The 71,133-nt window shown below is 40.3% G+C and overlaps 4 protein-coding genes across 7 annotated transcripts; 3 read left to right on the forward strand and 1 right to left on the reverse strand.

Moving 5' to 3' along the window:
• The first annotated feature begins 331 nt into the window (after positions 1-331).
• Positions 332-28,351, forward strand: bcl9l (bcl9 like). 3 transcript variants are annotated; one of them, XM_082502443.1, is made up of 9 exons: positions 332-436; positions 16,836-16,909; positions 17,012-17,425; positions 22,708-22,830; positions 23,240-23,414; positions 23,497-23,581; positions 24,110-26,492; positions 26,612-26,866; positions 27,148-28,351. In XM_082502443.1, the coding sequence occupies exons 3-9, from the start codon at positions 17,098-17,100 to the stop codon at positions 28,308-28,310; spliced, it is 4,512 nt and encodes a 1,503-aa protein (XP_082358569.1). In that variant the 5' UTR covers positions 332-436; positions 16,836-16,909; positions 17,012-17,097; the 3' UTR covers positions 28,311-28,351. The 3 variants fall into 3 exon arrangements, with proteins under 3 accessions (XP_082358569.1, XP_082358568.1, XP_082358570.1); XM_082502442.1 differs by lacking the exon at positions 332-436 and adding an exon at positions 1,354-1,755; XM_082502444.1 differs by lacking the exons at positions 332-436; positions 16,836-16,909; positions 17,012-17,425 and adding an exon at positions 19,804-20,356.
• A 518-nt stretch (positions 28,352-28,869) lies between these two features.
• Positions 28,870-32,673, reverse strand: cxcr5 (chemokine (C-X-C motif) receptor 5). Its single transcript, XM_082502445.1, has 3 exons — positions 32,511-32,673; positions 31,904-32,081; positions 28,870-30,212 (listed from the first exon to the last, which is right to left on the reverse strand). Exons 2-3 carry the CDS (start codon positions 31,934-31,936, stop codon positions 29,103-29,105), a joined length of 1,143 nt encoding a protein of 380 aa, XP_082358571.1. The 5' UTR covers positions 31,937-32,081; positions 32,511-32,673; the 3' UTR covers positions 28,870-29,102.
• Positions 32,674-41,152: 8,479 nt separating this feature from the next.
• Positions 41,153-53,442, forward strand: ddx6 (DEAD (Asp-Glu-Ala-Asp) box helicase 6). Its single transcript, XM_082503395.1, has 14 exons — positions 41,153-41,420; positions 42,138-42,699; positions 42,805-42,868; positions 43,075-43,179; positions 44,151-44,280; positions 45,203-45,349; positions 46,491-46,585; positions 46,706-46,828; positions 46,934-47,062; positions 47,165-47,281; positions 47,702-47,765; positions 48,013-48,114; positions 48,249-48,428; positions 50,329-53,442. Exons 2-13 carry the CDS (start codon positions 42,512-42,514, stop codon positions 48,422-48,424), a joined length of 1,440 nt encoding a protein of 479 aa, XP_082359521.1. The 5' UTR covers positions 41,153-41,420; positions 42,138-42,511; the 3' UTR covers positions 48,425-48,428; positions 50,329-53,442.
• Positions 53,443-53,525: 83 nt separating this feature from the next.
• Positions 53,526-60,716, forward strand: treh (trehalase (brush-border membrane glycoprotein)). Of its 2 annotated transcripts, XM_082503392.1 has the most exons (15): positions 53,526-53,786; positions 54,534-54,634; positions 54,721-54,868; positions 54,946-55,033; positions 55,269-55,369; positions 55,534-55,626; positions 55,812-55,928; positions 56,174-56,296; positions 56,401-56,450; positions 56,871-57,071; positions 57,162-57,379; positions 57,891-58,002; positions 59,480-59,592; positions 59,685-59,738; positions 60,068-60,716. In XM_082503392.1, exons 1-15 carry the CDS (start codon positions 53,704-53,706, stop codon positions 60,152-60,154), a joined length of 1,689 nt encoding a protein of 562 aa, XP_082359518.1. In that variant the 5' UTR covers positions 53,526-53,703; the 3' UTR covers positions 60,155-60,716. The 2 variants fall into 2 exon arrangements, with proteins under 2 accessions (XP_082359518.1, XP_082359519.1); XM_082503393.1 differs by lacking the exon at positions 59,480-59,592.
• The last annotated feature ends 10,417 nt before the right edge of the window (positions 60,717-71,133 follow it).

The raw sequence follows: 71,133 nt of genomic DNA on the forward strand, positions 1-71,133 counted from the left end.
CCTGAAGGCTATTAAACATCTTTGGGCTGGTGGTGCCTGGAGATTAAAATGAACTGAATTAAAAACAATGTGCAGCCGAGGTTTTTCTTTTTTCGCTGATTAATAAATTACACCTGCTTGACTCAAAGAGAATAGGAAGGAAAGAATGATGCCACTATCAAATGACTCTAAATTACTTCATTTCATTACAAATCTACTTTTTTTATTTGTAATAGAATGAAAAAAAATGTGGAATTTACCAAGTGGCATAATCAAAAACCTCCAACTATTTGATTTCTCAGTGCTGACAACAGGTGTGACGGTACTTCTTCGTCTGATTAATGCCAGACCTTTCTGTCTTGTCTGGAAAGAGAAGGTCAAGCAGAAGATGGTGAGCCTCTAGCACACCAGTGTGCCACCTTTCACTCCTCGTCTGCCGGTGCGGGAGTCACAACAGGTCAATTTCTCTTTTTTTAATTTGTGATTATTTTCTTCATCTCAATTCTGATTCCACTCCACTGCCAATCTGTTTTAGTCCACTTAGTCTTGGTTAGTCCTTCCTCTGGGATTTTTTTAGTGTCCCCTTTCTTAACATTCAACTAGTTGTCTTTTAAAACCAAGGTAGGATTTCTTACTCACCCTCAGAAAATTCTTGCATTGCTAGTTGCTCAAAAAAGAGGCAACTGTCAATGATGCAGTTTCAGTGAATGCAGTACATCTGGACAAGGAAATTGTGTGATGTGCTCTGCTCCTGAACAATGTCTCTTGATTGTGCCACTTAGTTCGGGTGAGGTTTGGAGCAACCATCACGGGGAAATTGTGGATGCCTTTGCTACTCCTGGATATAACCCCCTATTTTCTTGATGAAAGTACCCGAAGTCCAATCTCAGTTTAGCAACGCTTTCGGGAAGAAATGCCTCGAAGTTCACCTGAGGCAGTTTTACCAAGCCTACTTCTGCTACCCAAACCACTAGAGGGAGCATTCAACTGAAAAAAGATGAAGGGTTTAACAGTGCAACAACTGGATCCTCACTCTGAGCAACTTTATAATGGTTCTCCCAAACATTCAGTTACTAAACATCTCTTTCTAACTGTTTATGCAGTGGGTGGATGAAATCAGAGTTTTCTACTGCACGATGGTGTCCATTAGGAAAGTGGTGTGGGAGCTGAGATGGAAATGGTGATTTCCAAGACGGCATAGGTCTTATCAAATGGAAATAAAACACTTAACTGATTGAGTGATTCTTGGATTTCATCGCTTGGTGCACTTGAAATCTGTAAATCAAAATTTTATTTCAGGGATCTTACATCAGTATCATCTCGAATTAATATAAATATTCAGATAATCTGAAGAGAAAGGGAAGCAATCCACCCTCGGACAGCACAGAAGTCCAGCATGACATATCAGCATAGTGACATACGGATGCCCGTGTGGCCACACTAATTATTGTCAGCGACTGGGAGTGATATGGACTCGAAGAGAAATGCAACGTCCTGCCCTTCTACATCTTGAATAGTGGGAGTCATGAACCGCTGCAAGGTGACGCGTCCTCTGATTTCCACCGAAACTTCAACCTAGACACGGCGTGTTATTAATCATCACCCGAAACGCCGTCAAACTGCACCAGCTCCTTTTCCTATCAAACAGCAGGATCGGGACCATCTTGCGCAGTGTTACGGCGGACGGAGCAAGCGGTGGCGGCCACTCCGGGGAATGTCGATTGGCCGTCAGTCCTGACATCGGCCTCTTCTGATCTCAGACAGCAGCCAAATGGGGTAGAGTACACAGCATTTCAAAACACTGCCACTGCCGAGACATGCTAGCTGTTCGCACATATTTCGGAGCTGTCTTCGTAACGTGTGGACCCGCATAACTTTCCCTTCCTTTTAGGAAGTCTTCGGGTCGCTAGCAAGCCAATAACAAAGTTCAAATCCCATTAGCTAGCACTGGTTCGCTTGCAGATGTGTGCTACGGCAACGTCAGCTTACGAGCAAGTAGCCTAGCGAAGACATGAATTAGCATGCTAAGTTAGCCCGTGGACCTGGCTGGCGCACCAAGTCTCCACTCAGGAGCTCTGGCTGGGGTTCACATCAGGGCATGTGTCCTTAAATTCTCCTAACAAGAATGCGGTGCTTGGCCAACTTTATGTTTCACTGGTCCCCGTGTGCCGATGGGGACACTTTAATGCAGATGTGTAAATTTGACCGCTAGCTAATCTGAGAGTCTAAGCCAAAGCTGCATTTGAATGGTTTTTGTGCTAAACAGCTAAACCGTGTTCAGTGGGTGACAGGCTGCGTAACGATACCTGTCACTTAAACACAGGCTCAGCGGGGGCATGTAGAGCACGACATGCCGCTAATATCCCCGCTGCTCAACTATTACTGTCTGTCACTTTACTGTTACCCCATTCAGCGTTATTTTAATTTAGGAAAATGACCATTGTTTTAAAATGTTTTTACTTTAATAGGCACGCTTGCTGCGCTGTGATTCAGTTACACAACGGCTACAGAAGCGTGTTATAACAAGATTTGTATATTAATACAATTACAACAGGCGTGACATGGTAAAAACACAACGGCAATTCTAGTTTTATAGCTAATTGCGTTGACGAGGGTGCCAAGTGTTTGCATAATTGTTTAGGGACACACTCTTTGCCCCTCACCTGTTTATCTTCACCACTCTCTCTCTTTCTCTCTGTATGTCCGCATATGTCATATATATTTCTGTATGCATGTGTGCTTGATCTCAAGTATAAAACTTATAGCATCCCATGGTCCTGCCAGTTCAGCCTGTTGAATATGGGGTGACAGTAAAGCAGTTACTTCATACTAAGGCTTTTCTCTTTTTGGTACATAGCCTCTGCTCATGTGTGCACTGGCACTTCATGCTGTGTGTGTATCTACAATATCCTGGTGAGCTATATATAGCACCTAACAGAGTTTGCAACTTGATCCGAATTGTCTTTCAGGGCTTCAGTACCCTCTGTGTTTCTTTCCATTGGAAGTGAAACATCTCTCAGCATCTTTTCTTTTCCTTTTTAAAAAAAATGCTATATATGTCTTTACCTGAAGATTAGTCCACAGCCTACCTGTAGACCTTCATTGACTGAAGCCTGTTTTTTTTGTTTTTAAATGTGTTTTGTCCTTTGGGGCTGTCTAAATGAGGCTGTAGTGGATAATGATGGAAATCTTGTGCAAGGCAATTAATCCACTATGTAAGGGCATAATGAACGAAATATTATTGGTGTTGTTTTTCACTACATGCGCAGCGCTTGACAAAATACATGGACGTTTTGGTACTCGGGCACACTTAGAAGCACACGCATAAAACAAGTGACAGCGCCAGTGATGATTTGGCAGTCTTTCTGTAACAGTAGAAAGGAAAGAAAGCATAAGTAAGCATGTATGCATTCATTGATTATATTCTAGGCATGAATGAAAAGTCTATTTCCTGTCTCCCTTTTAGTCCAGAGTTGATTTGAATGAATGCGTTCAAGCAGACACAGATTTGGTGAGCTGCTGACAAAGTGTTTCTTATCTGGTTGGGTGATCTGAGAACTTTGGGGTGAGTTACAGGGAGCGCTGCGAAGGTGAGCTATGAAAGAATAATGTGACATTGAGAACATTTCCACACCACTGAATATACTAAGACACTTTAGTACCAGAATCTATAGACTAGTAGGGGAAAAACTGGGCAAATCCTCAGTCTAAATGAAAGTGCACTACGACTCAGGTGTGTAGTTCACATTAATGTCACAGAGCTGTTGTTTCTGTGCCTTTTCTCTGTGCTTATCTTTTGCATGTTTTGCATACAGTCCTGTCAGTGGATCATACTGACCAGTGTGCGCTGGTTCTCAAAGCTCTCAAATGACATCAATACCCCTTGCTCACACCAGGCACATTCAGAGCTGTGCATTCAGGCTCTTTAACTTTAGTTTGTCCGGTCAGGTGAAAACAATGCCATTTGAACTCTGCACAGCATAACAACAGTGAGTGTGAAGGTGTTAGTCCTTTCCTGGGATGCCGCTTAGACGTGACAGGGGAATTTGAAGCAACTACAGGTTAGATGATTTAAACTGTATCGTTGCATTGATGCAGAAACATAGTTTATAAGGCCAGTGATATTCTGGATGATTTAAAGAGGAAGATATTTTTTTAATCAAACTAAGTATTTGTGATACAAAACCAATTGCAGAAGTGCTCCCACGCTTCATCATTGCTGAGCTTACATGCTTCCTTTTCCAATCACTCTTGAACTTTAGCCAGATCTAACATTTACTATAATTTAGACAGCAAAAGCCAGACATGTGCAAAAGCTTAGATGATCTGGAGGTAATTTCCCACCTTGAGTCCAGTATTTACACATCAGCTTGTTTAATCCAGGTGGACTTTCCTCTGGGTTTTCTTTCTTCTCTGGACAGTCACCTTTCTGCTTCTACCTCTGACCAGCTAAAGGTTGTAGTGATAAGATTTTTTAAAGTTTCTCATTCTAGAACTTCTGTGTACTAATTTAGTTAAAGGGTAAATTGTTAAGGTCTTGTTTTGTTTAGTGTATACTTTTGGTTCACTGCTTTTTTGGGGAATAAATCTTCTAATGGTCTCCAGAGGGACACCAGTTGGCTTTGCGTTCTGTTACCATCCATTTTCTGTTGTTTATCTAAGTTTGGCTTTTTGGGGGCAGTAGTCTAAACAAAGATGCCCAGGCCTCCCTCTCCTAGGCCACCTCTCTTTCTGCTTTTCTGGGAGGACATCAAGACTGTTGCAGCAGAGAGACTCAATCAATCCAGGGTGTCCTGGGTTTGTCCCGAGTCTTCTCCTTCTCTTCTAATAGGTGACCAGGGGCCATTCTACTCAGATTTCCAAAACACCTCAACCGTCTCCTTTCAGTGTAGATGAGTACCAGTCTACTACCTGCCTGCCTTTCTTCTGAATGACTGAACTCTTCTTTGGGTAAATCTTATCATCAAGATGGTGAGTGTAAGAGTTGTGTGGACCTCCACGCGACTGCTCTGACTTATCCACTGAGACTTTATCTTACGATGCACCACCTGCTTACCAGGTGGCGGAGGTCAAAGAAGTATATCAGGAATGACATGACTGACTCCATCAGTCTGTGTCTTTGTCTGCCACAGAGTGCAATCCTTCAGACACCCTTAAAAGGAATTCAACAGATCTAAAAAGTTAGATGTTATTGTATACTGCATGATATTTGTTGCATAAAACTTATTTTCATTTAGATTGTCTTTGACCTGCATGGACAAACATTGTGTCTGGTTGCACAGAGTGGCCATCCTCTCCTGTGCAGACTGGGAAATGTGTGTTCAGCTAGACACTGAATGGCTTCTGTCCCTCAGTCTTCCATTTCCAGCTGCTTCTGTGCTGTAATGCCTGCCTTCTGTCTATACTGAGGCTGCAGTTCAGCCTTTTTCTTTGCTCCAGTTGGCTTTCTTCCCAGAATGTGCTGGAAAGGATACAACCCTTGACCCTCTGTACAAAATGAGCCCAGAATTTCCTTATCCGTGAGCTGAGGGAAAAACTGCAAATTGAAAACCATGAAAAGATTTCCAAACTGTGAAGGTCTTTGTCTGATCTACGTGTGAAATGTTTACATTTCCAGGCATTAGCAGCTCAGACTACACGTGAATCAAGCATGTGAAATATCCACCCTGTCTCTGGCACATGAACTCAGGTCATCCTTCCTGTTGTCACTGTTCAGTTAGGCCTGTTATATCAAAAGGCAGCAATGCAGCATAGCAGGGGATTGCTAACAAATACTCCACCTACCTCAAAATTATCACCAGCCAATCCATGAAATTAATCTTTCTACAACTGCAATACACAAAACAGTTCTGAGTTCACAGATTGAGAAAATGAAACTTGATCTTTATTTTACAAACTAACCAAAAGCTTAAAATAGCAGAGACTTCCTTCTCTTATCTCTACATGAATTTAGCTTTCTTCAAAGCATTAACCAAATGTTTTAGAGTTTTACAAGTTACTTGTACACAGTAGGCTGTTATTTGAACGCATCTATCATCCAGTAACTTGGTTTTCCATTGACTACTCAGATGATGCCTGTTAATGTTCTTTAGATGGTCTAATCCATTAACTGCTAAACTATTCAAACTCTAAAGCTTTGTTTTGGGGTTTTTCAATTTTAGTGCTGCAGAAATCCTTCGGTGTGTGTATAATAACTGGATTCTTATACATTTGCACATGTGTATCTGTACACATAAGGGAGACAAGTTAAAGGAAAGACTTGAACTCTTGCATTCCTTTTATTGATAGGGATGGTTGCTCTATTATTCTGTAGAATAATTGTCCTTGTAGAAAGTGGTTCTGCAAAGCAATACAACATGTTCAGAGTATTCACCTTTACCCTATGATGAAACATTCCTATCCTGATGGGAGTGGCTTTTTCCTGGATGACATTACCCTCCTTCAGAGAGCATCATGTTCATGGGTTTAGCATTGAAAATTATGTGAATCATATCATTTGGCCTTTGCATTCAGCAGACCTCAGTCCAATTGAATGCTTATGGAAGATCTTTGTATTACCACTGCTATCATCAAGAGGGAAGACGTATCTTTTGGAAGAATTGTCTTGCATCACTGCAGTAGAGTTCCAGAGACTTTAAGAATCAACGTCAATATGCACCGGAGCTCTTTTTGCAGCATGTGGTGGCTAAACATCTTATTTAAAATCCATATGATTTTTGCCCCATATAATTCGTTACTTGTTACATCACGGTAAGTTAGAATACAAAAGAGGAAGTGTTTGTCTTCAGACAACTTCCGTTGAAGTGAACAGTTGTTGTTTTTTTTGTAGCCTTTGCACTATTGCAGGACCTTTGCTCTGCACATGGTTAGTCTATATTTATACTGTGCTGTGACATGTTTTGTTTCCATGGCAATCTGCCACAACAGTGCCTGTCACCTGTGTGCTGTCCCACAATGCACTGCAGTTTACTGCTAGAAGTACTATAAGCAGAGTGACAGTTGAGAATGCAGCACTGAATAGCAGAGTTAAAATCTGTGGATAAACTTTTTCCACATGTAAACACGTCTATTTTTTTTTCCCCTTTTAATCAAAAGAGGATACTGCTTGTCTAACCTTTTTTTTTTTTTTTTTTTTTTTTTTTTTTTAACAGGAGATAAGGGCAGGAGGAGGAATGGAAAGACTTTTGCAGCAAAGACTATAAACCGAAAGAAACACATACCAATATCATTGAGTATGGTCAGTAATTCATAAATGGGGAGTTTATGAATTATTGGGGAGAGCTCTAAACAGAAATTCCAAAAATGCAGTGTTCATTTATCCCTGTTTCCTCCAGGCAAACTTCTGAATAAGTTCTGTTTGTTCCTTTTTTGCATGCATTGCCATATGGCAAAAATATGTTGTCCTTCAAAAATGGGAAATCTGACTTTCTCTGTGCAGAACACACACAAATCAGCGACATCACCACTACATTTTTTTTTTTTTAACTTTTTGAACATTATCAGTAGTTTCTTTGATGATATGCTGCCATTTTTTTTTTCATCATCAGATATGGATAGTGATTTCCAATTAAATAACCTTTTAATGTTTGAGACCCAAGTGGGTAATATGTATATGAACACATTTTTAAATTGGTTTGTATTGCAGCAGAAGCTTGCAAAATTGGAAATGTCATTCACTAGAGAAAGTTTAAAGGCTGAGATTTAACATGTACTGATCGCTGTCACTCAAAAGTAGTTTGACATTACTGGTCACATTTGGTTTTTTCTTTAGTGAAAATTGGCAGGAACTTGATGGCTGATTCAACATATTTAAGCCTAAGAGAGCACTTATCATCATCCCTGTTAATTTTCTAAAGTTGCATGGCTTGCAGATCAATTTGGCTGCTGGAGGCTGACAAAGCAATGTTGTATTTGCCTTTCAGCTTTGTGTCGTCCCTTTGATTGTTTTTTTTTTTTCTTTCTTTTTGCATTTAATTGTCCAACATTTAATTGGAGTATCAGTTGTGATAGGTGGAACATGACTCCAAAAGGCATCAAGTAAAAAAGGAGTTATACTTTGCAAAATTTTAGAGAAGCCTTTCTTTTAATTTTTTTTTTATTGTGCACAGTCTTGAATGGGTACCCCTTTCACTGTCACTCTGTGACAGTGTTTACAAAGATTTCCATTCTTACATGCTTTGTTAAAGCTATGGCTTTTTCACAGTTGCCATTAGTGAAGGCCAATGTTATAAATATAATGACTTCTCAAATTATTCCAGGAATCAGCACCTTAGGCTCCCTTAAGTAGTTGTCCAAACACTGAAGAAGAAAAAAACTCTCCACAAACCAGGAGAAAGCAGTAAGAAGATTTCAATTCAATTTTATTTATGTAGCGCCAAATCACAACAAAAGTCACCTCAAGGTGCTTCATAGGTACAGAGAAAAACCCAACAATCACGACCCCCTATGAGCAAGCACTTTGGCAACAGTGGGAAGGAAAAACTCCCTTTTAACAGGAAGAAACCTCCGGCAGAACCAGGCTCAGGGAGGGGCGGGGTCATCTGCTGCGACCGGTTGGGGTGAGAGAAGGAAGACAGGATAAAGATAGCTTGGTGGATTCTTTGTGTCGTCCAGAATGGATTCTTGCTGCCAAAGGGGATGTTAACAGGCCATTTGGCACACTGTTACAATGGCGAGTGCCCATATTAAACTATTTATTATAACCAAAGTTTAATATAATGAAGTCATCATATGTAGAAGTAATTCTATGAGCCAAAAGCTTGGATTTCAGGCTTCTCCAAATACTCCATATATTGCTTCTTCATTGGTTTTTCTTCTACTATTGGAAGTGTATGATATCAAAGAGAGTAAATATCATGAAAAGGTCACCTAATGCTGAACGCGATAGTCCCACCCATCTGCTGTTCAAACCTTCCATTTTTGAGAGGTAGCCAATCAAACGTTTAATGAGAATTAAAATTGCAGCTTGGTTGAGAGCTTAGACGAATTGAGGACCTGCAGAGCAGGATAAATAAATAGTACTTTTGATGTGTGAATAATGCAAAGCTATTCTAGTAACTTAATCTTCTGCATTTTGGAAATCCTATACTTTGCTATCCACAGTAACACTTTATATATTATCTGTATCTGCAATATTTTTTTCCTCTTTTTATATCAATTTCACTATTTCAAACATCATCACAGTATGTCCCAGTCAAACTGTTCCTGCACCCCCCTCCTTCACTGTAATGATTGGGTGTCATAGTTATTTACACATTCTCAATTAAATGCCTTCAAGGCTGTCTGGGTTATGTCACTTTTAATAAAAATTTTCACGGCCCGTTATAGAGCTCACCGGTAGATTCACCAATAGAAATCTTCTGAAAGAGACACCGTGTCTAACTCTGGGGAAAGCGGTTAGTGGTGATAAGGGTGACAATTTGGGGCTTGTTTACAACCTTTGTGTATGGAGTTGTGCATGTTGGAGCCACATTAACCCACATTTGTGACACACATTTAACTTAACAACATACAAAAAAACCATATTAGAAAATACTTTAAATCCAGTTATTGTAAAGGAATATGGACAGATGATTAGATTTAGTCTATGTATTTTGGTGGGAATTTATTTGAAGAGAGAATCTATCATTAGGAGAAGCCACAGTAATCATTTCCACTTCCAAAAGAGTTACTGACATGATCCTTACAACTTGCATTTATACTTTCTAACCTCCCCTTTTTCTAGACCTTTGCAAGGTTTTAAGTTGAATTAGTCCTTCACAGAAGCGATGTTATGTGAAGTCACACAGGTTGTGTTAGCCGTGACCTTGCTGTAAGGTGGAGCACAGAGCGGCAAATCACATTAAACTTGGTTTCCTTCTCTTAGACTACATTTTGACTGGCGCCAAGTGCAAATGCAGTTTGTTAAACAGCTAATGTCTAAAAAGTCAGTTTAACTGTATGTGCTCTTGCCTCACACACATTATTCATTCATTAGTACTGTTAAACACTTTGGCCTCTGTTTACTACTGGTGATCAACAGAGCAGCACTGTGTATTCGTATTTAGTTCTCTCCGTGACCTTGCAGGGCTGCACATAGGTAAAGATTGCATTGAGGCTTTCTGCCAGACTCTCCAAGAAATGGCTAACGTTATTGAAAGGGTTGTATTTTAACCCAGTCATCTTTTCCCAAGCCCAACCTTGTGTTTTTATTGCCTAATCTGGAATAAACTGAAACTGAAAATCAGCTGGAGCAGAAGTTTGTAGAATTTGCAGAACCGTGGCAACAGTGTCTTTTGTGGCCGTTTGCAGTGGTGTGTTAAGTCTTCTGGGCACGTGAACACAACAGGTGAAAAGTAGTAATACAGCGGCTCAACTGCTGATACAGCAAACACAAGGATCTAAATAAAAACCAGAATTTATACTGTCTGCAATAAATGGGCAACTCGGTGTAACAGAAACTAGTGTTGCCATCTGTTTTACTGAACTGATAACATAAACCTTTTGACACGCAGCTAAACCTCTGATGCAATGAGATGACTTGTCTTAGGAGCAAAAAGTACTAAGCTGACAGCTAACAACCAAACATGAAGCAAGACACAGCAGTTTGACTGTAAAATATTTCACTGATGCTAAAATGTTAAACTATGCTGAGCTCATAGAGTAAAGCCAAGTTTAAGCTTTTTTTTAATTTTATTTATATTTTTAGACATTTTAGACATTGCAGAGCTAATTGATTGTACAGTGATCAAAAGTAGTTAGCAGCTAGAAAGACTTGTGACCCACACTAGCTTTAGTTATATACACAATACATTACCTCTGATTGCTGTATACTCAGAAAAACTCGTGTTATGGTGAAATTTAGCGTGGAAGTACAGCAAAGAGCATCTGAAAAAAGAATAAATAAAAAAAAAAATGCTGAAAAATAGAATATAGCAAGCATCTTCTACTCTCATAGTCAAATTCCTTTTGGCAAATATATTCAAAACACTCAGCAAACCTCGAGCCTTAACTGAGAGAAATGATGTTTGTTTCCCTCAATTTCTGAAAGAATGTAAGAGCATATGTGTGAGTGTGATGGCCTGCGTTATGTGCATTTATCTTGCATATATTGGCTTTACATGTAAACATCATGTGTTGTGGATTTTAAAACTCATTGAATTATTCCCCTTGCTTGTTTGGAGCACAAATTGGACGCAGCTGGACAAGATCCAATTTTCAAACTGAATTTGCTTCTCAAACAAGTTGTGCAAATGTCAAATGGGGAACATTTTCCTTACCACATTAGACCTCGCTTTTGCATAAGCACGTGTCCAGCTGACACTTGCCTTTAAAAGCAATGGAAAAATGTTGGTTTGTGCACAAGACAAACTTTTATGAACTGGCTCCTGAGGATTAAGTTTTAATGTGGGCTAGAATGAGCAGCTGCTCTAACTTAGTAACTGGTAGTGAATGTGCTCATAATACAAAACTACGCCGAGAGATTTACAGTGTATGACTGAGGTTGATACTGTACATCATTGGATGTTATTTTACATTTCGTATTTGGAAAATTGAATCATCTCCATTTAATCAACAGTTACCAATTGAACTTGTTTGTCTTAAGTAGATACTTCAAGTTAACTCAGTAAATATTGTGCACATGAGTATAAATCCTTTAATTGTACACACCCTGCTCTGCTTGGCGCAAGACAATAACTTCTGTTCTCGCAACCAAAGGCAACAGTCTTTACAGTAAAGTTATCATCTCATCTGTCTTGCTCGGAAACAGTGGCATGCAATGTCATAGGCTGCAGTATGCATCGCATGACTTCATGGATATCTGTAACTTTAAACAAGAGATGCCATTTATGAAGTACTACCCCCCCTGGCTGCTGGCATGTACATTTCCTATGCTGGGGATAACATAAGAGCTGTTTATAATATTTTACTCAATCTATTTGCATACACAAGCATTTGCTAAATATTATGAAAACATTACTTTGATGCAAATCAACACTATAAATGACTTCCTCTATTAGCTACAGTACGAGGACAGGTTAAACAAAAGCTGAAATTTATAGCTTTTATGAAGGTAGGCTGGTTGGCAGTATTGCAGTATAACAGAGTGCATTAGTTGAAACTAAGCTGGGATCTTCAGAGTCTTGGAACACTGGCATATTTGAAAAGAGGCAGTTCAAATATAGACACACTTCCTGTCAGTCTCCATCAGTCCACTGAGTGAGCATTTCATTTAAATAGCTGCCTAGACAGACTTAGTTGTTGACATTCTTGGATGACTGAGCAGAATTGTTTATGAATAGCAGAATTTCAAAGTTGGGTGAATGATTTGGATATTTAGATGCTGAAAGAATTTATTTGATTGTGTACCAAAGTGTTCTTTTCTCTTTAATTACTGTTGTATTTTATGGAAAGTGTAAAATGAGTACTATTATGCCTTTTTAGTTTTGGGTTTTTAAATTTTTTCCCCCCCCACAACATTAGAAAGGAAAGTGCATGTACTTGTGTGTAATCTTGAGTCGTTGAGGAGCAACTACCAAGCTGAAACCCAGTGCACGGTCACCGCATTAGCTTTTGCATGTGCTAACTATGAAGTTGGCAGGGCCCTGTAACTATTTATACCGCCATGCGACAGAGTCATTTTTAACATATGTTGCAGCATCTCTCTCAATATAATCAGGGAATCTCTGAGCTGATGCCTGCTTATGCTTAATTTTGTGTCACCACCCAAAATCCCCATTTTGAACCAAGAAATATACATTTAGTTCTCTGTATTAATTCTTTCTTTGACAGCTTGACTGTTGCATCACAAAAACAAACTACATCATGATGACGTGTCCTGTTTTACTGTATGCAAACAGTGCGTACTATAAAACTGTGTGTGTGTGTGTGTGTGTGTGTGTGTGTGTGTGTGTGTGTCAGTTGACTTTTCAAAAGGCTGAGCATACTTTTTGCAGTCAGCCAATGAAGTACTCAGGCCTGTAACCCCCCTCCCCACCTCCAACCACCACCACTATGCACCTTATGCTTGCATTTGTGCTGTGTGCTAGCAGTGTAGTGTGTTGTCATTTACTGAGGCACATGTATCTGAATTGCTACATAGAGTGTATCAATTTGTGCAGCTTTTGAAGTTACTTCTGCATTAGTTTCTTATTTTTGGGGGGCTATGTAATTGGTCAGTACGGCTGATTTATTAGTTTGGTAATGTGCAATTTATAAAGAAGCACTCCCCAGTTACATAACGAGCTAGAGGCTAGAGTATATTGGTCTATATACATTTCCAGAGTGTGTCAGCATGTTCTTTAGCACACTTAAGACTTGAATCTTAATTGAATGTATAATGAAACTCCATCATCTCTGCTCTTACCCATTATGGGAGGCTGAGTCTTATCCAATTTCAACTTGGGTGTAAAATTTATCAACATCTTTCATTAAAGGGCCAATATTTTAGAATTTGAGATGCATATGACAACACCATATTTGAAAACACCAGAAATAACTGTAGGAGACCGTATTTGATCAGGAAAGCCACAGTCTGTGTGACCAGATGGAGAGCTATAATCTTGTCAACATGAACAGAAAAGCTAGACGGCTAGATAGAATTTTCAAACCTGACAGAAATTAAATGAATAGGGATTTGATTTTTACTTTATTTCATTAATTGCACAGATGTCAGGTTGATCTGATTTATTGTACTTTTCAAATGTCACCATAATTAAGTACTTTATCATATCTCAAGCTTGACTTTTAAAAATATTATGCTTGTGTGGTGAGGTCACCATGTAATCAATGCAGATGACACCAAATAAAGTCAGTATTTGACCCCTGTTGCTTTCTAGAATAAACAAGTTGCTGGAAATATTTCTCTTGAGAATGTTTTGGTTCTTTTGGTCTATTTTAATTGTTTGGCTGCACATCCATGATGTGAATCTCTTGTACCTCCACATCCTGAAGATGCCCTATTGTATTAGCATGTGATGACTATAGAGTCCATTTGAATACAGTTAACTTGTTGCCATGTCATTTCATGAAGTCAAGAAGCAAGTTTGAGATTATTTAAGCCTTGGCAAATGGTTTGTATCCTGGTGGAAGCAGGAAGATTGGTACACTGTGGTCATAAAGGGATGGACATTGTCAGCAACAATACTCAGGTAGGCTATAGAATTTACACAATGCTCAGTTGGTGTTCCAAGAAGATATCCCCCACACCATTACACCACCACTACCAGTCTGAACAAGTTATACATGGCAGAAAGGATCCTTGCTTTCATTCCATCTAGAAATTCTAATCCCACCTTTTGAATGTTACAGCAGAATTCAACACTTGTTTTATTACACAATGTTTTTCCAGTCTTCTATTGACCAGTTTTGGTGAGCCCAAGCTCACATTGCAGTCTCATTTCCTATTCATAGCTGACAGGAGTGGCAACTGGTGTAGTCCTTCCAGATCTGAGGCATGTTCAGAGATGCTGTTCTGCATACCTTGGTTGTAACGAGTGGTTATTTGAGTTACTGTTGCCTTCCTGTTGACTAGAAGCAATCTGGCCCTTCCCCTCTGACCTCTGGTATCAACAAGGCATTTAATTTCAGAGAACTGTCGCCCTCTGAATAGTTTCCTCTTCTTCTGACCCTTCTTTATGAACTCTGAAGACAGGTGTGTGTTTAAATCCCAGTAGATGAGCATTTTCCAAAACAATCAGGCCAACCAAAACTCACTGCAGTTAACTACAGTCAGTATAATTCTATACTGTCTGATTCTATATAATTCTATGCACAGGAATGTAAAGCCACACATGTATACACTGAATCCTTAACAATATATAAAATTGCAAGGCTTTTTTTTTTTTTTTTTTTTTTGCTTCAGCCCAAATAGCTTTCTGAGATTTGCTAAAACATGCACCTTGTGTATATTTAAAAAAAGAAAAAAAGAAAAAAGGTGGGTCCTGGCAGGTCAAAAAAACAAACAAACAAAAAAACACAGCAGCCACAAGGGTTACCACCATAGTAGGAAGCTTTAATTGCTCTTGCAGTAATATAAGACCACATTAATAACATTGATTTTTACTTCACCTATGTTGCTTTGCTTTTTTGTGTGTTTTGGAGAGGAGATGCATGCCAATCTCCTGCATAAAACGGAGAACAAACGAGAGACACAAATAGCAGTACAGAGTGTGTACTGCCACTGTGATGTAAATCCTTGGTTTGTAAAGTCCCATTTTGAAGATTCGAGTTGAGCGTTTCCACCATCGCTATCTTTGTTGCAAAAAACCAAAAACAAATGTGATGTATATTAAACATGCAAATGTAATATAAACTCAGTTCTCTCCATTCACTCTGAGACAGGCTTCATTTTCAAGCAGCCACTCACAAAGAACATTACAGTAGACATCCATACATGTTGCAAGAAGTGGTGGATAATGGCAGCATGAGGCTGAACTGTTTATAGTGTTCAAGTGAAACACAAGATTTACTTCGGTGACTCTTCAATTCTTCCACTTTTTCCAATTTAAGCTGCACCCTTATTGCCTTGATTCCCCTCAACATGCCAACAGTAGCATAAATGACAGAGTTGGCTTGATAACCACTAGACAGGTATTCATTTTAGCCGGCTCTTTCTTCTCATAAGTGTCCACTTGAAGGTCAGCCTGTCACCATATGATTAGTCTGCCTCCCCTTTGTGTTGCACAAAGCAGTGAGTCATACTTTGTCAACAGTTGCAACGTCTGACTGTCCCTGTTTGAGTTAATGAATGATGAAATCCTCAGCCAGTGAACAAGGCACCCTCCTGTGCTGACTTGAGCCAGTGTTGGTTAATGACTAATGGGAGCATTGTGTTTACCATTACCTGTGAAGGTGAGTGAGTGCTACAGATGGTTCTTTTGGAGCGGAACAGCTGACCTGATTGACTAGGATTGTGTCATCAGTCAGAAGTGTTTACACGCGATCTGCCTGATGTCAGCCAAAGATCTGGCCTAGATATTTATTTTAAACAGGGTTTTTTTTTTTTTTTTTTGACCAGCTAATCTTGAAACCTGCAAATATTGAAGAACTAATGTTTTCTGCACAGGTATCTTTTATGGGATGAACTCAGTCTGCTTGTTTAGAGCTAGTTGTTAGAATGCATAAAATATTTTTCACCAAAAACAGCTCACTGCAGTAGCAGATATTAAAAACATAAACTTGAGGTTATGGACATAGGCAGGTGGTGGTGTCAAAAGAGTGCCAGCTTGCAGCAGCAGATTTGATTTGAAGTCCTCAATTACTAATATTTAGCTTCATTCTTGCTTGGGAAAAGTCTGTTGTTATACCTTAACCTTTTCTGTAAAGAAAATAATTGAAAGTCTATGATTAGGGCCTCATTACCTGGGATCTTTGGTCACTCTAAATTACATTAAAGCAAAGGTAGATAGTTCTGATGATGTCTTGAGATTTGGTTGCGTGTCTAAATAGTCCAAAAATAAAATCTGTTAGTATCGAGTAGTTAGTTTATCTGTTTTGTGCTACAAGTGTGAAACAGGAATGAGTGTGTCTAAGTGAGGGAAACAGGATTTTTGCTAAACAGCATTGTATGTGGTGGAGTTTTTGCGGTTTGCAAAGTGTTTAGAAGAGGGCGGTACCTTAAACACTGCTACTGAGCTACTTCTGAGTTTCGGGTCCCTCCCCCAGCTCAAACTCAGTTTTGCACTCTTTGCCTTAAAGAGACAGTTACCTCGGTGTGTTTTTGGCCTTACTCTGTTATCAGTCTTTGGCTTTTTCTCTCTCTTCTGTCTCATGACGTTGACTTTGACCCACAGGTTGAGGACACATGACTAACAGTGTTAGCTGTAAAGGTCGCCGTCTGCCTCTGCTAATGATATTCCTCTGTTACTGTCCCCTAGGTCTATGTGTGGTCAGTGAAGCATCCTGGAAACCAGCATGGCGATGTGTCAGCTGAGTGTCTAGGTGAGATGAGGTGAGTGAACACGGCTTAAGTTTGGTTTAAACACCTAACCTAGAACCAGCCTTTAAAATACTGATCACTGATTTATTTTATTTTTTTTCTTTTCTCCATCAGTGTCGCCTGTAAGCAATGTGACTCCACTGACTAACAGCCCAGCAGTTCTCCTTACCAGACCTTCACCTCAATCACCAGCCTTTCAAATGCACCCAGACAATAAACTGGCCAGTCATGGCAAGCAGGTCACCGGTGACAGCCGATCCCAAATACCCAGCGTAAATCAGCAGGCGCAGCAGCAGCAGCCAGGATCTGCTACCCACCTGGGTTCAAAGGGCATTGGTTCTGGCAACCATGGAGTCAAAACCAGCCAGTTGTCTCTGAGCAACCCTGGGCTCAAAGTTGGCAGCCAATCAGTGAGTGGCACTGGAGGGATGCTGAAAACCAAAACCAAGCGGGATCGGAGCGTCTCCATTGACTCTGGTGAATTAAGAAATGCTGTTCCTCCAGTCCTGGAGACAGATGCCAAAGGGGGTAAGACATGTATCGATATATAGAGGGTGCTCTGTAGTGAGTTCTTTTTTTTCTTCTAATTATGCATAAGTTCATTTCCTTTACCTCCCTATCAGCCAGATCTTTACCCGAAATACCAGATTACGTGCATTCACCTCCTCCACAGCAGGAAGTGAATACAAGGACTGCGAGGACAGAAGAACTTGTTTTCTCTCATGCTGAAATGCCCTGACCTTTCACTGAAGCATCAGAATTTCCCCCTGGCTTTTGATTGTTTTCGCCATGCCTTCACAGCAGTGACGTGTCTCAGATGAAAAAACATCTGGGGTTTCTGTAGTGCTCTGAGAGCAAGAAAGCTAATGTGGTTGTGACAACTTAGTAATGCTAGAGAGGATACTATTAAAACAGGAGGTGATGAGTGTAAATATTTTTGTTCATGTGGTTCAGTACAAAGTGCTTGATTTGCATTTGTTTGCTAGTGCTATTTTAAGAGTTCATCATGTGTTTTGTGAAACTCATCTGAGCTTCCTGTGCATTACTCGAACCTTGCACACGCACACGCACACAAACACCACACACACATGCACAGAACAGAAATTGTCTTATCAAAGTTAATGATTTGCATTATGGGAACTTGCTTTTTGACCCCAAAAAGGGTGGAGAGTCCCCACAGTATGAATATGCAAACACAGTAATGTATCAATACATTAATAATTAACACAAACACACATAAAAACACTCAGGGATGAGGTGTGGTCCCAGCACATAGAGCAGCAGAGGCTAAGAGGAAAGAATGAAAGATTGGGTGGATTGATTCAGACCCACAGTATTGATCCATAGCACTACTGCAATATTATTCTTTGACAATTTGACAGTTTATCAAGTGATGTTTTTTATAAGAGAAGAGTTTCCTAACCATAGTAGCTGTATTTTGATTACTTTGATAGCTACTTCACATGGGATATGCCATGCCTTGAGAATTATTAAGATGCATCTATGTGGGACAGATTAGTTTTAAGAGGTGAGCACGGTGTAATTAGATGCTATATCTTGTTTCAGTTTTGGGTATAACTTTAACTAATTTCTGCTGCTTTCTGACGTAGCAGGTATGGAATAAACTTAATCTTTCTAGAGATTAGCTCGGCTGGTGTTAGACTGTGAAGTTAGAAGCGTGAGCCTCAAGCCGAACTATACACTCATGTTGATACTTTTAAAGCATTCTCTTAAACTGTGATGTTTATTGTTGAGCAACTTAAGATGCATAACACACACATGATCATAATCTTGTGCGAGTCTTCCAGTTAATTTAGCGGCATGGGTTTAGACTTGCACCATTCTGAAAGTGGTACATGAAGATTGTGGAAAATTGCAGTTGTGATTCTTAAAGAAAAGTGGCCGACCTAATGGTGATGAAACTGACTCTTGTGCGCTATCAGGTTATCAGAGAGGAGTCCATGTCTGCACAGGGACTTTAGTAAGGTATTGTGCCAATGTGTGCCACTAGAGCGGCTTAATTCAGCTTTGGCATTGATTCTTTGCGATTCTGCTATAGGAGTAAAACAGTGCTATGGTGGTGAACAGAACTAACACTAACATTTAAGTTTCCCTTTAATTTGTCATCATTTATCCATTCACACAAACACAAATGTTCAGATCCATTTGGTTATCCTACATGTGTTATATTAGCCAGACCTTGAAATATGCAGTGAAAAACTGCCTCAGTAACTGTTTTTCTTAGATAAATCTGTAACTACTACTTTGAAAAAAGGTACCAGTCCTCCCTCTGCTGTTGGGTTGTCTGTACTGTCATTTCAATTTCCTTTTTCACTTTAACTTTATAGGTTGGGAGTGTGGTTACCCAAACTCATGCTTATTTGGAAGTAGTTTTACGCTGAAGACAAAAAGATGATCAATGAATTGTCATAAAGCTTATCTGGAAGCATGTGCAGTCAGTAATCAGAGAGATCAGAGTGTGCTGATCTTTTCTTTAACCCCTAGAGATTTATTCATCTTTTGAATTTGCTGTCCATTTTTGGTTCTCTGTTCTTTGTGGAAATCTTAGGCCAGCCACAGCAGTTTGGACCGACTGAACCACAGTAGCTCGTGTTCTCACAAAATCGTAACTGTGTTTTTTGGCTCAATGTTTTTATAAGCAACACTTACAGTAGTGTGAAAAGTGTTTGACCCCTTCCTGATTTCCTATTTTTGGTTTGTATGTTTATCACACTTAAATGTTTCAGATCATCAAACAAATTTAAATATTACACAGAGATGGCACAAGTAAACACAAAATGTGGTTTCTAAATGAAAATTTAGAACCTTCATGGTCCTGTGTGAAAAAGTGATTGCCCCTTAACCATATAACTGATTGGGCCACCTTTAGCAGCAACAGCTGCACTGAAATGTTTGTGATAACTGGCAGGGAGTCTTTTACAGTGTTGTGGAGGAATTTTTGCTCACTTATTTTTGCAGAATTGTTGTAATTCAGCCACATCGGTGGGTTTCTGCATGAACCACCTTTTTAATGTCATGCCACAGCATCTCAATCAGATTCTAGCCAGGACTAAACTACTCAAAACTGTATATTTTGTTTTTCTTAAGCTGTTGAGACAGAGGTTGGGGAACTCCAGGCCTCAAGGGCCGGTGTCCTGGAGGTTTTAGATGTGTTCTTGATCCAACACAGCTGACTTAAATGGATAAATTACCTCCTCGACATGTCTTGAAGTTCTCCAGAGGCCTGGTAATGAACTAATCATCTGAATCAGGTGTGTTGACCCAGGGTGAGATCTAAAACCAGGACACTGGCCCTTGAGGCCTGGAGTTCCCCACCCCTGCATTAACAGGTGGACATGCTGGTGTGTTTTGGATCATTGTCCTGCTGTAGAACCCAAGTGTGCTTCAGCTTGAGGTCATAAACAGATGCTGGACATTATCCTTCGAGATGTTTTGTTGGTATGATGTTCCTTTTCTGAAATGCTGTGTTAATTTTACACCAGATGTAGTGGGACTCAAACCTTCATCAGTCCACAGAATATTTTCAGAAGTCACGGGGATCATGCAGATGCTTTCATGCAGATGTGAGATGAGCCTTGTGGGGTTTTTTTTGGTCTGTAGAGGTTTTCTCCTTGAACTCTCCCATGGATGCCATTTCTGCCTAGTCTCTTTCTTACTGTTGAACCATGAACGCTGATATTAACAGAGACATGTTCTGGGTTCTTTTGTGACCTCTTGGTTGAGTTGTTGATGTGCTCTTGTAATAATGTTGGTAGGCCAGACACTCCTGGGAAGGTTCACCACTGTTCCAAGTTTTCTCCCTTTGTGTATAATGGCTGGAGTCCCAAAGCCTTAGAAATGGCTTTGTAACCCTTTCCTGATGGATAGATGTCAGTTACTTTGTTTATCAGGTGTTTCTTTAGTGACATGATGTGCAGCGTTTTGAGATCTTTTAGTGTACTTTATTTTGTCAGACAGGTTCTATTTATGTGATTTCCTGATTCAACAGGTGTGCCTGTAATCAGGCCTGAATGTGTTTAGTGAAACTGAACTCAACTTTCCAAAAAATGTAGATAATCACAGTTTGTCTGTGAAGGTTCTCAGTCATCCAGGCCATCGTAGTCTAAGGAGCTTGGAAAGAAAAGCGTTTGGACTTCTTTAGGTTGCTTGAAGATGTTTCACCTCTCATCCGAGAAGCTTCTTCAGTTAATCACAGTTAATTCAGGATTTACTTTTTCAAAGAGAACCAGGTAGGTTTGGATGAGTTTTCTCCCTTAATCAATGAAATCATCACTTAAAAACCACATTCTATATTTACTCCGGTTATCTTCGTCTAATATTAAAATGTGTTTGATGATCTGAAACATAAGTGTGACACATATGCAAAGTGCTAGGAAATCAGGAGGGGGGGCAAACACTTTTTCAAACCACTGTAGATGAGATGAATAAAGTTGGCACACAGTTACATAAAAAATGACGTACATACAGCTAAAATGCCAGTGAAATGTTTACCTGCAAGTTATTTTGATAAGCCAACTCTGTAATATTTTTTTATTGATTTATTTTTTTTAATATCGAGTCATTGGCGCAGAATCCGGTGCCACTAATTCAGATGTGGATTGTGAAAGTATCAGTCAAAGGAAAGCAGGGAATATAATCCAGTGTATTTTCAGTATCTTGTGTTCTTGTTCCAGATGGACATGCCTGGAATACCTTGTGAGGTGTTCGGGTGCTGTTCCTATCAGATCCCAGAACCACCACATAGTTCAGTATTTACAACATTTTAAATTTTGCACAAGCAGAAAGACTTCATATGCTGCTTATGATATTTTTTTCATCTTAGAAAATGAATGGGAGTGAACAGGTATGTGCACCTTCTGGCAAGAGCAGCTGAAGCATTTCTGCAGAAATGATTTAACCTTCTGGGGTCTACAATTGTGCTGGCGCAAATCACATGACTGTTTTAAGATGACATAGCAGCAATACGCAGCCATTTCAACTTGGGTGGAAAGCTCAGACTTCAACCTTTATACATTTTTTTTTTTCAATCCTAGCAATCCATTTATGTGGATTTTATTGACAGTTTGATGTATATAAGGCCTACACCACAAAAATGAATTAAAGCCACCAAAATAATCGTGCTTATGTTCATGTTGTGGATACATTTTAATGTAAATAATATACAAGAGTTTGAGATGGTTTAACAGCATCATTGTCACATCTTAAAATATGTAAAATGCTGGATACGAAAGCAAAAATAATCTACATCACATTTAGTGCTATATTTTAAATCTCAAAGTATATATTTGGGATTCGGGTATTTGTCTTTGTTTAATATTGCAAAGCAACATTTACTAGCAATGGTTGGTGCTGCTCTCCCAAAGGATTGGATTTAGGGTTGGCACATATGGTTACTTTAACCTCACAGGATTAAACATGGTCAAATTAATTCATGATTCACCAGTTTTTACTAAAACGTACCTTGCAGATGCATACCATAGCTCTAGTTAAAAATAATCCCTAATTGACATGTCCTACATTTTACTCACAACTTCATTGTGCAGCCAATTTACCATTTTTATGACCATATTATGATTTTAAAGTGAGTCTGCCATTAGAGATGCTGTTCTGAGCTGTAAGTTGGAGCCCTGTGAACTTTCAGCAAGTAAAGCACATTGCATGTGAACAGACAAAGTTAGTTAATTAACTTGTGATTCTGGAAAATACAGTTGTACGTTAGTTGTAACAGTAAAGAGGAAATTGTATAACAGATGCATGAATGTGGATGTGTCTGTCTGTCTGTCCTCTAGAGGGTGTTATGCGCAGCAAGCGGCGGTGTGTTCTGGAAAAGAAACAGCCGTACAGTGGAGATGAATGGTGCTCTGGACCTGACACAGAGGAAGATGAAGACAAGCCACACACTACAGCCCACCGTGAGTGTGAATACCTCAACACAGTGGTGAAACACACTGTCATTTGCTTTTGTCTAAATATGGAAATAGTGTTACTGTGACCACAACAGTCGACCCCCCCCCCCCCCGCGCGCTCCATCCAGCACGTCTGTTTTATTTTCTCTGAGGTTCAGTTGATAAATTATCTTTTGCTGTTGGAGTTCCTGCACACACAAAACACTAAGAAATAGAGATGTCTGCTTAGAATGCCTTACTATCCCCTCCACTGATGGGACTATGTTTTTTTTAGCGCACTCTGGTGTTGATTTCTTGTAGCCACATGAATTTGCTGGTATTTAAATAAAAATCCAAGCTATTTTAGAGAAATGAAACCACTGTGGGGCTTTTTAATTATTTATGTATTTTTTGTTTTATTGTTGTTGTTTCTAAGGGGAGCGAGGGCTGGCTGGTCCTATCCAGGGACGCTCTGATCGCTTGACTTCGGGATCCATGCCCGAATCTGGAGGTCCAGCAATGGGATGTGGGGTGGGACCAGGGCTAAAAGCAGATCCCCCTCAGGCTTCACAGCAAGTGGTCTATGTTTTCACAACCAACCTTGCCAACAGGTGAAAAATATTTGCAGGTCAATGATTCATATGGAGATTAAGAGTATCAGCTTCTAAAAGTGGCCATTTTATTTTTTGACAGTGCTGCAGAGGCAGTAATAAAAGGGCAGGCTGATTCCATCCTTCTGTTTCACCAGCAAAACGTTCCACATTCAAAGTTGGAGCAGGTCAGTCATCTTTTTCTTTTTTTTCTCCTAAACTGATTAAACCACATGGGAGTAAAAGTGTTTTCCACATTAAAGACCACAGGTGCAAACTATGTGTGAAGGGTTTTTGTATTTGTTTAGTTATTTTAATCTCGGATGCCTCTCTGTTCCTGTTTCTGTCTGTCTGTCACTTCTTTGGACTGCTGTAAAAAAAAAAAAAAAACACTTAGAAGGGTATGTAGTGCTATTAATTGTCTGGTACCAACAAACAGCAAAACTGCAGGTGCAGCGATGAATACTAGTGATGTGTCTATCTCTAGAAGACAGACACACTAGTAGTAGTTACCCATTTAATACATGAAGGCTAGATAATGTAGGCTACACGAGCAGAAGACAATCACATCAAAGTGACAAAGTTCACATATAGAAAATAATTTAGCCTGATAAATGATCACACTACTAATGAAAATATATGAAAAGCAATTGCGACTGCAGGAATAACATTTTAAAAGTTCAGCCTTGTGTTCTTTGTCCTTTTTTCTGCCACAGGGCCACCCATCAGGGAAGCTTTCTAATTTATCTGAGAAGCTAAATACCAGTAGCTCACCACCTACAGGCACCCCGAAATCCCAAAGTGGAACTCCACGGCCAGCCTCTGCAGGTGTTGGGGGTCCGATGCATACTGCAGGGACACCGTCATCAGCAGGGCACTCTGATAACGAATCCCCTCAGACCAGACCTGGCGGAGCTTCCAGCAATAACAGTATTGTCACTCATAGGTCAGAGGGAGGAAGCGTGGTAGCACTTGCTGGCGCAGACCCAGGAACTGGAAATGGGAAAGGCACAGGGGGTATGCCTCTTCCTGTTTCTAGTGTCTCTCCCTCGGGAAGTCCCTCCATCCTAGCTACACACCTACAGAGTGATACAGTACAGAGGGGTGGCCAAGGAAACACAGATGGTCTTTCCAAAGAGCAACTGGAACACAGGGAGCGCTCTCTGCAGACGTTGAGAGACATAGAGAGGCTGCTTCTGCGCAGTGGATCAGGTGGAGGCTCTGGAGACCCTGCAAGCTCTAACAACAATGCTCTTAATAACTCATCCAATCCAAATAATAATAATACTGATAGGGGTGGCATTCTGGAGGAAGGTAACAGTGGTACTAATAACTCTGGAAATTGTGGTAGTGGTAATATGTTATCATCAGCCTTGGCTCCAATGGGCGATATGAAGAAATATGAAGAACCCTTGCAGTCAATAATTTCTCATACACAATCCATTGGTGGACCTGCCCTTGACAGCCCTCAAATGGACTCTCATCATAACCTGCCACAACCTCCACATCACCATCTGTCACCTGGGGATGACATGGGTCCTTTACTTGGACAAGAAGGACTGACCCAAGAGCAAGTGGCCTGGAGGAAACTTCAAGAAGAATTCTACCAGGAGAAGAGGCGACAACAGGAGATGCACCCTTCTCCGCATCCCCAAAACTTTAGAATCATGAGTGACATGGGCATGCCTATGATGATGAGAGGACCCCCTCCTCCATACCACAGCAAGCCTGGAGATCAGCAATGGGGTCCTGCCAATATGATGGGAGGTGGAATGGGTGGAAATGGACGAATGATAGAAATGCAAGAGGGACCCCGTGGCCCAAGGTTTCTTGGACCGAGAGGGCCGCCTGGAGGGGGCTTCCCTGGTAGTCCAGGAGGAGTTTTATCAATGGAAGGTCTAGGACCCCACAGGCCCTCACGCCCAGGCATGATTTGGCTAGATGATATGCCTAACAATATAAGTGGTGGAAGTCCCTTCCATGGATGCTACCCTGGTGGGCCGCCACAACACTTGCAAGGTGACTCAGAGCATCTGCTAACACGCGAGGAACTGTTTCGCATCATGGACAAACGGCACATGCAGGGTGCTTCCAGGTTTGAACTTGATAGATTGGCTAAACAGCAACAGCATGGCAACATGGGCTCAAGAATTATGGATAATCTTGGGGGCCCAGATCTTCCCAATTTAGGAATGGGCCGTGGTCAACCCTCCGGTCGAGGTGATCCCATGGACTTTCCTGGTTCACGTGATATTATGGGCTCTCCTGGAGGGGGTCCTCCAATGAGAGACTTAGTAGACTCTCCTCTGGGGAGCCACATGGCAATGAACATGAACCCACAAATTCATGTTCAGCAGCAACAGCAGATGATGTCTCAGAAGCTCAGAGGAGGCCATGGAGGAGGACCTCTAGTGGAGATGTTTGGCACTGGAGAGATTTCACGAATCAGGGCTTCTCAAAATGGAAGAGGAGGAAATAAAGGAATGATCCCTGGACCTGAAGGCCCTTATCAGTTTCCAAACCAAGGTCATTTTTCTGGAGGTCAGATGGAAGTACCGTATCTTCAACAAAGTGGCCCAGAGATGTTTGGGCCTGATCATCAAGGACCTAATCAAATGGGAAGTACATCACGTCTTAGTCATATGCCGATGGGCGGAGGCCTTAGGGGTGCAGACCTTGGTTCTAGGCAAACCTCTGACCTGTCAGTAAATGTTAACCCTCTGACATCTCCTTCAGTGCCTCCTCCTCATCAACTAAAGTCTCCATCCCTCAATCAAGAGCCATCTCCTCTTATACCTTCCCCCTCTGCTCCAGGGCTGAAGTCACCATCACAGGTTTCTTCTGCTGGGCATCATCCCCCTCTTCCACCTGCATCTGGTGCTGGGACTCCTTCGTCTTCTTCCATGAAGTCTCCCCAAGTAATGGGATCTTCCAGCCTTGGGATGCACTCTCCGTCTGCCTCCCCTGCACGACTGAAGTCCCCCGCCCTGGCTTCAAACTCTCCAGGGTGGACGTCTCCTAAACCACCACTTCCAAGTCCGGGTGGTCCAGCCAGTGGAAAGATGGTGGGCAATGGAGGATGTGGTTCTACTGAAACAGGTAGACTCCAATCCAAGCTCAAAACAAACATCAGAGATGCCGTATTGGCTTCTCTGAGGTTTATGATATTCCTTGTCTTGCTGTGAGATTACTAATTTTTTTCATTGTTCTTTTTGCAGGCCAATCACTTCCCCCTAGGAGTTCAAGCTCTACCCCTATTTCCCAGCCAGGCTCAATGAATCCTAGTATGCCATTTACGTCCTCTCCCGATGTCCCAACATCTCAGAATCCATTATCTCTTATCATGTCTCAAATGTCCAAGTACGCAATTCCCAGTTCAACTCCTCTCTACCATGATGCAATCAAAACAATCGCTACTTCTGATGATGAGATGCTACCAGATCGTCCTCTTCTATCTGGTGTCAGCATCGGAGGTATGAAAATAGGGATATCATTACAGACAGAAAATACCTTTTACAGTGGTTAAACGGAGGATTTGCTTAAATTGTGCTGATGTAAGGCAATTTGTCTATGCCATTACAGGAAAAAACATGACAAAAAGAAAGTTTAAGTATTTATATTAAAGTAGTGAGTTTTTTGAATAAAAATAATGCTCCAGTTAATACTTTGTAATTTTAACGAGTTAAGAAAACATTTGTGTTTATTAACTGTTATAATATGGGTTTTTCATGTATTCATCTTGTTTTATCACCAGGAAATATGGGTAATCCCCAGACGTCACAGATTGGTCCTCACAGTGATCCCCAAAGCCCGATGGGTATTGTAAACCAAGGTCAGCAGCACCTGTCCCACGATTCCTCAGCACCTGTCCTTTCTTCCCCAAACCAAATGGGCATGCCTGCCATGAATTCTGCCATGATGGGAGGAGCACCTGAGGGAATGGGGCCCTGCAATGTGTCGCCTATACCCCAGACGGCAGGGTTTCCCCGCATGCAGCCACCACCACATGGGCCCATGCACTCACCTATTGGAGGCATGTCACAGAATTTCGCTCAGTCTAATGAAGATATTCTGCCACATCAGCAGTTACATCTTCTTAACAAAGGTCATCCTCACCAACGCCCCCCTCACCCACCAGACTCTTTTCCCTCACTTCCCATAGGTGAAGGACCTGATCTAAGTGAAGTCATACGCCCCACTCACACAGGGATTCCTGAGTTTGATCTCTCCCGCATCATTCCTTCCGATAAGCCGAGTAGCACTCTTCAGTATTTCCCTAAGAGTGAGCCACATCAGAATCCACATCAAGGGATGCCATCCCAGCAGCCACAGCAGCTCCTTAAACAGCTGTCTTCTTCTGGGCCTCCGCATAGCAGTGGCCCTTCGTCTAACCCCCACTTGGCAAGCCTACAGAATATGATGGCTGAACAGCAGCTGCCACCTCACCCCTCACATGGTGGAATACGCCAGAGCATGGTCATTCCTCAGGGGGTCTCCAGGGGTATGGTTTCTACTGGGGGCATGGGCCCCATGTGTTGTCCCCCTGGTCATATGATGGGAAGGACAGGGCTGATGCCCCAACAGCAACTCCAGCAACAACAAGCCATGATGGCCAACAGCCTTCTCCACCATCCCTCCAATGCATATGGACCTGGCATGATGCCTTCTCAGCAGCACCAACAGAATCTGATGGCACAGCAGAATATTATGATGATGCAGGCTAAGCAGCGAAGCATGTCAATTGCAGGGGAACCCTTTGGACCCCAGGGCCCACTAATGTCCCCTCAGGGTCCCATGATGGCCCCACCTCATCCACAGTCTGGTATGATGGGCCCACAGTCTCTCAGACAGCGGGGAATGTCTCTGGACAGTTCCATTGGCTATGGTCCTGGAGGTATGACCAATATGCCATTCTGATCCAGCTCAATAAACAGTTCTTTAATAAAAAAATGCGTTCACTGGGTTACCCTCCCATTGTGTCCAGAATTTTTCATTGTTATTCTTGTAGTGGTTTTGAAAAGGAGGAATTAAAAAAAAAAAAAAAAAAAAGAGAGAGAGAGCAAAAAAGGATTACAACTGATTAAAAATGAAATCACTATAACACTGTTCAATAACAAGTTTGAAGCCATTTTATATAAACTGTAAAATGTGTATATTTCAGAAATGTGTGTATTTGTTGTGGAAACAGCGCAGCAGTCAGGAGAGGAGTGCCTCAAATTTCTATTTGTTTTAATATCATTGATTTATTTTCTCCAACTACCAAACTGTTGTGCAAAGGAATTATATATATATATTATAATATATATACTTGCTGTATATAAGATGCAATTTGTGATTGTTTGCAGTTGTTCTGTATAACTGTGTTTTAATAGGAGTTTAAAAAAGAATAATAAGGATCTCTAACATGGTTTTGTTTTGGTTCTTGTGTTGTCAATTCATGTAATCTGATAACACTCACAAGGGAACACGGGTGTCGTATAATATATAAAATAAAATCTTTATTGGATTAGCAGTAGCTACAAAACAACACAAGGCTGATATTTGGCCAGCTTTACAACTTTTTTTTTTTTTTTTGACTGGACAATTTAAAAAAAAAAAAAAAAAAAAAAAAAAAAATACAGTAAAAGTAGAAATGAGTATTGTATTATAAGATCACTGTACAGAGGAGGGGTATTTTCAGGGCATGTACACATGGACTAGAGGACTTTATTACATGAGCACTGTGCTGTTGGTGGTTGCTCCATCAGAAATTGATACCCGACTGTGGCCATGGACTCTGAGGAAAGGCAGGCAGATTCGTCTGCAGCCCAGTTTACAAAGCAGATGTATCATCTCATTGCGAAAGCGCACTCCAACAAATGCATACAAGAAAGGGTTCAGGCAACAGTGCAAGATACCCAGGCTCTTTGTCACTTCAAGCACTTGCAGCATTATTTCTCTTGATTTACAGTCGTCATCCACGATCACATTCTGTTGTCGCAGGGTATATATGATCAAACTGACATTATGTGGCAGCCAACAGAAGCAAAACACAAGTGTGACAAGCAGTGATATTCGAATGGCTCCTTTTTTTGCTTCACTTTTCTGGCTGTTGCACAGAGTAATTACTAGTGCTGCGTAGCAGTAGCTCATGATAACCAGAGATAAGAAAAAACACAAATGATGAAAGACACTGTTGGTCAAAACCCAGTTGCTTGCGTGTGCACCATAACTGTAGTGGTAACAGGCCAGGAAAGGTATGCCTGACGTTGAATTTTTCTGTGTCACTGAGGCAAATACGGCGTTCGGTAATGCCAAAAACAAACAGATGAGCCACATTATCATACAAGTTAGGTGCACTGTTCTTGGAAGGCGACTTTGCATACTGGGAATTGCATGAACAATTGCCAAATACCGATCAAATCCAATGCAAGCTAAAAGGACGCTGCCACAAAGGAGGTTCAGATTCTTCAAGAACTCATTCAGTTTGCACATAAAATCTCCAAAAATCCAGCCGGTGGCGCTGTCGGCTACATCGAAGGGAATTGTAAACAAAAGCATGAGATCAGCCAGGGCAAGATGCAGTAGGTAGATCTCTGTGATGCGGAGCTGGCGCCATCGTGTCACCAGGACTGTTATCATCAGGCCATTCCCTGCCACACCCAGGAGAAAAATCACAGTGTACAGCACAGGCAGGAACTGGCCATAAAAACTCTGCAGGACCACATCATCACACGGGTAGACAATGGGGAAGTTGCAGTAGTCATCGGTGCAGTTGCAGTAGTCATCGGTGAAGTTGCAGGAGTCATAGGTCAAGTTATTAAGTTCTTCAGGTGTCAACTTGAAAACACATACAAGAGAGCATTACTTTTAATCATCAAATCTCAAATGAAGATTCCCTGTTGTATGCAGCATATGTGATAGTGATCAGACTAATAGTTTTGTTTCATGATGAAGTGAAATAAGATTCATTACAGGAGTGTGAACAGACTCATTTATGTAATGATCAAATACTTCTTTTTTTCCACTGCAGTTTTCTCAGTCTAATGTTTAGGCAGGAAACACTGAATAGACCAGATTGTTTTCACTTCCCTCTCATGATGACTCAGAAGGCATTTCAAGCTAAATTTGACAAATGTGATTCAACCGTGGCTAATCATATTTAAAAAAAAAAAAAAAAATAGTAGCTGGTACAAACACAACTTAAATAACTAGCTGAAAGCCTTGTAGAGTGTGCCGTTTCTCGGTGTTTAATCAAATGTTACTAAATATGGAAAGAAGTCTGCGGGAAAAATATCTGCAGAAAAATCATTAGAAATGCAAAATATGTGTAATAATCATAACACCATTACACCAAAAGCAGCAACCTATTCAAATGTAATGTTAACTGTACTGCTGGACTTCTGTGGAAAAAAAAGTCACGTACAAATATTTTTATGATATATTACAGATGTGATTCTCCCTTTTGATGAAATATCATATTTTCATAAAGAAATCTTCTCTATGGTATTTGATTACACATCTATTTTCTATTGCGAGTAGACTGATAAAAGGATTATGATTATAATAAGAAATAACATAACAACCATACAGGTTTTATTTTAACTTCAATTTCCTTTTCCCTCCAAATCTGTGTGTCATCAAATGTGTATTAATAGAAAAAATTACATCATTCATTCTCTTTTCATATAGGAAGAATGTAAAACTCCCAGCTGAGCCGTAGTCACAGGCAGCAGCTACACAGCAAAATCTCCAGTGTTAAATTAACACTAGAGAGTGTCTATATGGGTCCACACCTCTGAGTGTTAAATACAACACTGTTGAGTGTTAAATTAACACTTTTGACAGTGTTATATGTTTAAAAGTAACCTAGTCAGTTTTGAAGATTAACAAAGGCTAACACTGAGCAGTGCTGATTTTCTAACACTGGAAAATAACTCAAAATGTTAGAAATATTCCAGTGTTAGAAAACCAGCACTGCTCAGTGTTAGTCTTTGTTAATCTTCAAAACTGACTAGGTTACTTTTAAACATATAACACTGTCAAAAGTGTTAATTTAACACGCAACAGTGTTGTATTTAACACTCAGAGGTGTGGACCCATATAGACACTCTCTAGTGTTAATTTAACACTGGAGATTTTGCTGTGTACATGTTGCTCATTCCATTTAAAATCTCTTGTTTTAAACTAAAACCTCAGTTTAAAACTGAGGCTGAGGTTTGGAAAATGAAGGTACAGAATTATGTTAATGTCTTATATGAGACTTTCAGCTTCATAACGATTAACGAGGAGTTACAGAATATGTGACCGGATAGGAAATAACAATAGAGCTTACGTATTTCTTTATGGTTGTGTATAAAAAAACAAAACAAAAAAACAACAAAACAAATAAAAAGTTCTAAATTAAAATATTTAGACAGAATTTCCCATTATACGTGCTACTACAACAAAACTCTGCTGAAGAGTGCTGTCATACAGAATATTTGCACTAACTTTCCATTCATCTCACCATTTCTTATTTTAAGTCTTACCTCAAATGCTATAAGAGTCATTGTTGAAGCCATGCAGATAAATCTTGGCCCCTTGAATGCATGTGTCACACTGCAGTACTGAAATATGCTTGCACTTCCTCCCAGTGCTGGCTGGCTCTATTCGCTATGCTAATGTCTTTCTTTTTTTTTTTCTTTTTTTTTGGGTTCATGGGCGTCTCTGGAAGGAAAGACACAAAAACAAATCAAAGCTTTAGTGTTATCTATCTACAATGTTATCTATATTAATCACACAAGAGTGCAGTTACTTGGAATTGCATTACTGCTCTTGTATTCTAGCTTTTGACCAGCACGTTGCAACTGCACTAAACTGAACAGAATTATTTCAGCACATTTATATACATCCTTCCTCTAAATTTTTTAATGACCGTTTGGAAAGATCATCCAGCTCGGTCATTAGTACCAGATTTATGTTTTTACTGACAACTGACAACACAATATAAAGCCCCTTGAATTGTGATTTGGTGCTATATAAATAAAATTTAATTGAATTGAACATTTTTATGTTCACGGTCCAGTTTAAGGTTAATATTAACAAGCAGGATGGTGACTGCACAGATTGAAAGACCTTGCCATAAAAGTTACTTACAGCTTCAGCATCACCTTAACCACAAATATCAACAGGAAATGTGATTGGGTTTTTTTTTTTTAAATTTAAAGTAGCCACAATCTCACACTTGAGACAGGGTTTTACAAGCAAAGCTCACTGACAGAAGCATACAAGGCAGACTGCACACTCAGTTCAAAGCAGCAGCCCCTGAATGAATGTGCTTCAGCCTTTTAAAGACACAGGTGTGCCCAATCAGTTGCTGATTGGTCTGGGATCCCTCAGCTGGTCCTATAGATTTTCCCTGGAGGTCTGCTTGAAGGAAGGCTGGCTCACTTCTTCCAAGGCCAGGAGCCATAACAAGCAGGATGGTGACTGCACAGATTGAAAGACCTTGCCATAAAAGCTACTTACAGCTTCAGCATCACCTTAACCACAAATATCAACAGGAAATGTGATTGGTTTCATTTTTTAAATCAAATTTAAATTAAAAAAAAATAAATAAAAAGTGGGTTAATCAAATAAGGCTATTTCATTAAGGGTATTTAACGATGTAAACATAAAATACTATAAAAGAAAACAAATAGTAAACCATATATCTTTGATAGAGACACATATTGTTCTTAGAAAGATAACAAACCCTGTTTAATCTACTTCAGTCATCTTTTAGTTTAGACTCTACACAACATTATTATTCAAATTTTATCCTCTCTTTTGATAGAAAGGAAGTGGGGGTGGGGGCCACGGACATGGTTTCTGTGGTAAATCCGAATGTGGAAGTACAGTGCATACATGCCTAACAGCTGACAGGATGCTTCTCCACACAAGTGATCAAAGTCAGGATGATTAAAATGACTTATTTGTGATTTCCGTTCATGTCTGCTTAGCTACAGATGCAGAATTTCTCCAAAACAGGAAAGTACATTCTTGCTGCAAAAACAAGAACGACGAGACTCTGCATGACAAAAACAACTAGTGTGGGCTGTAGCCAGCAGCAACACTGCAAATCTGTGCCCTTTACAGTTTGTGCTCTGAACCAGCCTTGCATTTTAGCTCTCTTTACACAACAAACATCCCTTTTAGCTCTCCACCAAACTAAGGAGCCATTCAGTTTTTCTGGGGTTCTCTTGCATAAGTTTTATATTCTTTGTAAACCATATAAACAGTAAGTGTTTTGGTCCAATCAGTTATAATATACTGCCAATGTCCCCACTTGGACTGATTAAATTGAACTAGACCAAATAAATAATTAAATAAATAATTAAAATATGAAATAATAAATAGCATGGTGTCCACAGTGAAGTCTGCTATCCAAAAGTTTCAGTCCAGTTCTTGTGTAATTTGGCAAACCTCAGTTTTTTCTCCATGTTTCCTTTCCTTAAAATGGTCACTTCACAGCCGCTCCTATACTGAGACCATTTTTGATAATGCCCCAGTGAACAGTAGATGGATCAGCAGGAGGGACAGACGCATCTCTCAAGTTCTATGACGGGACTTTATCTTTTTTCAGATGCTGTTCATCCACCTTAGTTGTTGTTTTTTGTTTTAGGCCTGCTGCCTCTTCTTTTGTCCTCCACTTTTATCAATTTTTTAGAACATACTGCACACCATGCCATCTATTAGCTCTGTGGGAATCACATTATTGGGGCAAAATTATGTGCAGAAATGTGTTATGTTTGGCATTTTTCATATATTCAGCCAATGACTGTAGAAAACATTTTATACAGTCATTGTATTCAACTAAAGAAACTGCAACAAATGTTAATGCGTTTATTCATTGTTGTTTTTTTAAAGGGCTGCTAATAATGAAGTGCCAGAAGATACAATTTCAAACTGGTTCTTTTTTAAAGTTCTCTGTGATGTGTAGACACAACCCTGGTTCATCCCTCGAGTTATTTGTTGCTTGAATGATTCATAGATCAGTGTTAAGTGAACAAATGAAATTCCTCTGAAAACAGGACTTCAGAAAGCCTGGAGAACTGTTGCTCAAGACTGCTTTAAAAATGCCAGACTTAATCTATGGCTGTTGGAGGTTAATAGTGTGGATATGGACATGAAGTGAATGATCTTGGAAAAAATAAGTCTGGTTTCAACACTGAATTTATTTTCCCAAAAGAATCCTATCGATCAGAACACTGATTATTTAGGAGACAGGTACCTACCAATCTAAAGCAGACAGAATCACTGCTGAAATTTCAATTGATGAAGACCTTGGGATGGAGAGCAGGTGAGACCAACCTATGCACACTATGCAACAACTTCACTAAATGCCCAGGGAGATAAAACCTTTCTGAGATATACACTTTTGTTCAACAGAAAAATAAGTCAAACCTAATGGAAATATGTCCAAAGCACAGTTGCTTAGACCACCCAACAGCTAGTTGGAGAGATGCCCCCCAAAATCACAAACTGGGAAGTTCACCTGTGAGATCGCTTTGTGAAAGGCCCTGAAGTCCAAAAACAAACACTCTGTGCAAAGGGATTTGGGAAGGTGGTCAAACGTTGAGAAATTTGCCATACATGGAGAGAAATGGCAAAAAGAAAAGACTGAGAAAATTAACAAGAAAACAAAACTGAAGCAAAAAGTCCGGATACAACAGCTGATAATGCACAAGACACAAGCATGCACTACTGTGGACATGGAAGAGGAAAGGATGTGAAGGCAGCAATAACAATGGCTGTTTTCTGTATGTGGCTGAAAATGCCTAAAATGTTGCTGTATGAAGCAAAAATCAGCGAGAGAAAGTTAAGTTGGGTTAAGGATTATCTTGAAAAACAGGAAACTGGGGGTATATGACTTTGGGTGGGTGATGAGAAGGGGAAGGAGGGGGATGTGAAAATGACACATGCACGTGCAATGAATGCAGGCGTGTCAACACAGCCATCTCTCACATTGCTGCTAAAATGGAAAAAGCTGAGGGGCATATTACGGCCAAAGACTGAATTCATCTGGTGTTTACAAACCCTCGCTACAATGAATTATCTGGGTTGCAGGACAACATGTTAACATTTTAGTAAACCCGTGAACAGACTAAGTGGTAGAGCCATAAAATCTGCAGGACCAGGAGACTTTCCAATGACTGAACAACGCAAAAGAGATTTCCGAAGACAATGAACGAATCTTTCAAACATGCATTTCTGCCGTCACCATGTTGTCCTGTCAACTTGCAGGGCTGTGTCCACTTAATACTACACTATATAACTTTATAACACTTATTAATAAAAAAGCATATCATTATTGAGGCACTGCAAATTATTTAATCCCAACAACATGTAAACTTGTTGACTGTCATTGTGTCAGGGAAAAATAGCTTGATTATGACATGAGTGAGTAAAATGTAGCGATTGTTGAATACAACTTGAATTTGCTTTCACATTGGAGTGGAAACTCCTACAGACTGCTGTGCTTGCATTTCATGATAAACAGGTGAAGTTTCCACAACAGCGTACACACACACACAATACAAGTGACAGCACATGTGTCTGAGAGAGCTGACCAAAAACAAAAAAACCCAAATGTGCAGTCAGAGTGATTTTCACTAATAAATGTCAAGGTTTTTACAGTATCCATGATACCAGTACACATCCTTCTCTTTCAAAAGCTGAACAAGATATTCAAAATGATGCTCAACAGTGCAGTGGAAAAAAAATAAAATTAAAATCTCTCTATTTAATCTCTCCAGAGGGGCTGACACTGTGACAATATGCTGATGATTTAATGATGTGTTTTCCTTCTAAGCAGGGCTGCGAGACCGACTGTTGAAATTCCTCACTGAGAACGGTCACAAGGTGATGGGCTTCAGAGAAAGTCACCTATGCGGAGGCACGTCCCTCTCTCCCAAAAAACCACAAGCAAATGTGGCGGCGCGAAGGAGGAAGAGCCCATTCCTCTCCTGGGGAGGAAAGTTACACCCCAGGAGAGATTACAATAGCCAGTGCAAACATTTTAACAGTTACAAAAGGCACACAGGCTTGTTATTAACAAGCAGAGGTGAAGCAGGTCAATTTCATAAAACAAGGTTTCAGATCATAACTGCAAATACAGTCCTGCAGAAAGGAAACTTCTAAGGTAGCAGGGCTGGCAATACAGAACTGTCAATCAAGACACTTTATTAACAAACGAACAAGGTTCGCTGCAACGATGCTGCCCTAGTTAAAATAGCACATCAGTAAAATAATTAAACAAAATGGTGGAGACCGGCTACTTGGGGAGGCAACCTACCGGGAGAAGTGCCCAAGGGTGCCACCAATTACTCACCCGTGGACTCTCTGCAATTCTCAATGCCACTTAAATGATGCATTATACCTCTTCTCCAGTGTGTACACTAGCATGCATCAGAGGGAATTCCACCACACATGCCTAGCCCCCACAATAAGTGGTGGCAAACAAACAAACTATAAATTAAGAGATAAAGAACAAAACTCAGTAAATGAGATAGAAAAGAAACAGGAACCAACACGCACAAAACCAAAAAAGACAACTCTAAAGAACCAGTCAATGCCAGTCAGTAAACTACAGCAAAGCAACAACAAGGCTGCAACAACACAGCAGCAGCAGTGCGTAGGCCTGTAACACAAGAAAGAACACAGTCATCCAGGCTCCACCCTGCTATAAGCCAAATTACCCATGAGGATCCAACTTACCACCCTTTAACGGTTACACAGATTAAGCAGTTGCGAGGGGAAATAAATCCGATCTGCAATACTTAAAAACAGACTGTGATCTTTGCCACCTTGAACAGGAACGAATAGCTTTCACTGACTTAATACTGCAGACCTGCATTACTTTACGATTATGAAATCCCGACAAACTGCAGACAAAAAGGGTGGATGCATGACCTCTGTTTTGCTAAAGCCGCATAGAGAAAGACAAAGACCAATAGCATTTTTTTCATTCTCGCTGGAATTACTAGCAGCAGATCTTCCTCTATATATGGAACAGCTCAAAAAGGTAGTACTGACTTGACATGACCATGCGGGTTACTCAGAATTAATGCTTTTAGTACTAACTGTGTCACTGAGAAAAACAAAATACACATTTATCAGCTGCTTGTTGGTCAAGGTAAGTAAAAAAAAAAAAGAATTCTGTTGTAAATTACAACAAAAATGCTAAGACCTTTAACAAGAAGGTAACCAACAGCAATGTACACACTATATTACTGGAAATCCCAAATGTCAGGGTTAAAAGTGGCCCTGTATTAAACTCAGCTTCACTTCTCACCACAGATGCAGATGGCGAACCACACAATTACAGAGAAGTTGTTTCTAAAACTAACCTGACAAGCAGTGGTCACAGAACATGACATCTTAGCATCAGGCACAGGACCGTCTCACTCTTCAGATCAAGCTGCTGAACTCGTGGGACTAACATGAGCGTGTGAAATCGCTAAGGGTCAAGGAGTCACCATTTCTATCAATTAAAGCCATGCATTTGGGGTGGTGCATGATTTCAGCACTTTATGGAAACAGTGACAGCGTATAACAGTCTCTGGGGAGTGGATTGCACATACTGAGCTTGTAGCTGCATTGCTGGATGCCCTATTGTTCCCCAAGATTATAGTTGTTTGTACATGTGAAACTCACACTTACTCAAAAGACTCCCTATCCCCAGCCAGCTCTAGGGCAGATGTGGCAGCGAAGACAGCAGCTAAACAGACTGTGAAACCAGACCACAGCATTAACATCAAAACCACACAAACTCCATCTCTTAACACGAATTTACAGGCTACCATGCATATCGATACTCTGTTTCACCCACGAGGAATCAACGATGGCATGCATGCAGCACCTGTTTGAACAACCAGGTTGTTAAATGTGCTGAAAAGTTCAGCATGTTTTTTTTTTTTTTAATTAATATAGAAGCTGTTGGTGTGACATTTCTCATCCATGCTACACACGGTAAACATCCAGATGACTCACCAACGTCCCAAACATAAGAAATGTTTGTTTTTCAGTCATTCAAGGTGATCCTGAAGAGCAGGCTATTTGCTAGAAACGTGTGTGGGATTTTTGGCGTTGCACATGTACATTCATTCCTAACAATACTGCAGCTGGTTCTTTTACAAAAGAAATGACTACATTTGAAAAGCTGATCAATTTAAAGAGAAAGTTCTATGACTGAGCATTTGCTAGAGTTTTTGAAAAATGGAAATCATAGCAGGAGTGTTGGTAGCACTGGCTCTCTTAAAACTGTGTGAACAACTGAATAATAGCATTTCATGAATGAGCTGGATACTTTCCTACCACAATTGTGAAAAAATAATGTAAAAAAAATTAAAGTATTGTAAAAAACAAAACAAAACTGAAATACTTGTAAAATTTTAAATCACGAGGATGTCGGACTCATCAGCTAAGGCTGTCTCACTTTCTGTTTCACACTGTCTTGACTGAAACCTACCGGAATGCAAGCACTACTACTTTTGAAAGTTGTTTTTATTATTATTATGTTTTATATACAGATATAATGTTAGAAGTGATTAAATATAATGAAAAAAGTGGAATTGTAGTTGTAAATTTGTTGAAAAGTGTTCAAATTATGTATCTTCTATCCACGGTTAGTACAGTGTGTGATTGTAACCTTCATGGACAAAGACATACCTATAAGCTGTGTTTGAGGTCAGGAGGCACTTTAATGCTTTAATACGTGTGGCATTCCCAAGACGTTGTTCTATAAATCTGTGGTCTTTTTGTGATCACATAAGAAAGATGAAAAAGATATTGTTTCGGTATTTCTCCCAAAGTCCTCAACAAAAGTTTGGGACATTTACATCTTCACATCCAGATCTCTGCAGATCAAAAAGTAGCAGTCTGTTGGCTTTCAGGTAGCCTTTGCTTGAAAGAAGAAGAATTTCCCATTCTGATGGTTAATTAATCCCATCTAGCCATCACAGTCTCTTGAATAGAGTTGGATTTTGTTGCAGTAAAATTCAAATAATTTAAGAACAATAATATGTGTGAAAAAATGTAAGACCACTCATCTCACTCTTACACCTGTCGGTTTGAGGAAGAATAATAACTATAATTGTAAAGAATTTAGCCGACAACAACACACTGAGTTTGTTTGCTTTGCACCAAATATGATTACATGCTGCAAGACTGTGCAGGTATCAGAATAACCATTTGGGTAATTAAGTAAAGCACTGTTAACTTTATAAGGTCTGCACTGCTTTATCCTTTAACAGTTTCCAACTCTTTTAAAGAGCCGCATCTTAACAGGACTAACACCATGTAAAACAAAACAAAAAAACTTATATGAAGTAATAACACAACACATGAAAATCAGCCTTTTGGAGTCTGTCTTAGAAGTCTTAGAAGGCAGTATATAAGATGTAACTGTTACAGCTTGCTAGTCAAAAGCATGTTCTCCAAAACCCCACACTGCCACCCTTTGGCATATACCTAAAATATTGTCCCACAGCAAAATGATGTCACAAATATTAATTTACACTCGTTATGAGTCACAGTGTTCTCCGCACACAAAATAAACTGAGCATCAAAAAAGTTTACATCATCTAATGCGGCATTAGTTTTATGTGTGGCACACAAGAAAAGAAAGCCAAAGAGTGTAGAACAGAGACCTCTGGTTGGTAAACTTTAATGTTCTCCCTAACCAACACATTATTACAGGATACCTTCAGTGTCTGTACAACAGGTGGCAGTGATGCACCAAAACACATGGATGACGCTACATCCACACCTATCCCTTACTGTACAGACAAATATCTATCATTAAAAAAATATTTATTTGATTTCTGTATGATCTTTTCTCCCTGACCATAACAACCACAACACTGTCTGTCTGTAACAGGTGGGCGATTTAAGGCCCAACTTTAAGGTAGAAAGGATGTGTGTTTATCTTGAGAGGGGCCTGATAACTAAATGCTCTGCATCCCATTCTGCTTTTTCACTATGAACAAAAAAATGTCTACACTCTGAGATCAGAGTACTCTGATAGTGTATTGAGATCATATTGGTATGCTGGGATTGTGTTAAGAATGGCATCTAGCATAAAAATCTGTCAAATCAAATATCTGGGGCTGTGGCAACTTGTGACTAGGGGAGCAGTTAAAAGTAACTCCATCTTTGTTGTTTGTGATAGAATGGTGCCTGAAGATCTGCGATGATGTTTGTGAGAAGCATTTTACATTCAGTTATATATAAAAAAGGGATCCAAAGAGGAGATGCTAATATGTGAAACTATGATCTCTCTTTTTAATCTTTGTTTGTACTCTCTCTGTAACATTTTAGATCAACTGAAGGCTTTTCAGAAAGCTTTTAGGCCAGCCTGGTGACACTGAATCACAACAGTGCAGCCTAAAAGTTACAAATAGATGGGTTTTAGAGCACTCTGAGAAATGATGAGACATTCTGTTCAAATCACATTAAAATTCACATTAAAAATAATTTAAAACAAACAAACAAAAAGAACTCACAAAATAAACTGAGCAACAACAACAACAACAATACACAGCTGCTGATGCCGCATTAATTAAGCGAGAATCAACAACCACACAGGAATCACTGAGAGTGTATTGAAACCTTGCTCTCCACATGACACCCAGGAGAGCAGCTTCGTTTTATACAATTTTTGAAGAGCAATAACATTCACAACCCAACTCACAACACAGCTGCAGTGTTTGCATGTGCATGAACATGAGGCGCAGAGAGCACGGATGGTAAACACTATCAACAGAGACGATGTGGCTGCACCGGCCGCGTTGGTACCATCGCAGATAGATAAAATATTTAAATGTTAGAGAGGATTATTTTAGGAGGAGACCTCACAGCTCCTTGATTTGAAATGAAATCAGCTGATTCGTTGGATGGGGGCGGGTTCAAATACGGGTGGAAGCCATCTTGGACGTTTGCTTGACTCTGACGAGACTCGTTGGTAGTTAGCTAAAGATTGCTCACAAATACCGCTTACGGCACCGGCTATTTCAATAGCTCAAGGTAAACGTCCTTATAATGAATCTGCTTCAATTCACGAATAGATCATTGCTTTAGGTTCAGCTGATATTTCTTGTAGATAACACTAGGCTTTAGTGTTTATTATTTTACCGTCGCTAGCCTTGCTAGGTTGCTAGCAGACCTAGCACGGCAATCTCATTGCAGCTAAAGTTAATGCTGGTTGATGGCGGATAGCCAGTCAGTCTTGTTATTGGGCTGACATTTAAAATGGTCAGATGACTTAATCGTGTAATATTGGCTGGAATAAATGTATATGAATTCGGTATTGTCGTGTTGATTAACGTGAAAAGCTTGAAATTAATGTACCAGAAAGTCATGTCTGTAACTAGCCTACCTACTCTTCCTTCGAGGGTAGATTTTTTTTTTTATTAAACGAGTACACTAATCACCGTTGAACCATTAAAGTATGCATCCAGTAGAAATCACATGCAGCACATTCTTATCCAACTGTACACGTAATTTGCCAATGCTCTTAATTTATCAAGGCCGCTTATTCATTGTTTGCGAAGCTAAATAACATTCGCTGTCAGCGCTGTGTCGGCTAACTTTTGACATTAGGCCAGCCGTCAAGTGTTTCTGCTGTCCGTTGGCAAAATGGTGACTTTAAGTCTCACCAAACCCGAGGACTGCATACTGGGGAGCTGTTATTCCACCGATGTTTCTATTTTGCCATTTCTAACGCTGTCTTGTGTGTTTTAGGTTTGGACAGCCCCGAGGAAGGACACAGCGGCCCAGTTTAGCTAATCAAGATGGCTAGCTGAACTGTCGGCCAATGCTTGAACGCTTGCGAAGCTCTCTTGGAGTATTCCAGATAATGTTGACAAAATTTATCTATGCTAAGCCCTAATTTAATTTCCATGCATAGAAGTCTTATAAAAAAACGAGAAGAGGAATTTGTTTCTGGACACTTGATATCACAAAAGACATTGTTGAAGAGTAAATGATTTAGTATTTACCTTTAGTTGATTAAGATTTAAAAAGGCAAGGGCAATTTTTATGTTTGAGTGGACTCACTTCACCTGGAAACTGTTAAAGGTTTCATTGCTGTTGGAATAAAGTTGAGCCAAGTCAACATGAGCACCGCCAGAACGGAGAACCCAGTGATTCTGGGCTTGCCCAACCAGAATGGACAGCTCAGAGGCTCAGTGAAGCCTGCTGGAGCACCAGGTGGAGGAGGGCCGCAGCAGCAGCTTAACCAGATGAAAGGCACAATCAACAATGGAAACTCCCAGCCAGCCCCTACAACAAATGCTGTCATCAAGTAAGTTATTTAATACTAAAATTAAACTATTTTGACTTCTCATTACAACTACTGCTGTCAGTTAAATGTGATACTGCTTGTTAATAATAATTCTGGCCTCCACAGGCCTGGAGATGACTGGAAGAAAAATTTGAAATTGCCCCCAAAGGACATGAGGATGAAAACTTCGGTTGGTAACACGTTTCTTTTGACCTGGAAGCTTATATATCCTATTACTCATTTGTTTTTTTTTTTTGGGGGGCTGTGAATAAAAATATTCAGTGCTGTGTTTAATAAGTCATTTTTATACAAGCCTACAATCACTGTTATATTAATGTGTTCCACACAAGCTGTCAGTACTCTTCTTCATATACAATCATTCTGTGACAATTACAGGATGTGACTGCAACTAAAGGCAATGAGTTTGAAGATTATTGCCTAAAGAGGGAGCTGCTTATGGGAATCTTTGAGATGGGCTGGGAAAAGCCATCTCCAATCCAGGTATGTTAAGACTGCTTTGATTTGACGGCTGAACAAGAAGGCATGTTTGTGCATAAGGAAGTGCATACTTTGGCACTTACAGAATAGATTGTAGTGCATAAAAGGACAGACGAGTTCTTTGACATTGACACGTGATCAGTGTTAAATGTAGTCAACAGTTTTTAGTTGACTATTAAAGGTTAAATGTAACAGTTAATTCTTCAAACCTGTGAAAATTGCTATTCCTGCAGTATGGCTCAGGAGCATTGTAGTACCTATTAGGTTGTTTAGGTAGTGCCTGTTAGCATGTGTCCTAAAAACTCTGGTGAAACCTCTTGGACATACTGTGATATTTCTTATTACTTAGTGGGTGGACTGACACACAATGTTTGTACATTTGTTGTACCCAGGTTATGCATTTCAGCTTTGATTTCATCAGTTATCTTTAAAAAAAAAAAAAAAAAGATTGCCTTGTTTGTTTTTTGTTTTTTCTGTGGCATTTTTGCCTTTATTGGAAAGTGAAACAATGACAATGGTAAGGAAAGGAAAGTGGGGAGAGACTTGAACCCAGGGACTTTCACTTGGCTATGTGACATGTGGCGCCCATCTCCTCAGTTGTCTTTCTGCACTTTCATGAGTTTAACATCTTTAGTAGCTTGTTTGGCAAATTTGGTTTATTACACTTCATTTATAAGCTTTAGAATCACTCTCGGCTGCACAGAATAAGTTTCAGTTTCTCAGCACTTATCCATCGGAAGGAACGATGTAAACAAAGTATGCTAATGAGTGGTGGCCTATTTCAGAAAGGCAAACTGCAGGGTGGGTGGATGTGTGTATGGGCTGTTAGTAGACAAAGTAAATGGAACTTGAAAAATTAACGTTTTACCTTCCACTCAGAACAATTGTATTACATGTTTGCACTAGAATAAATTAAGTAGATGTGTGATGTGACTGAAGCAAAAAGTATTCTTTGTATTTCTCTTTGTCTGCAGGAGGAGAGCATCCCCATTGCACTGTCAGGAAGAGATATTTTGGCCAGAGCCAAGAATGGCACGGGAAAGAGTGGAGCCTACCTCATTCCCTTACTTGAACGCATTGACCTGAAGAAGGATTGCATACAAGGTGAGAGAGCTCATTTTCAATAAGATTTATTTTTTTATTATAAATGTTGAATTTTAGCTTGCCTCATTTGAAAGTCATTAAGTGAGTTGTTTAAAAAAAGAGGGGGGTGAAAATGAAATCAGTATGCCTTTGATAAACCTCGACACATAATGAGCCTTTACTGATGATTTGGTCAAATCAATGATACCAAAAAACAACTGCTTTAGTATTGAAATTTAACTAGAAATGCAAAAGTCATCAACATTTACATTTTTTTTTTTCTAATGCCAATTTTAATATTACTTACTTAGGATAACAGGAGAAACAAACTGTAGTTGTATAAACAGTTGATATATTTTGACATTTGCTGTTCAGTGTTTCCAAAATAAAATGGCAACTATATATACACACTGTAAATTCTGCACAACGGTGCTGCTGAAATGGTTTACAACATACTCACGTTTAACCAAAAACATTATAAATTGCAAATCACGTGTTACACAATCGTGCTACACATGCGATCCCTAAATGTCAGCTTCTCTTCTAGAGTTTTCTGCTTCAAGAGCACAAAATCAGATCCTCATCCAAATGCATTATTTTGCTCGAGGCTAGGTTTCCTGTTATTGATGGTCTAGTTTGTTTTGCTCCATTTAACATGCAACTACATTTTTATTCTCTTTTCTGAAGACTGTTTTTGACTATGTTATGAATACAACAGTGTCTGATAAAGACATGTAAACATCTTTTTTTGTTGATTCATTGTGTCCTCATAAAAATGAAAGTGGTGGGACAAGGTCTGAGACATGTTACTGATCGGAGCATGTTTTATTTTAATTTGTTTTTGATGCTTGAAAATGTAGTAGTACCATTGCATTTGATCCTATTCTTAATTACTTGCAAATGTTTAATAAAATGATAATAAATAAGTCTTCTCTTTTTCCAGCTTTGGTCATAGTGCCCACCAGAGAACTGGCTCTGCAAGTAAGCCAAATATGTATCCAGGTCAGCAAACACATGGGTGGTGTGAAGGTCATGGCAACCACAGGTGGAACCAATCTCCGTGATGACATCATGAGACTCGATGAAACGGGTAACCTTTCACACGTAACATCACTTATTACAGTCTTATATTTTATAACACTGCCTATCTTATCTTTTATTTATTTTTATTGGTTTCAGTGTTATTATATGGAAGGTATTTTCCAGGAGTAAGATTTAGGAAAACTGGAAATTAATCTAACAATACAACAGTTAGTGAAGACAGTTGACTTGCATTAATGTAATGCGTCCCCCTCCCAGTAAACAACAAATCTTTGAGTTGTACTGGCAAATTTTAACAAACCAACTAAAACTGAAACTCAATCTGTATTAACAAAATTTTGATTTGCAAATTTACAGTTTAGCTTATTTTTTCCATTTAACTAAGGTTTTTTTCCCCTCCTCCCTCAGCTACTCTTCTTGTAAGTTTAGCTTTAGTTAATGCTAAATACTCTTGGTGGGAGTCAACATGATTATTTCACGCTGAAGTCTGTGCAAGTCTGTGCAATCTCCTGCATGGATTTCCTCATACAGTCTGAAATCAGGGGCGATCTGAATCGTCTGCTTTACTGTCTGTCTCAGTGACGATTTTTTTTTTTTTTTTTTTTTTTTTTTTAAGAAGATGTAAATTGAAATATTCCTGGATCTTTGGTACATCTCTAGTTGAATCCTAAATGTTGCTATTGTATACTATATGATTGCTACCAAAGCTCATTTGATTGGAGTGAATGAAAATCTTCATCTATACTTAAACAAACAAACATGAGTGCATCAAAGGAAGGCATTATAAGCTGCACTGAGATCTGCAAAGGAGAAAAGATGATAAGCACAGTCTGGCTTAATTTTCAAGTTTTTGCCTGATCTTATCTGTAGCCAGTACAAAAAATAGACCCCTGTAAACACACACACACACATTTCGCAGGCAGTCAATGCTGATGTCTGAAATGTTAACTAATGAAAACACATGTATTGATCTGATTACTGTCAAATGCATATTGATTTTTTTGTTAAAGTTGTCAATATAGCTTTTGTTGAACATTCCTCAGCGGCTGAATATCAGCAATATGATAATCGTGATCATTTACCATCATTCCTCCACTGAAATGTGGACACGTAAATTTTGATAACGCTGCCATTCTCAGAAAATGTGGTAGACCTTAATTATTGTTACCTTTTTGCTTTTTATTTTTCAGTACATGTGGTCATTGCCACACCTGGAAGGATTTTAGACCTCATCAAGAAAGGAGTGGCCAAAGTTGGTCAAGTGCAGATGATCGTTCTAGATGAAGTGAGTGAAGCTGTTTACTTTTATTAGACCTTTTTTTCTAAATAAGTGCACTTAGATAATTTGGGTCAGTCAGGTAATGGAGCTAAATGTCTCCCCACCCCCCCTTCTCCTGTTCAAAAGGCTGACAAGCTCCTGTCTCAGGACTTTGTGGTCATGATGGAGGAGATCCTGGGCTTTTTGCCCAAGCAGAGGCAGATTTTGCTTTATTCTGCAACCTTCCCTCTCAGCGTGCAGAAGTTCATGGTACATTTTGGTTCCTTATTCATGAACTTGTGATTTCAAATAAGCTTTACAATGCTACAACTTGCATTTCAACCTGTATATAATCATTTCTATGTATTTTTGTAGAATTCACACTTGCAGAAACCCTATGAAATCAACCTAATGGAGGAGCTTACACTGAAGGGTGTGACTCAGTATTATGCTTATGTAACTGAAAGGCAAAAAGTCCATTGCCTCAACACCTTGTTTTCCAGGGTGAGTTTTGCCTCTGCACGTGTAAATAATAAAAAAATGTATAAATGGGAAGAGTCTGATGAACATGCAATTGTTTACATATTTATTTGCATCTATTTTTAGCTCCAGATCAACCAATCCATAATCTTCTGCAACTCGTCTCAGAGAGTGGAGCTCCTTGCCAAGAAGATCTCCCAGCTTGGATATTCATGTTTCTACATTCATGCAAAGATGAGACAGGTCAGCTTAAAGTACTGCCCCAGAAAAGCTTGTTCACCAAAATGCACAATTGATTTTTGCAAGAACTGCTGTTCACTCCAACATCCTGTTTATGGAGAGTTGGCACTGCCAGTCCCCAGACTGACTACATGATAAAAAAATAGAACTGTTAACACTTGGGTTGCTGCACAAACAGATTTTCCACTGCTTTACTTGTCATTTGTTTTTGCATGTTATGAATACCTGAGATGACAGCTTAGTTACTGACTCAGCATATGTGCTTATACCTCACCTAACATGGTTTACATCAGTTGTGGACAAGTGTTATGAGAGTAAAAAGACATGCATTATCTCTATGTAATTTATCCTTATGTAATTAAATGATGCTCTGAAGTGAATAAATCTGCTTCTAAATGCATTTTTAAAAAAATCGTTTTCCAGGAACATCGTAACCGTGTATTCCACGACTTCAGAAATGGCCTGTGCCGGAATCTAGTCTGCACTGGTAAGTGAAAGAAACGTGTGTACAACTGCCGCATTTTACCAGTAGGAGTTGAAAGAAACTGAGAGAGGATTTTTATTACTGCTATTATTAGTAGTAGTAGTTTTTGATGGTGAAACTGAGCTGTTCTATTGTGTACATCTCTAGTTTGTTTTTGCTTTTGTTTTTTTGTAGTGACTGATTTGCGCAAGCCTATTTTCTTTAATGTTCTATCCTGCGTGGTTTGATCTTTATTACTTTCCCCCTCTAGACCTCTTCACAAGAGGAATCGACATTCAAGCTGTGAATGTTGTGATCAATTTTGATTTTCCTAAGCTGGGAGAAACGTACCTTCATCGCATCGGTAGATCTGGTAAGGGCCGTGACTCGGACTGTTTTCATCCTTTTTGCTTTAACTGTTTCACTCTTGTCTGCAATATAAATGCATTTTATGCAGCAAAAAATGCTAAAGCAATTATTTAAGCTCTTGACTACCATAATTTCCAGGCCGCTTCGGACACCTGGGTCTAGCTATCAACCTCATCACGTATGACGATCGCTTCAACCTGAAAGGGATTGAGGAACAGCTTGGAACAGAAATAAAGCCCATCCCTGGCATCATTGACAAGAGCCTATACGTGGCAGAGTACCACAGTGAGAGTGGCGAAGAAGTCAAGCCATGAGCCAGTGAGTACACAGATATGCGACCAGCTGGTTTATAGATGGTCGGAAGATAATTTATCTCCTGTGATTTAATCTTTTTCATCCTGCCGGTTCGAATAAGTTTTACAAACGAGCTGATGGATATGAGCTGTTGCAGAGCTAGTGCTTTGCTGCTTGGTATGCTGGATACTTCGGCACCTTGCTGACACAACTAAATACAATTTAGCCATGATTACTGTCATTACCTGGACTGTGCTTTTCTTGCTGCTCTTAGTGAACATATATCCAGTGAGGCAAGTCTGTTTTATTTTTAAAGATGGCAAAAGAAATCTACAAAGGTTTTTCAATGTAATATAGTGTGTATATTTGCAGTGTGAAAAATGGTGTGTATTCAAATGGTCAATTTTGCTACGTCACTGCTGTTATGCAGAGTATCAGCGTGTTGGCCATAATCGCAGTCGAATTCTCTAAATACTAAAAAGATACTTCAGTGCTTCCTTTATCACCTCCTTCAGCAGAGGACACATTGAAACGATCACTGAAACAGCAGAGCAGATCATGTGAGTGTTCAGAAGTGTTTTCTGTTTGCTGCTGCTTCAACAGGCGGTTAAAGCCACATGTGAACTATGAACATTAATATTGCTGTAATAAAAGCCTATCGAGCTGATGCCATGATTTTTTTTTTTTTGTTTTTTTTAAATGCACCAAAGAATTACATAAGTTCTATAAATCATGAGCTGTAGCCGTTGTTTCATTGCCAACATTTTAGGGTTTTTTTCCCCCTTGGTCAGCTGGGACAAGTTACATTGAACATTCAGATAGGAATATATTGGTTAGGAATGAGATGCACGTCTTAGTCCCAAGTTTATGTGCTGTTGTCTTAATTCCTTATAAATTCTGCTTCAAACCTTGCTATGATCTTACAAAGTTTCTGAGATCAAGGAAAAATAGCTAGGAAAAAGGACAAGGAGGCTTTTTTTTTTTTTTTTTCCCCCTCCCCCCCATCCATCCATCCATCCATCTTCATCCGCTTTATCTGAGGCCGGGTCGCGGGGACAGCAGCCTAAGCAAAGAGGCCCAGACCTCCCTCTCCCCAGCCACCTCCTCCAGCTTATCCGGGGGAACACCAAGGCGTTCCCAGGCCAGCCGAGAGATATAATCTCTCCAGCGTGTCCTGGGTCTGCCCCGGGACCACCTCCCGGTGGGACATGCCTGGCACACCTCACCCAGGAGGCGCCCAGGGGGCATCCTTGTCAGATGCCCGAACTACCTCAGCTGGCTCCTTTCGATGTGGAGCAGCAGCTGCTCTACTCTGAGCCCCTCCCGGATGGCCGAACTTCTCACCCTATCGCTAAGGGAGAGGCCAGCCACCCTTCGGAGGAAGCTCATTTCTGCTGCTTGTATCCGCGATCTCGTTCTTTCGGTCACTACCCACAGCTCGTGGCCATTTATTTTTTATTTTTTTATTTATTTATTTTTTTTGGTACAGTGTTTCCAGGTAACAGAAGATGAAATGTCTTTACCATCCTTAATATATCCTTGTAGAAGTTGGATATCTGCTAATGACCCCTGAGTTGATACATTTATACAGGTTGCTTCCAGCAAATCTGTCTTGATTTTGATGATAAGAATTATTTAGGCATTTCAGTCATGGTGTCAGGAATGTCCTCGTGCATGTACAGAGAAATCGTACCCTAGTTTCACTCTGAAACATTATAACCCAAATGGTCATCTGATCTATGAAAAATCAGCCGGTTTGTTAACAAAGATAAAAGAAAAAAAGACCACTACACTGTAACTCCAATGTAAATCAAGAACTTCGGTAATGTGTAGAATAGTTTTTATCTCAGTGTTGTTAGTGGGGGTTTTGTTGAACAGTCTGGTCTAATGTGATATTTTTTTTTTCCCTTCTCCTTTTTTCTAGAGACCAGTCCATCCTCCACTCCCCTCTGTATTCTACTTCATCCCCCACATCTTTGGATTTTTTTTTTTAAATGTACAGTTGCTGTATGTCTTCCTTTTTTGGATGCCACCATTAGGAATGCGTGCTTTGATGGATGTGTTATTGGAAGAACTCATCTGCCTTTTCAAGGCTCTTTGCTGCACCACCACACCCTGAAGACATGGGCACCACGAGGAAAGAATGGGACCAAGTCAGAAAAGTTATCAGTGCACATTGTGATGATTCATATCCACCACTGACACAAAGCCAGCACCAACAGAGAGCGATAGGACACCCTCCATTCTCCACTTTTAAGTTCGGAAGTTTTATCCAATTAATATCAAGTGCCTTAAACAGTTCAGCTTGTTCTAAAGTAATAACCCCTCATTATCGGTCATCTCTCTCCACTCCACGCTACATATTTCTGTTCACCTAATTGAAAATTTGTTACACTAATTTAATGTCTGACAAAATAGGTGAATTCATACCCGTCTTTGGTTGGGTCATCCATTCACAGCAACTGGAGATGATTGGAGGCAGACTGGTCTGAATTATCTTCTTGCTGGCTAAGCTGAACTTGAGTCTGGCTGATAAATGAGGACAAACTTGGATTTCCATGGACAGAGATGCTGGATTTTTTTGTTTTTGTTTTTTCCCTTTCTCCAAGATGCAGCCAGACTGTCAGTCATTGGTGAAAAAAAAACTTGTGCTTCTGAGAGACCCAAACTCTTTCCTCTGTCTTCAGCATCAGAACACTAAAAATAATTAAGCAGCCTTGCAACGCCATGAGTCATGAGGATTCCTATTTTGGTGGAGTTTATTTGGAGCGAATGCCTGACGCGTATTTTTTATTTTTTCTCCCTCATTTCTTCTTCGGTCTGTCTTTTGTCGTCCTGTGTTTCACCTTCCTGTGGGTGGCCATACTTAATTCTGTGAGACGTGCAGCCAGCGTTTGGGGTGCACCTTACACTTTGTGTATATACCTTCATTTTAAGATTGTTTTAAACAAGTTAAAAAGGCTGCCTGACAAACTGAAAAGCCATCCGCCCCTTCCCTCTTGTTAGCACTGGAGATGGTTTCCCGAACTGCCAGTTTGTTTGATCTGCAATATTGGCCTGTGAATTTATTTATAATTTTAGAAATTGCAGAATTTACCGGAATCTAAAACATTTAAATGGCGTAGTTCATGAAATGTTTTTAGAGACAGTTATTGCTGAAAATCTTTTTAGCCCATGCATATTTGTTGGAATGTTTCTTCAAAGATGCACTTAACTGTTTAAATTGTTGCCCTTGTTCTTTTGCTTCCAGTGTTAACAAGTGCGAGTCTTGACAGATGGCTTTCTGAAGCTTGTGCATTTGAGTAATGAAGTCTTTGTCACCAGCCTTGACTTGTGAAACTCTTGAAACACTCTTAAGATCTCTTATACTGAGTGCTGGTGTTGGAAAAGAAAATATTCTATTACTTACTACTCGCTGCAGTGCAGCTGAATTGGCAGATAATTTGTTTTGTGGCGACGGTATTAGCTGTTACGTTGATTTATGCCCTGTTTAAGCACAGCTACATTACTTCCTAATATTGAGGGAGGGGCAGGAAGTCCCCTCCTTCTGCAGAATGTTGGCCGACTGCATCAAAACGAACCATCTGAAATCCATCTAAAATGTAGCAGGAACAAATTCTGTGCTTTGCAAGTTGGCTGGCTTTTGTGAAACCAGCTAACAAAAGATACTTTAAAAACAAACATGAGCAAGTTGATCAGCACTTAAAACACAGATGGTTCATGCAGCTACACTTACTGCACTACTTTTTACACACTAGATACCCACTTGGGAGTAAAGTGCATGCTAGTGCAGGGAGGGGGAATGAACAAGATGGGTTAGAAAATTACTTTATGTCAGACTGCTTGTTTAAGACATAACTTGGGCATCCCAGCCTGCTGAGTTCATGGCTAATTTCTCTGCCCTTTATTGCTTTATATTTTGGGTTTTGGGGCTTTACCTCTGCATTTTATATGCAATGTGACAACCTTACATTTGCATTGAGGTCCTCTGATCACTTTGTTCAGCTGAAACCTTTTTGTAACTGAGGTGTTCCCTTTAATATGGCGAGATGCTCTCTTAACTGTTTTAACCAATGGGAAGTATTGCTCATTTAATTTAAGCTCATTTCAAAAGACAAGTGTAGCAGAGATGATTAGTTACCCGTGTATTTCTCATTGGTTAGACTCTGATCCCTGTTCTCACACTTCTGCTGTTGTCCCAGAAATACTTGCACATCTAAACTGATAATTAGGCTGTTTGTTTTTTTGGGGGGGTGGGGGGAATTTTTCTCGTTTAAAGTCAAAATTAAATTTGAGCATTAGTGGAGTCGACAGGGATCTGTTTGTGCAGGCACTTGGCAGCTGTCTGTTTCTTATCAGCCCACTGGCAGTAATTGACGCAGCAAAATGCTTTGAGGCTAAAATTGACGACCCTTCGAGGTTCAGCGTATGGCTGCCTTCATGTGGGAGCTAGTTTTACTGCTAGTGGCTGTCATGGAGAACCTTAACGACTGAGACAAGAGCATCTTTCCCCAGATTGGGCATCTAATTGGTTAATAAAATTGTCTCTTTTGTTAAGGTCTTTTTTTTTCTTTTTTAAATTTGGGAGGAGGTTGAATTGGTGCGCCTGCTGCCCTGATGCATAAGTTCGTCCTCTTGATTGTTGTGACACATTAATAACACAACTTTTGTGTACAATTTGGCCGTCCCATCTCTCAACTGTCAAGAGACGATAGGAGTCCTTTTTAGGATTTCTTTCTGAATTTATGCATCAGTAAAATATGTGGGGTGGGGCCTGTGGGTACTTCAGAAACAGGATATCTAAAGATCCAAAGTTTAGGTAATGGGTACGAAAAGGTTTGAGTTACCCCGCTTTTTTCTTTTCAAAATGAAATGTTCAATGGAGTACACGTTTCATGAAAAAGGCTCCAAATTTAAGTGAAATTTTCTTTATTTTGAATTTGGTTGCTTAATTGGCAGATTTTTCAGTGATGCAAGATGTCATAAATATTACTGGATTGGATTAAAAGTTGTGTTCAATAAAGCTCACTGAAATTTATTGTCTGAAGTGGTTTTTTTTAAAAAAAAATATATATTCTTTGTTTTTTTTCCTCCAAATATATTGCAAATTGAACTTGGACACTGCTGCTCGCCTGACTAATGAGTCTTTCAAAGCTTGGCGCCACTAATGTAGCAGGCAGCTGTCCTCTTCAGATCTTGTGTCTTTATATAAACTTTGACCTGGAGGCATTTCTCTTATGACAGTTCTCTTATAGCACTCTTGCTTGTACTTTGGCGTCACTTGACTTTACAGCTGAACATGAGCAACTTGAAAGCGTTGTGCTTCTTGTCTTTGGCTCTCTTTGCTAGCGTAAAGGGAGATGTTCCTCCACCATGTGACAGGTATGGATTATATTAATATATACTTTTAAATACAACTTCTGTGGTGGTGTTTGTTTTTTTTGGGGGGGGGGGGGGGGTCTTGTGTGTAAGGGGACATGAAAGTCTCCATGATACAAGAGATTTGTCATTTCCTGGTCTAGGAAAAGAACTAGAGGAACCTTGGGTCAATCCTAAATCTACAAATTTGATTTAAAATGATGCCAAATTACTGCAGTGATTGAAATCTAAACTACTGAAAGGTCTCTGCTTAATGGCTTGCTGCGTTTCATCTGGGCAGTGATGACACGACTACAGACTAGGGTTGCAAACTGTCCCGTTTTAGCCGACGTGTCCTCTGTAATTAAAAAAAAAAAAAAAAAAAAAAAAATTGGTTTGGCCCGTTACTCTACCTTAAGCGTTACATATATTGACTATTACCTGCAATGTTGCATACGGTGCATCTTTACGCTATGCCCAGTCGGTTGTGCATTGTCCTTCCGCCAGAACGTCGCTTATTTGATAGGTTGCCAACTTTTTAACTTGCTACAGATGGCTGTTTGACAGGTTTAAAGTGTTGGGGTTTTGTTTTTTGGAAGGGGGGGTGCAACCACACTAAGCTGTAGGCTTACCTTTCCCCTCTCCATGATATATTTATATTTTATTGATTTACTGCTTCCCCGCAGGACTTTGATAGCAACTGAGTGTATTGCTCTAATACAGACATGACCTTCATGATACAGTTAATAATTTATACCCCTTTTATTTCAGTGAAATATACTGCACCGGGCCCATCTTGCACCAGGTCCAAGAAGCAAAACTGTTTGACGATGATAAGCATTTTGTTGACATGAAGCTGAGGTCTGCTCCTGGTAAGTCGGTCTGGTTTTAAAATAAATAAAAAAAATTCAAGGCTCTGAATCATGTGCTTTCCTGCGTTGCTTCTCTCTCCCTGCAGATGATGTTTTGTCGGCCTTTCGCAATCTTTCAAGCAAGTTTCCAAATACAACCATCCCACCTGTGAAACTGGAGGAGTTTCTCAATACAAGCTTTGATCAACCAGGGACAGAGTTTGAGTCATGGGCTCCGCCGGACTGGCATGAGAAGTGAGATCCAGTGTTTGTTTGCTGCTGAGATTATACTGTGTTTTTAACTGTACCCACATGACATGACTGATTTGCAGGCCAAACTTCCTGAGTGGGATAGCAGATGATAAACTACGCGAGTGGGCAGAAAAGATCCATGGTCTGTGGAAATCTCTTGGCAGAAAGGTGATGAGTAGCAAACTAACACAACTTTAATATCCAACCAACCTTCCTCACAAATTTTATGCTTTTGTTTTATCCGTGTTTTTTTTTTTTTTTTTTTTTTTTTTCTTTTCAGTTTCTTCTTGAGTTTTAGGAAATATTGATGCACTATTTCCTCTAGTTTTGTTTTGCTGTTGGATCCACCACTAACCTACGCTTCAGTCCAAACATTTTAAATTAAATATGATTTCCCATCCAGATCCATTCTGATGTTAAAGATCACCCAGAGCTCTACTCTCAGATTTACACCCCACATCCCGTTGTTGTGCCAGGGGGGCGCTTCAGAGAGCTCTACTATTGGTGAGTGAACAATGAAGCCTTTCACCAAGCTGTCTGACAGCTGTGGTAGAGTATCACAAGGTCAGAGAGAAAAGAGATCACAGGAAGTCCCAGACAGGGGTCTATGCTGATAGCCCACCTACGTGCCATACCCAGAAAGTGATGCGAGTCTCTGTGTCCAACAGGGACTCCTACTGGGTCATCAACGGGCTCCTGCTGTCAGAGATGACAGATACAGCCCATGGAATGATCCAAAACTTCCTCTACCTTGTCAACAGGTAAGCCTTTAAAACGTCTTTCATCATTCAGAGCACTTAAAAACATGTCCACCTCGCTGCAGGTAGTGTACCGTGCAAATTTTCAATAATAAGTCATTTAGTAACCCAAGTTGTGCACTTTGGAAATGGAGCTCTCAGGGGATATTCAAGATTTGTGGAATAAAAGATTTTTTTCCCTCCTACAGTTATGGCTTTGTTCCAAATGGTGGGCGGATTTACTATGAAAGGCGCAGTCAGCCTCCATTCCTCACTCTAATGGTGGAGAGCTACTATCAAGCAACCAAGGATAAAGAGTTCCTCAGGTGATATTTAGCCCCAGCTGACGTCCTGCCAGACACATTATCATTCTTTAGCTGCCTTCTGCCTCTTTCAGCATATTAAACATCAGCACCTCCGTGCTCGTGCCTCTCTGTGCCTCCGGTGTTTTGTTGTTCCTACCATACTTAATTAGAATGTGACACTTTAAGTTTTGTGTTTAAGGATATTAAGCAATGTGAAAGTACTGTGAATTAAAAAGCACCTCCTGCTGTCTTTACAATCGGTTTAGAGCGGCTTTACCAGTTCTGGAGGTGGAGTACCAATTCTGGATGGAGAACCGTTCTGTGGATCTAGAATTAAATGGGAAGCAGCATGTACTGAACCGGTATTATGTAGAGGTGGGCTTGCCCAGGTATGTTTAAAGGAAGGTTACCTGGTATAAATAACAAATGGATATTTAGGTTGTGGGACTATACTCCATGTCCTCACCTACAACAACCATGTCTGTCTTTCTAGGCCTGAATCTTATCTGGACGATCTGGAATTAGCTGAGGGACTCACTGATGGTAATGGCCTATTAGTGTTCATGGGATGTATTGCACTCTGATGGTCATTTTATTCCAGTTGAGAAAGTGGGAAAAGGGATAATATTATATTCCCAGAGACTCGAGGATCATCTGTGCAAAACAAATTTGCTCTGAAAGTACCCGAGTAATGAATATTTAATGTTAAAACCCATTCATTCACTGAACAACTTTACCACACTTAAAAGAGAACCTGTTTGAAGGGAAAATACTGGAGCTGTATATTTAAGTTGCTTTCTCCTCCTTTGACAAGTTTTTTTTTTTTAATCACCAAAGCTTCTGACAAAAGTGCTAGAAAACAAACATGGCTCAACATGAGGCTGCATATTTAACGAGTAAGTACCACAGTTTAGATGCTGATTTGTTGTGGCTCTACTAGTGTTTTCTTTTTCTTTCCCTCAGGCAAGAAAGAGCAGCTGTGGATGGATCTGAAAACGGGTGCAGAGTCTGGTTGGGACTTTACTTCCCGCTGGTATATAGCTGATGGCAGCGACAACAGTGGCACCCTGAGAGACACGCGCACCAGTCAGATCCTGCCCGCTGACCTCAACGCTTTGCTGTGCCGCAATGAGAAAACTCTTGCGTCGTTTCATCGGCTGCTCGGTGAGCCTTTTTAACCTTGAAACTAACTTGTGCGTGGCTTTTTAATTCCTAACTGGTGTTACATAACGGTGATGTGTTACTTCCTGACAGGTGATAGTGACTCAGCTGCAGTATACGACCAGGCTGCAGCGAGGAGGCTGGAGGCGATAGAGTCTGTGCTTTGGGATGCTGAGAGGGGAGCCTGGTTTGACTACAACCTGATGACGCGCTCCAAAAACTTTGAGTTTTATCCCTCCAACCTGGGACCAATTTGGGCACAGTGCTATTCTCAGCCTGAGATGGGAGAGAAGGCGGTACAGTATCTGAAGGTTGGTTGATATTTTCCTGGAAGAATAGATCATTTTGCCTGTTTTGTTCATCAAAACTAGAAAAGATACACATTTACCTCAAATTAGTTTCCACAAGAAACTGAAACTATTAGCCCTTGAATAATTTTGTTGTTGCTGTTATCAAAGAACTGACATATAAAACCAGAAAGAATTGTTTTTATATGACCCCATCATGCCATTTGTGTGAAAGACCCCTTTAAAATATATTTATCCCATTACATTTGTAAAAATGTCAAGCAGATGTCCAACATGACTAGTCCCCTCCTCTGATGGCAAACTGAGCATTTAAATACTCGGCTCATGAGCTTCTTGACAGTCGCTGAGGGAGCAGAGACATTTAGATTTTTAGCCATGAACTCTTTTTCAGAAGCCAACTCCCAGCAGGATGCAACGTGCTTTTATAAATCATGCTCAGCCACACCAGCAGATGGCACAAACGCACTACAGAGCTTTCATCTATGCACACTCTTGCTTTGTAATGTCTGTGCAGGGGAGTGGAGCTCTCCAGTTTCCCAATGGAGTTCCAACATCACTGAAAGAGTCTGGGCAGCAGTGGGACTATCCTAATGCGTGGCCACCTCTGCAGCACATGCTTATCGATGGTAGGTACCATGAACTTCACCTGCCAACCCACAGTGATGATTCAGCACTTAACAGAACATCCTGTTCTATTGTCAGTGGGTAATTCTTTCTTAAAATGAACAGCAAATTCTAAACATAGGCTCAGCTCTGCACAGTGGATTTCTACAATACAGTTTCTAGGACTATTGATTATCTGTAACCGATAAAACATTCTCATCAGGTCTGCTCAGCGGCTCATCTGTAGCTTTGGATTATAAGTGTCCTCAGCTGATTTAGGCAATTTTCAGTAAACAGTTGAACACATGGCAAAGGTGTGCCATCCAAATGGTCCAATTAGACCTGGAGGATGACCTTGGAAAGTGTGCAAACTGCAGTATAGGGTGGCTTGGGTTTTTTTTTTTCCTGTTTTTTGGAGGGGATGGGGAGGAAGACACATTGTGCTAAAAGTGGTTAAAAATGATTCATGTCATTAGAGGTGTCTGTGCTGTTAAAATCATCCAAGCTAGAGGTCTGAGTCATCCTTAGTTTTACCGTCTTCTTGCCTTCCATACCACACTGAAGCGAGATGGCTGAACTGAGATGCCTGACCCGTGTCTGATTTATGATAGCGGCGTTTCTTTGTGAAGACTGAATTTGGAAAAACTGAGATCTGTTGTTAAAATTACACCTATTTTTCTTAAGACCAGTTTCATAATGTACTAGTATTTCTTAGACAAGGAGGAAAAAAATTGAAGTGTTTGTTTTTTTTATGACTTATTGTGCAGTGGCTTTAGTGATCGAGCCTCCTTGAGAACAAACGGTGTTGGTAATAGAAATAATAATGGCTGCTTGTAGCCTGTTGACTAAATTCAGTGCAATAAACGTTTGGTTATAATTGAGTGTTTTTATGCACATCAGACACGGTGTGCAAAATGTCCTTCCTTTGGGTCTCTCTCTGTCATTCATATATGTATTTATATGTGTATATATACGTCTTCATCACCTGAAATGCTTTCTCGGCAGCATTGAAATCAGGTGTCTGATGGGACCGGTAAAGACAGCTGCACTACTGGGTTATAAACCTTTCCTTGGTTTGTCTACTCCCTTTAATTGTTGGCATTACTGTTGAATTACCTCAGTGCATTAATTAAACAAAAACAAAGCCATGTATAACCAATCATCAAGGGGGATAATGGTATAAAAGTGACACTGTATTTTACTTTTCCCTGCTAATTCTAGTAAAAATCCCACCTGAGATGCAAACAATGTCCAAAAGATGGTACTAAAGTCAACACATCCCATGTGGCTTAATCATAAAAAGGCTCATTTAGAAGTGAGGCCTGATTCATAGTATCGAATCTGAATATGCTGTTTACCTCCAGAATATTAGTGTGCATGTAAATGTAGCTATCGTTTAATTCGACATTAGCTGGCAACATAAAGATGAAACATTACAAACATTTAACAGATTTCTGCTTTGAGCAGCTTAAATAGTTTTTAAATGTTTTAAAAACCCAGGTTTTTCCAAGCTACCTTCAGAGGATGCTAAAAAACTCGCATTCGATTTGGCCCAGCGCTGGATCAAGACAAACTGGCTGGCATACATTAAGTATGAAGCCATGTTTGAAAAGGTGAGTTTTTGAAGGCTTCAGCACTTTGGAGCTCGTGTTGCAGTGTGATAACACAGCTGGCTCAGAATGTGCAATTTTCTTCCTCCTGACAGTACGATGTGAACGGAGATGGAAAACCTGGTGGTGGAGGAGAATATGAAGTTCAGGTATTTCCCTTTCATGTGTTGACAGTGTAAAACTAATGTGCTTATAGTCATGCAAGTCTTTCTAATTCCATGCAAAGCCCAGAAAATTCCTCTTCTCTCCTGTTTAACTTGAACACATTTACATGCTCATGCACACACTCTCACTCCTCCTCTTCTTTGTAACATTGTTTTGATAGAAAATCGTTGTCATCCAGTTTTACTTTAGTTTATGAGATGGGAATACTAAGAAAACCAATGGCTGCATTTCCTGTATTTATTCTGTTGTAGTTTGCTGGTTTAGTGAATATATAAATACCCCTCATGCTGTGCTGTGTTGCCCTGTTCTGCAGCTGGGGTTTGGTTGGACCAATGGCGTGGCGCTGCAGCTCCTAGACCAATATGGGGCGACTCTCACCTCAGGAGGGAGACGTGTCTGATCTGGCCTCCTGCTGCCCCTGGTCATCTTAGCTAGGATCATGCTTGAGTGAGTCGGAGGTGTCAGAAGGACCCGTTGGATTTTTATTATTCCTGGTTTCACTCCTGCTACTGACAGACTTTAAACACAAATTGACAATGAGACTTAAGCGCATATTGCACGCCTTCTAGACATTTTACAATCCTGATAACTTGCAAGGAACCAGCTATGATTTATTGTAACTAAGGATTACGTTGCTGAATATTTTAGTATGTAACCTCAGAGCTAAGTGATGCATGGTGTTATCAGAAGCCGCAGAACATTTTGGCATTTCTGGCCTCTCTCCAGCGATGCAGGCTGTTGCTCGCTGCTGCTTAGATTACAACATTAACTTGTCCTAGATATTGAACTGACATTACAAACGGCTTTTTCACCTAATTCAGTTATAGAGTTTATTGCTGTACTGTAGCTCAACTCCCACAGAGCCCCTTTATTTGCATGTAAACTGAAGTTGGAATGGAAATGAGTCCATGTGAGAAATAAAATGTGGTCTGCTTGCACTAAATATTTTTAAACCATCACAATGCTTTAATTCATTTTTTTTTTTTTTTTTTTTTTTTTTTTTTTTTTATATATACAAGGCACCCGATAAATGTTAGATGACAGTTTTAATATATGAAATTATAAATGCATGATTGGGGGGCTAAATGTTGGGTTTTTTTTGTTTTAATAGATGTGTTATTAAAGTGTGGGGGAATACATTTTCCTACACATCTACCAGCTGTGCATTAGAAAAATAACTGAATGTTAGAATGACCTTTGCTCCTTTTTGAATATGCACAGTAAAAGTGAATATGCCAACAAAGCAAGACAACAAAACAGAAAGCAGTGGAATTACATACATGCATTGTATTCAGTGTATCCCTGGTGCATTTAAAAGGCTATTTAAATCCACCATGGGAACACGAGAATGCATCGCTAACAATGCGAGCTACTATTTAGAGAACTAATTAAATGTCTCTTGCAGTGGGGAAAAAACCCAATGGTCTGTTAATTGTTTCTTTAATATGACAATCTAAAAGAATGCACTTTTCCTTTGTTTTCGGAACTGTTTTGCTGTATTTTGCCAGAAGAACCACAGTACTGTTAAATATTTTACATTAAAATCATTTAGTCATCATGGGTTATGAGGCTTTAAATTTGGCCTCGTTTAGACAATAAAAAAATCTTAAACCCTGCAGAGGCATTGTACTCTGCTGAATATAACTTCAAACAAAAACTGTCAATAATTGAAGAAGAAACAAAGACAAATCAACCCTTTTTTCCTAGGTCTGATTGTACAAAGGAACTCTTTCTGTTTTTGCCATTTATGCCTACATCTATGGTGATATCCTGGTCAAGCATGAAATTAAGTCTATATAGATATTCAAATGGTTGTCAAAAAAGTAATGAGAAATTTGCCTTTTTAAAGAAGAAATTGCATCCTCCTTTGGTGTGAAGATGTGAGCCCTAAGCAGGGATTTCACTGCATCCCTCTCTTTAGCATGAGTGAACACAACAGATTGACTGCAATTTAAATAGGCAAAAGGCTAATAGGTGCAGTAGTCCGTGCAACCCCAAAGATCACACTGTAGTAATGTCCTATTGTGAGTCTCAATCTACAAGGCATATAGCTGGCAGCTTCTTTTTTTTATTTTATTTTTTATATACATATAACTCATACAGTGGCAGCCTTGTGTGCTGTGTTTAGAGATGTTTAAGCAGCAGGCAGCAGTCATTGTGTTTTCAGCCCTTGCTGACAGCAGTAACTCAAGTAGAACCTGCTCTATTTGACAACTCCCACATTATCATGCTGTTTTAGCAGAAATGGGTTGTGCTCAGTTAATGAGATCGAGCTCTAAAGTGTGAAAAAAGTCGTCCGGCAGTTAAGCGGCAATGAGGTGACAAGGCGGTGCGTTTGTGTGCACACAAGCATGTGCATTTAATTACAAGTACCTGAGGACATTATTTTAAGAAGCCCACTCGTTGGGTGGTGCATGAATTGTAAAGTACTGGTGACAACTGGATTACATGTTGTTTTGGAAGCAAAGGTCAGAGTGTTTTCTTGTCAGCAGTCATCCAGTAACAACCCCTGTGTACAAAAGCAGCATACTAACTTTGCTTAAAGTTCACATTTTTCTATTATTTTTTTATCAATCTGATACATTTTTGTGATGTTTTTACCTGATGCAGAAAAGGTGCACTTAAAGCCATGTGATGGATTTGGGGATTATTTTATTTTATTTTATTTTAAATTCCACATGTAATCCCATTAATCTTCTCTACTGTGTGCACCTCTGGCCTTGGATATGTTAATAGTACTAGTGGCACAGAAGCAGCCCCCGATTTCCATAATGAGAATAAGATGCAGGGTGATATGCAAAAATGTGTGAAATCTTATCAAATGGCAGCAAAGGTGGGGGGGATAAAATAGGTAGGCATGGCAGACAATAGAGGTAGATGTGTCTGCGTGGCTTTGAATGGAAGCCGATGCTTCAGTGCTGCCTCCTGGCTCAGCTTTCACTAGCCTCTACAGCACACATCACAGACTGCATGTTATCCACAGAGTCCTCATGGTGCCACTCTGTGCTGCAGAACCCTGCTTTGCTCTGCCAGGATAATCCCCACCCTACCTACTTACATCCCTGCAATCTGTGAAGACCCACAGTGGAGATGTGCTGGGAGGGAGGCTGTCTGTCCTCTGATGGTGAATCAAAGAGCCAGACGTGGTTCCTTGGCCACCACTGACTCCTATTCAACATGCTCTAATCAATCACTAATTTGAGGGATCACGCCTGTCTTTCTGTGTAATATTACCTTAATTATGACTGCGGCCTCCACAAGAAATGTTGTCTCCAGCTTGGTAGCTAAACTTGTTTATAGAAGAAAGCAACTCCTTGACCTCTAAACTGGAAAGATTGGCTAAATTGGAGGCATTATACAGATAGAGAAGGGACAGCTTAGTAATATTGATTCTGTACTGTCCGGCTATCTGACTCTTTATAATCAATAACCCTTGAAGAATCGTTTCTATAGAATTTCTCCTACATGAGATTTTAAAATTCAGTCTAACAGTCGAAGAGCTTCTAGTGGGAGACTTTAACGTCTTGGCTCATCTGCAGCGTTCAATCTAGTGAGAAATCTTTCAACAAGTGAGAGCTCAAAATAATTTGACCTTCCTTGTGAATTCCATAAATTTTTAATAAAAGGCTTCTTGTTGGCTCTCACACACATTTGTTGTTAGTGCAGCTGCAGATATATTCTGGTTTACTTACAACCGGTTACGTTTACGGCCACATCTAACTACAGCCAACTGGCCAACATTTTATAGGCTGTTTAAAAACTTTATTTTAAAGTGTCGAATTAATATCTAAACTAAATATGCCCAAATAACTTACTGGTATAAAAAAAATATTCAGCGATGTCTCCAGTGTTGTGTGGGTGTGGTTAGAATGGATTTAATCAGCAAAGCTGGCAACACAAGCAAACAGCTCCACATCTGTCACTGCATGTTGATCCAGATGTAGCTAAAGAGATGGGCGTACAGAAGCACGTAACTGAGTTTCGCATATTTAAAATGGGTAAGAAAATCCTGCTTGAATTTAAAGAGAAGTCAGTAAAAAAAATCTTATGAATTTGGAAAATTTGGTTATAAAATAGAACTGTACACAAACAGATTTTTGATAAATTCGTGGAAGGACTTGGTGAACTCTTAAAGCACAGCTTGTGTTTGTGCTTTAACTGCTTCCTTTTTCCAGTAACTTTCTAGACATCTCAGAAGGATAAATGAATTTCTTTTCTGTTGGATACCCCCTCCCTCCTTCTCTCCTATCCAAAACACTTAGGACCTTTGTCCCAATGTGCCACTGTGAGGTAGTAGAGCTCTTTGCTGTAGTGGATGCCTTGTTTACTCAGCTATGCCCTTTGATTCTGGTAGCCATACAATCAATATGGACCCCACAATAGCTTCTCAGTATTTGTAGAGTGGCACAGAGTCCTTACCTCCTAACTGACCATTTTTATCCGGAACTTATAGTAGGAAAAAAATATCTAATCCCACACTCCATAAGCATATAGAATCTTTTTCCATCATGCTCATTTTTCCATCACCCAGCTGAGTGAGGTGTCAGTGTGATTACTGGCTCAGATCAATAGTCTGCTGTCGTTGAGGACTTGAATTGTTCGATTTGGACTGCATGCTCTTCACTCTGAGAGGGAGACGCTTTTGTTTTGATGGAGTTGAGAGTGATCGTGCATTTTGTACGTGGTAAGGGTGTAAGGTCATCACATTTCTGCTTTCAGAATACTTTCACCTGGAGATGAAAGCAGTGTTGCGCTAACTGGGGCTGCGTGACTGCAGAAGGTACTGTGTGACAACACAAGCTGAGTCTTTTTTTTGTACACAGTGGGTTTGACTGCATGGTAGCGCCATCGCGGGATGCAAACAAGTCAGTCAAACAGCCAAGCAGGGGAGCCATGCCTGGAGAGGGGGGTGAGCCAGAATCAGGAGGGAATGGAAATCAAGGGAGTGAAAGAGAGCACATGAGGAGCTCTGCTTATTACAGCTGCACAGATGGTGCAGCAGATGAGATGGGAGGGATAGATGAGGAATGAAAGTAAGACAGGGAAAGGGAGAAATGGCAGCAAAGCTCGTGCTTGACAGTGTACATAAGGAGCTCCCAATTGGAAGACTTCCAAGGGAAATACTTAAATATTTATTGTGCTGTGGCCAGTTGGAAACTTTCTTTCTACCTCCAATTCGTCAGCAAGAAAAATGGCTGAGGAAACGCCGGTGAAATATTAATTTCATTGCAGCACTAAAGGTAGAAGGTATAGAGTGGCATACGGTGTAACATCCTGAGGGGGAGGGGGATGCCAGGGTTCAAACTCCACAGACGAGGAAGGGTCGAAGTAGTGCGGACACATGGGCAGTGGAGGAAGAGAAGGAAGGAAATTAAATTATTGGGAGGAGGATTTAGTGAAGCCCATGAGTCTGCAACTGCAGGGGAGACATATTTGAATAGCCCAGATTTTGTGCTTTGCAAGCTATTATTCCACACGCAGTCAATATTCACCCTGTCTGTCTCCCAGAGATAAATGCCAAAGTAATAAGAGCAAAAAGACATTTCACACGTGTATTTAAAAAGACGTATTAAACCAGCAATAAAGCTTCACACTACTCTACTTTCCCGTTTTTGATTGATTTTATACATTGAAATTTAGACCGAGCACAGTCTGGATAAGTGTTATTAAAGAAGATTTGATTCTAAATTATATGTCAATCAGCAATGAATAATGATAAGTGATTGTGCTTCTTTTAAAGCATATACAGTATGCGTTTCAGTAATCAGAGAATGCTCACAATTCATGATCTCAGCTCAGTGGAAGTGGAGGAAAAACTGAGCTTCTGGCACCTACTGTGTTACTTCCGATTCCCTTATGTTTTTTCTTAGCACCAAGTGTTCCTTCAGCATACATATGCTCACTGGAGTATTACTGAACGTATATCTGGTATATAGCACTTGCAAGCATGCATAAATTCACAGTAGACACTCCAGTAATTAAACTACAAACATGACACTTCCAAATGAATCTGTGTGGCAAAATTAGAATACATGTATATTTTAAGCACAAAGTATGTTATGATTATTGAGGTGAACTGGTCCTACTTAAAAAATATCAACAAAATTTACAAAGCCCACTGCACCTGAGCTACCAGTTAGACATTATCGTCAGGGTTTAAGCAGTGGTTTTTCTTCAATTGCCTGTTATTAATTATCACATGCAGTTGAGTTATTATCAAAGCCCTTGCTAATAGAAGTGAAACCACTGTACAGTTTATAACTAATTACCACCAAAATGGATTAATTAAAGTAAGATGCACCTTCATAAGACTTGCACATCCTGGGAAATCATTTGAACACTAATGCACACTTCATAAAGTTACCAAATGAAGAGGTTTATTATTAAACTATATAACATATGGGTTATTAGATGAGATATTCCCACTCAGTGCCCCAGGCAATTTTTTTTTTGACCATTTTGTGTCAAGTTCTGTATGTGGAATTGATGCTCTTAAATGGGAAAACAAAAGGAATCACTGTTTCTTTTAGGGAATGACATTAATGCATTTCTTTTAAAAGCATAAGCATCTGTGAGACGCTGCTGTAGCTCACCTGGTTGAGCACGTGACCTACAGGTCACAGCAGGAGTCTGAGTCTGCACTCTGCCCCTGACCATTTGATTATACTCTCAAATAAATAAGCATTAAACATACAGCAGCAGACATGGGCGAAGGCTCTGTTAACTAGAATCATTTTCAAACATAAGATTTAGGGCTTGATGATAGTCAGGGATAGATTATACTTAATGCATTGTTATTCCATTTTTAGCAGTCTGCAGTAATAGTCTGGATCCTTTTAAAACGTTTGAACTGAGATGTTTAGATTCAGTAAATAAAGTTGATAGAACAGCAAATACTTCAAATTTGCAGCTGAACTTTGAAGAGAGACAGTTTTGACTGACTGACTGATGTTTACACTTTCAAGCTACAACCTGAAAATAACATTCTGTTGAAATTAATTCATCTGAAATCATGCTGACAATGTTGATTAAACACGTCAATTTACACCATGAATAATAGTAATCTTCACATTCTGACACAGCATATGTTCAAATCTAGTTTCTACAGGTCCTGACTCACAACTAAGTGATTCATTTTTATTTACTGATACATGACACGCACATTATTTCTACGTTACATAAAAACAGTTTCTTGGAGATTGTGAAAGTGAGATAATCAGAATCAGAATCAGAATACTTTATTGATCCCTGGGGGAAATTATTTTTTGTTACAGTGCTCCATTTTAAACCAACATTAAGACAAGACAGACAATACGCTAACTAAGAATAGTACAATATATACATATATATACATACATACATACATAAGTCACTTATAAATAAATATTTGGAAAAGAAACATGTGTAGTTGTAGCAGCAAACAGTGTGTTAAGTGGATGCGTTGTACAGGGAGATGGCCACAGGCAGGAATGATTTCCTGTGTCGTTCAGTGGTGCTTTTCGGTAATCTCAGTCTCTCACTGAACGAGCTCCTGTGACTGACCAACATGTCATGGAGTGGGTGGGAGGTGTTATCCAACATTGTCTTTATCTTGGACAGCATCCGCCTCTCCGACACCACCTTGAGGGAGTCCAGCTCCATCCCCACAACATTGCTGGCCTTACGGATCAGTTTATTAAGTCTGTTGGCATCTGCGACCCTCAGCCTGCTCCCCCAGCATGCAACAGCATAGAGGATCGCACTGGCCACCACAGACTCATAGAAAATCCTCAGCATTTTCTGGCAGATGTTGAAGGACCTCAGTCGCCTCAAAAAATAGAGACGACTCTGGCCCTTCCTGTAAAGTGCTGTGGTGTTTTTAGCCCAGTCCAGTTTATTGTCAATGTGTACTCCAAGGTATTTATAGTCCTCCACAATGTCAACACTGACCCCCTGGATTGAAACAGGGGTCAAGTGTTTCCTGGTCTTCCTGAAGTCCACGATCAGTTCCTTGGTCTTTGCCACGTTGAGCTGCAGATGATTCTGCTCACACCACGTGACAAAGGAGTCGACCACAGCCCGGTACTCTGTCTCATCATCCCTGCTGATGCATCCAACCACCGCAGAGTCATCAGAAAACTTCTGAAGATGGCAGGTCTCTGTGCAGTGGCTGAAGTCTGTGGTGTAGAGGGTGAAGAGGAAGGGGGAGAGGACAGTCCCCTGTGGTGCCCCTGTGTTGCTAATCACCTTGTCAGACACACACTGTGGGAGACGTACATATTGTGGTCTTCCTGTCAGGTAATCAACAATCCAGGACACCAGAGAAGCATCCACCTGCATCGCTGCTAACTTATCACCCAGGAGGGTCGGCCTGATGGTGTTGAAAGCACTGGAAAAGTCAAAAAACATGACCCTCACAGTGCTCGCCGGCTGGTCCAGATGGATGTAGACACGATTGAGCAGGTAGATGATGGCGTCCTCTGTTCCGAGACGAGGCTGATAAGCGAACTGAAGGGGATCCAGATGTGGTCTTACTATGGGTCGCAGCTGGTCCAGGATGAGCCTTTCCAGGGTCTTCATGATGTGGGAGGTCAATGCCACGGGCCTGTAATCCTGGGGGCCACTGGGACGAGGCGTCTTTGGTACAGGGACGAGGCATGATGTCTTCCACATCACCGGGACCCTCTGCAGACTCAGACTCAGCATAAACAGTTTATGAAAGACTCCACACAGCTGGGGGGCACAGGCCTTGAGGACAAGGGGACTCACTCCGTCTGGTCCAGCAGACTTGCCTGAGTGAAGTCTCCTCATTTGCATCTCAACCTGGTATTGAGTGAAGGTGATGGGTGGGGGAGGGGTGTCAGGAATCTCACAGGAGGCAACATGTGAAGAGAGAGGCTGGCACAGTGGTGTGGCTCTGGATTCCAGGCTGACTGCAGGTGAGGTTGTGGGGGTGGGAGCAGACACTGTGGTGTCGAATCTATTGAAAAACAGATTCAACTCGTCGGCTCTATTCTCACCTCCCTCAGCTCCCCTGCTGTTGGTTGGCCTGAATCCAGTGATGGTCTTCATGCCCCTCCACACCTCTCTCATGCTGTTCTGCTGGAGTTTCCACTCCAGCTTCCTCCTGTAATTGTCCTTAGCCTCTCTGATCTTGTCCTTTAGTAACACCTGGACCTTCCTCACCTCCTCTTTGTTGCCCCCTCTGAAAGCCCTCTTCTTGTTGTTGAGGAGGGCTTTGATGTCCTTAGTCACCCACGGCTTGTTATTTGGGTAACAATGAACAGTCTGAGCTGGAACAATGGAGTCGGTGCAGAAAGTTATGTAGTCTGTGATACACTCAGTAAGCCCATTGATGTCCTCGGCGTGAGGCTCACAGAGTGTTTCCCAGTCGGTCACCTCGAAACAGCCCTGTAGTTCCGCTATTGCCTCCTCTGACCACCTCCTAACAGTCCTGGTGGTCACAGGTTCCCTCCTCACAATTGGCACATAGCGGGGGGTGAGGTGAATCAGGTTATGATCTGACCTACCAAGTGGGGGGAGGGAGGAGGAGCTGTATGCATCCTTGACGTTAGCATACAGTAAGTCTAAAGTTTTCTCTCCCCTGGTGGGACAGTCCACATATTGTTTGAATGTTGGTAGTGTATTGTCCAGTGATACATGGTTGAAGTCACCCAAGATCACAATAAAGGCACTCGGGTGCTGAGTCTGTAGCCGAGCTATGGCAGAGTGGATAGTGTCACATGCAGCTGTGGGGTTAGCAGAGGGGGGAACATAAACAGCCACCAAGATGACGTGAGAGAATTCCCTGGGTAAATAATACGGCCTGAGTCCAACAGCACACAGTTCAGTGTCCGGGCAACAAATCCTTTCTTTGATTGTTATGTTGGCAGGGTTACACCACCGGTTGTTAACTAAAACAGCAAGCCCACCTCCTTTCCGCTTACCGCTAGCGATGCTGTCCCTGTCCGCCCGAACAGTGTGGAAGCCTTCCACGGAAGCATTCTCATCGGGAATGACCTGGTGCAGCCATGATTCGGTGAAACACATCAGGCTACACTCTCGGTATTCCCTCTGACTCCGTACCAGTGCTGAGAGCTCGTCGATTTTAATTGCCAACGATCGCACATTACCCATCACCCATCACATTACCCATTACCCATAAGATTTAGGGCTTGATGATAGTCAGGGATAGATTATACTTAATGCATTGTTATTCCATTTTTAGCAGTCTGCAGTAATAGTCTGGATCCTTTTAAAACGTTTGAACTGAGATGTTTAGATTCAGTAAATAAAGTTGATAGAACAGCAAATACTTCAAATTTGCAGCTGAACTTTGAAGAGAGACAGTTTTGACTGACTGACTGATGTTTACACTTTCAAGCTACAACCTGAAAATAACATTCTGTTGAAATTAATTCATCTGAAATCATGCTGACAATGTTGATTAAACACGTCAATTTACACCATGAATAATAGTAATCTTCACATTCTGACACAGCATATGTTCAAATCTAGTTTCTACAGGTCCTGACTCACAACTAAGTGATTCATTTTTATTTACTGATACATGACACGCACATTATTTCTACGTTACATAAAAACAGTTTCTTGGAGATTGTGAAAGTGAGATAATGGGATCAGAGGTTCTGCCAGGTTCTCCCAAACATGGTCATTACTATTCACCTAATTGATGACTGACTTTTTCACTTGGAAGTTCTCTAATCTGGAACTTCATCATTGATAATAACAATAGTATACCATTAATTGGCCTTCCATTGAATTTATGTTGTAGGAAGGAGCCTCCTTGTCATTTTCATCACTTACCAAAAAACTGAAAATTTCCCAAAAGCTGGAGTAGGGTGAGATGCACCATCAACACACTACGGAACCAAGAACTAAAGTTTTTATAGTCTGTTGAACTGAAAAAGTGCACCTTTAATGAGACAACAGTGGATAAAAACAGCAGGAAGAGTGGAAAAGGAAGAAAAAAATAAGTGTCAGAACAAATTCAGAAACTCAGCATGTCTTCCTGTGCAGCAGCAAGTATTTTGTTGCTGATAAGTCAAATATGCAAATGTCAGTTTTAGGTTACTATGTTGTTTTTTTTTTTTTTGGAAGTCAAATGGAACCATTTTGAAAGTATGAAACTTGTGCCAAAGTTGAATACGGATTATTAAGAAAGCTTTAAGTTTGCAGTCACATGCACTGAAGGAATATTCATTTTAAAACATGCAGAAAAATACTAAAAACACAATCGTGTGTGTAGAATTTCCTATTAAATTAAAACTCATGTGCGAGTGTGGTGTGGGATAACTGAAATGACCCTTTGGTGACCTAAGACGATCCTCGTAGTGGTGGTGTTCTTTTCACGAGGGTCGGATGGACCCAGAGCAAAAC

Source organism: Aulonocara stuartgranti, assembly GCF_965226115.1.
Source record: "Aulonocara stuartgranti genome assembly, chromosome: 14".
In the NCBI taxonomy this organism is placed as follows: Eukaryota; Metazoa; Chordata; class Actinopteri; order Cichliformes; family Cichlidae; genus Aulonocara; species Aulonocara stuartgranti.

What these genes read in the sequence shown, in the direction of transcription:
- bcl9l (XM_082502443.1), top strand. Translation starts at nt 17,098, where the DNA reads ATGCACCCAGACAATAAACTGGCCAGTCATGGCAAGCAGGTCACCGGT. An exon ending in GGAGACAGATGCCAAAGGGG is followed by an intron (nt 17,426 to 22,707) that starts GTAAGACATGTA and finishes TCTGTCCTCTAG; the next exon opens with AGGGTGTTATGCGCAGCAAG. An exon ending in ATGTGGTTCTACTGAAACAG is followed by an intron (nt 26,493 to 26,611) that starts GTAGACTCCAAT and finishes TTCTTTTTGCAG; the next exon opens with GCCAATCACTTCCCCCTAGG.
- cxcr5 (XM_082502445.1), bottom strand. Translation starts at nt 31,936, where the DNA reads ATGGCTTCAACAATGACTCTTATAGCATTTGAG. An exon ending in TGACTCTTATAGCATTTGAG is followed by an intron (nt 30,213 to 31,903) that starts GTAAGACTTAAA and finishes TGTGTTTTCAAG; the next exon opens with TTGACACCTGAAGAACTTAA.
- ddx6 (XM_082503395.1), top strand. Translation starts at nt 42,512, where the DNA reads ATGAGCACCGCCAGAACGGAGAACCCAGTGATTCTGGGCTTGCCCAAC. An exon ending in TCAACACCTTGTTTTCCAGG is followed by an intron (nt 47,063 to 47,164) that starts GTGAGTTTTGCC and finishes ATCTATTTTTAG; the next exon opens with CTCCAGATCAACCAATCCAT. An exon ending in CCGGAATCTAGTCTGCACTG is followed by an intron (nt 47,766 to 48,012) that starts GTAAGTGAAAGA and finishes TTCCCCCTCTAG; the next exon opens with ACCTCTTCACAAGAGGAATC.
- treh (XM_082503392.1), top strand. Translation starts at nt 53,704, where the DNA reads ATGAGCAACTTGAAAGCGTTGTGCTTCTTGTCTTTGGCTCTCTTTGCT. An exon ending in GAAGCTGAGGTCTGCTCCTG is followed by an intron (nt 54,635 to 54,720) that starts GTAAGTCGGTCT and finishes CTCTCCCTGCAG; the next exon opens with ATGATGTTTTGTCGGCCTTT. An exon ending in AAGGATAAAGAGTTCCTCAG is followed by an intron (nt 55,929 to 56,173) that starts GTGATATTTAGC and finishes CAATCGGTTTAG; the next exon opens with AGCGGCTTTACCAGTTCTGG.